Source organism: Apodemus sylvaticus, chromosome X, assembly GCF_947179515.1.
Source record: "Apodemus sylvaticus chromosome X, mApoSyl1.1, whole genome shotgun sequence".
Classification (NCBI taxonomy): domain Eukaryota; kingdom Metazoa; phylum Chordata; class Mammalia; order Rodentia; family Muridae; genus Apodemus; species Apodemus sylvaticus.
In genome coordinates this window covers 50,032,276-50,104,364 of record NC_067495.1, presented here as the reverse complement: position 1 = coordinate 50,104,364, position 72,089 = coordinate 50,032,276, and positions in this window count along the sequence as shown.

Genomic DNA, 72,089 nt, shown 5'->3' with positions numbered 1-72,089 from the left:
CCCGGTCATCCATCATCCCGTTCCCATTCGATCATCTCTGCCAGCCTCCACAAACACCTATCTTAGGTAGGAGTGGCCCTGGGAAGTTGCCCGCCATTGGCTAACTGCCCAACAAGTTAATTGTTATTGATGTCTTTAGCTTGTGGGGCTCCTTCTGGAGTCCTGGCTGGAATGGCTGTGACAAGGATGCTCTTTCTGTTAAGGCACTAGCGTGTGCTGTTTGGGCTGTTTTGCCCTGGGGGTTTAGGTAGCCATCTCTCAATCCTCCGTAGCCAAACGATGGTAATGTACCTGAATAGGCTTGGCTGCCAAATCATCTATCCGCTTCTTAATTAGGGCTGTGAGGCGTTTAAAAGCCCATGATTCAAAAGAAAATAACAATAACAGACCTATAAAGCATCCTAGGATACTGGGTAAAAGTGTAGTGAGCCATGGAGAGGTGGAAAACCAATTTTCATACCAACTTTCTTTCAGTTCTCTTTCTCTCTTATGTTTTTCTAGTCCTTGTCTGACTATTTTCATGCTGTCTTTTACAACTCCTGCCTTACTAACATAAAACAACACTCTTCTTTGAAAGCTGCACAAAGTCCATCCTGTTGGAGGAACAGGAGATCAAGTCCTCACCTATTTTGGAGGACAATCTCAGCTAGGGAGTCAATGGAGTCGGAGAGATCAATTATCCCCTGCTGAAGGCATTGCATGTCTTGATTGATGGTAGCTCTTGATTAGTTCCGTGTACCTAGAGTTGGAAAGAACAACGGAAGAAATACCTGTCCCCGCTCCCACAGCTCCAAGGCCAAGTAGGACAGAGAGAGTAACAGCAGAGATAGGTTCTCTGCGAGGGCGGCTCAAAGAAGTGGAGCCTCCAGTGGATGTGGATTGATCCCACAAGTGAAAAAATTCTTCAGAGAGATAATAAACTAAACAAGGGAATATCTTAATAAGGATGCAAAACTCAGGGTTCTCCCCATTCTTCTGATTTTGAACAACTGAGGCAGAGAGGCAAGGTGTAAGGCCATCAAGGCATGCCCACCAGGTTCCCTCTGAGGGGAGAATAAAATAATTGCCAGGAGGGGGAAAATAGGTTTCATTACACAAGTGAGCATAAAGTGAGGGAACATTTGTTCCACTAGAGATCACACAAATTCCCAGGCCAGATATTTGGGTTAATGAAAGACTTGGCCAAGCGCCCTTTTGCCAACAGCAGCACCGTGGATCATCAGCATGGGGGAGGGGATCACCAAGAACAGCAATTCCTTCATAAAAGGGTGGTTGGGAATGGTAGCACAGCCAGCAATCTTCAACAAGTTTAGGGGAAGTTTCATTTAAAGTGAGAAAAGTCTGATTAACTACTGTACAGGCAGTGTAGTGGCTGATGGCTTAGCTGGTGGCTAGAAGGGAAATATAGAAGGTAAGGAAGTGTCTTTAATAGAAGGAGTACGGGTGGTATCGTGATCAATTCCTTTAGGAGGAACAGGATGAGGTACCAACACAGAATTAGGTCCCATTGGGACTGGCTGGACATGATATAAAGGTTCCTTAAGGAGCTTAATGGAGAAAATAATACCTGCATCAAAGCCATGTACGTAGAGGTGAAGACCCCATTCATAGCCTATTTGTCAATGTGGATTGGGAGATTTTGCATGGGTGGTAAACCTAATTTGTAAAGTTGTGCACCATCCCTTTGTAGAAGGATTAGAGGCCTTGAGGACTCATCATCTGTTAGAAAACTAGCTGATGGTGTAACATTGTGTTTTACTTAGAGATAACCCCACAGGAGAAGTCCAGTGGATCCCCCAAAGGCCTCAAACAACCAAAGTAAATTCTCTGGATATCTTAAAGAAAATAAATGACAGGCCACATTCTATCTGGTCTACACTTGAAATCTGTAAAATTTAAATATATGGCCTTTTGACACTCTGAAGGGGGGCAATCAGTAGTAGCCAATATCTCCCCTTTAATCTGTTTATAATTTGTCCAATTTTTAGCTAAATATATTTGCCATGCAAAGAGGGATGTTGAGTCTGTAGATGTCTGTGATGTCAGCATTATTAGGAGGCATCCAAAGGTGTTGAGGACTGTGACCATTTTCAATGATTATAATCAGCATCATTCTTTGTTTCAGCATTAGCATACTCTGGCAGTTAGCATGTTCCTACCATCATCCTGCAGAAAAAACACAAATATGCCCTCTTCTCTACATTCAGAGAGTTCCTTAGCATTAAAATTTTAAGATTTTTGTGGTATATAGAAATGTGATTTCCACTCTTTTGTTATAAAAATATTGTTTTAAAGTTCTATGGGCCTGTTCCATAATATCTTGTCTTTGAGAATTATGAGGAATCTCAGTAATATGACCAACATCAAATTGTTAAAACATCTCAAGTAACTGGCTATAATAATCAGTTATAATATTTGTCTTAATCTGATTTGGAACATCCAATATAGAAAAATAACATGTAATGACTAAGTTTATTTGTTGTTGTTCCTTTGTTAAAACATTTATAACTAGAAAACTTGAAAAGCTGTTAATAACCATATGTATATTTTAATCAACTTTTTTAAAAATTGTATTTGTATAAATAATTGTAAAATTTAAGAAGTAGCACAATTTAGAAAAGCAACTATTTAAAAAAGCAACAATTTTAAGCAATTGCAAGACATGAGATGTATATATTATTATTAATATATAAATAAAAAATTGAATTTTAACATTTTAAAAAGAACAGCTACAGCACCCAATTAAATTATCTCTGTTGAAGCAAGGGGAAACTCAAAAGAATAAACATGTGATCTAATTATATGAGCTTTACTCCCACAGTAGATGCATTTTTATAGGATGCATGTATAAATCTATAAACATATAAAAACATTTATGGAGGCAAATTTTTTAACAATTTATCCTTTGAATAACAATTATTAATTTTGTCAAAAAAGGCTTGCCATGTAATACATTAACTATCACTAATAATTAATTTGATTGCTGTTTAAAAGAAGGAACAAACATTTTATCATGCTCTTAAAACATTCCTTTTAAAAATACTTCTATGATTTTATTTTGCAACACTTTATTATTACACCAAATCTTCATTGGAGGATGTCAAAGCCTTATTTGGAGAGATTTTACATTAATGTTCTCTTTGTCAAGGAATAGAAGTGAACATATATCATAAACTGTTAACAAATACGGTAGCTTTCTCCAAGTAATGTCTGTCAATATTTATTTTGCATTTACCTTCAGAATATCAGAGGCTTAAATCCTCATATGGCAAACTTAAAGCAGTGTCTTAGCCAATAATTTATCTTAATATTTTTTTTTGAAAATTATTTACTTAAAAATTTTAAAAGCCCATTGTGAAGAGCAATCCATTTCTTGAGGAATAACTTTGTAATGAAAAAAAAATTATTGTTTTTTTTCTGAGTTAGCTTATGTTCTTTTAAAGTTAGAAGTAAATGCTTTTTTATTTCTTAATATTTTTATTTTCTATATTCTTTGTTTACATTCCAAATGATTTCCCCTTTCCCGGATCCCCCCTCCCCATATGTCCCATAAACCTTCTTCTCTCCATCCCTTCTCCAATCACCTCCCTCCTTTTTCTCTGTCCTTATATTTCCTTCCAGTGCTAGATCAATCCTTTCCAGGATCTGGACCCTCTCCATACTTCTTCATGGGAGTCATTTGTTATGCGATTTGTGCCTTGGGTATTCAGGGCTTCTGGGCTAATTAATATCCACTTATCAGAGATTACATTCCATGTGTATTATTTTGTGATTGGGTTACCTCACTTATGATGATATTTTCCAGAAGTAAATGCTTTTATAATTATCAGTATCCACAAATCAAAAACCAATCCCTTAAATCTATGATAATTTTATAGGCAGGCCAAATTTTAATGCCTTTATAATTTCTATATGGCCTTATTAACCTTTTATAGATTTAAGTTGGAACTTTATTTTGAACCACATCTGTATGAATCTGTTCTGACCAAAAATGTTCTTTTGGCCAGAAACTATCTAGGTGAAGCCTGCAAGATAAGGCCAGACCTACACCCATCAATCTTGCAAGGAGTAGCCTGTAACCAGACCCCACTGTGTGAAGGTCAAATAACAAAAGGAACCTGTAATATCAAAGCATAGCTACAATTTTTTGAAAGAAAAACCCAATTTTAAACAATTTTTTCTCCTTAAAAATCATGGCAAACACATTACTTTCATATTGCAAAGTTTGTCCCTCTAAGTCTCATAGCTTGCTCCCTGTGTCTTTCTCCCATTTGGCGGAGGGAAGAAGCTTTTTCAGTGGCTCTCCTGCTGGCAGCTTTCTCCTCTAAGTTGGCTTCCTCCCTGGGAGATAGAGTGTCAGGACGGGAATTATGGCTAGATTTCAGAGTTTGTAGAGAAAGATAGACTTTGGTCTTCTTGAGAAATTAGGGAAAAGAACAGACATAGACAGAGACCATTTTAAATGTCCCTCCATCATATGTATCAGAGGCGGGAGGGATAAGAGAGCACAGAAACAGTGTCCAGACGAGCGCTTTTTCAGAGAACTAGATCCTTTTTTTTGTTTCTAATTAATTGATTTCAACCCTGTGTTGATTATTTTCTGCAATCTTCTCCTTCTTCAGGTGATTGCCCCTCCTTTTCTATCGACTTGAGATGTACATTTAATTCATTAGTATGAGAACTGTCTAATTTCTGTATTAGGTTATGTAGTACTATGAACTTTCCTCATAGAACTATTTTTATAATGTACCATAAACTTGGCTATGTTGGGCTATAATTTTCATTGAATTCTATAAAGTCGTTAATTTCTGTCTTTATTTCTTCCCTGATGTAGAGGGTTGTTCAATTTCCCATTGAGTAGAGAGTTTTTCAATTTCCATGCATATGTTTGTTTTCTGTTGTTGAAGTTCAGCTTTAATCCATGGTGATCTGATAAGATTCATGGGATTATTTCAAGCTGCTTGCATCTGTTGAGGTTTGCATGTTGACTGATTATATGTTCAATTTTGAAGTCAGTTCTCTCTGATATGCTGAGACAGTATATTCTTTTGTGTTTGGAAGAAATGTTCTCTAGATATCTATTAGGTCTATTTGAGTAATGAGCTCTGTTAGTTTTATTTTTATTTACATTCTGTCTGGATGTCCTGTCCATTAGTGAGAGTGGGGTGTTAAGGTCTCTCAATATTAATGTGTGGCTTGTGATGTGTGATTCAAGATAAAGTAATGTTTCTTTTACAATTGAGGATGCCTTTGCATTTGCACAGATGTTCACAATCAAGATATCTTTTTTTGTGGATTTTCCCTTTAATGAATATGAAGTTTCCTTCCCTGTCTCTTTTGATTACTTTCTGTTTCAAGTTTGTTTTATTATATATTGGTATTAGATATCCCAACCTATTTCTTTGGTCTGTCTTTCTGGTAAAACTTTTTACAGCTTTTTCCACTGAGATAATGACTATCTTTGTTGCTAAGATGTGTTTCATAATGTACAGCAGAATGATGAATTCTGTTTATGCATATATTCTGTTACCCTTTGTCAGTTGTAGGGGAATTCAGTCCATTGGTGTTGAGAGATGTTAATGATCAACAATTGTTACTGTTATTTTGATATTGGTGGTATTTGAGTGTGTTTGTGTGTGTGTGTGTGTGTGCTTGTGTGTCTATGCATGTTTATCTTCTATTGTTTTTATGCTGTAAAATTATTTGGTGGGTTTTCTTGAGTATATTTAGCCTCATTCGGTTGCAATTTTTCTTCTAGCATTCTCTGACTGAGTTAGTTGAATGGCATTGTTCAAATTTGGTTTTGTTGTAAAATATCTTGGTTTCACAACCTATGGTGATTGAAAAGTTACTGGGTAGTATGGGCTAACATCTGTGGTGTTCTATGGTTTTTAAGACTTCTGTTTAGGCCCTTATAGCTTTAAGATTTTCTGATAAGAAATTGATATAATTCTGATAGGTCTGCATTTATATGTTACTTTGTGTTTTTCTCTTGCTGCTTTTAAAATTCTTTCTTTTTCCTCCTTTTATAGTGTTAGATTATTATGTGGCAAGAGAATTTTCTTTTCTGGTCCAATATGTTTGGTGTTTTGTAATCTTCTTATACATTTATAGCCATCTCATCCTTTAGGTTAGAGAAGTTTTCGTCTATGGTTTTGGTGAAGATGTTTTCTGGACCTTAGAGCTGAGAATTTCCTTTTTATACTCCTATTATTCTTAATTTTCATCTTTTCATAGTGTCCCAAATTTCCTGGATGTTTTGTATCATGAACTTCTTAGATTTTTCACTTTACGTGACTGATATATTGATTACTTCTACTGTATCTTCTACCTCTGAGATTCTCTGTTCAATATCTTCTGTTAATAATACTCCTTCTCTCTTCCCTAGTTTCTCCATTTTTTTCTTTATTGCTTCATTTTCTGCTTTCTTTATTGATTATAATTTTCTGTTTAGATCTTGGACAATTTTACTCATATCCTTCATCTATTTGAATTTTCCTTTGTATTTATTTGCTTCTTTTTTAAATGCATCTACATGTTTGATTTTATTTTCCTATTTTTTTCTTATGGTGTTTATTCATGTCCATTTTAAAGACCTCTATCTAATGTTTATAATATTGGATTTAAGATCCTCTTCTTGTGTTTCAGGTTAATTAGCTTATCCAGGGTTTGTTTTGCAACATAGCTGGGCTCTGGTGATTACATATTGCCATGAGTCTTGTTTATTGTGTTTTTACACTGTCCTTTAGGCATCTGGTGTTTTCCTGGTGTTGATTCGACAATCCTGATGGCAATAGGACTCCTCAGTATATGCTAGGAGGCATTTACCAGACAATCACAGTCATGGTACCTGACTTTGCTGGCTGTGCCTCAGGAAGACTCTACTCTTCAAGTTGTGTTCCTGTCTGAACCAACTGGGATGATAGGCAGTTGTGACTGGGATGGGATTGGTGAAGTATTTTTTTCCATGCTGGTTATAGTCTTTGGGCCCCCTAATTTTTCACGCGGGAGCAGAATGTTTTTGGGTTTCCTTAAGAGTCTTCAGGACTTCATGGTCTTCCACTTTTAACACTCTGGGACAAGCAGGACCCCGGAAGTATCTTATTTACAGAACTTTAAATTAGGCTATTAACTCTCATATTTGCACTAAAATGTTTCCTGACTATATTTGTATATTTTGCTTGTTGTTGTTGTTACACTTTGACATTGGAATGAGTTGCAACGAAAAGAAAAAGAAAAGAAAAAAGAAAAAAGAAAAAAGAAAAAAGAAAAAAGAAAAAAGGAAAAAGAAAAAGAAAAAGAAAAAGAAAAAGAAAAAGAAAAAGGCTGGGTGGTGGTTGTGCCACCTTTAATCCCAGCACTTGGGAGGCAGAGGCAGATGGATTTCTGAGTATGAGGCCAGCCTGGTCTACAGAGTGAGTTCCCGTACAGCCAGGGCTACACAGAGAAACCCTGACTTGAAAAACAAACAAAAATACCCCCCAAAACAACAAAACAAAACAAAACAAAACCACACCCCCCAAAAAAGAAAAAATATGTGCCACTTTGTCATTTCATGCCCTCATTTAAATACTTTTATTCTTAAGTATCCAAGCTCTCTGCATTATGTGCTGTTTGTGCCTTTTTCCAGGATTGACAATACTATATTAGTAATTAATAATATATTATAAATCATGAAACAGGTAGAAGAGATTGGAAAGGCTCAAACTGTTGTAGGGAAATTTTCTAATTTATATGCTGCTCCCATGGACTGACAGTGGTGTTTTCTTTATTGGTTTTACATAATTTTAACTTCTATATATTCTATGTATAAATATTGTTTTAAAAGAATCTATATTTTGGGGAGAAGTATAGACAATGTATCTCACTTTCAGATTTTTTTTTTACGTTTATTAAAAAGAAAACACCTAAAGGCTCATCAGGATGTAACAGACTGGGCCAGAGAGAGGCTTTGCAGAGTCACAACTGTTGTCTCTGACTCCATGTTGTTTCTCAGCCATATCTGAGTAGCTGGAAGAATTGTCTATGACTATTTGGTTGTGTTTCCCTTCTTTAGCAGAAAACCCCAGCAGCAAACTAAGCTACTCTTAAAACAGCTAGGCTAACTGATCTACAACCTTCCTTTATACATTTGTGTGGCTTTTTTTTACTGTATTTTTAGTAATGTATGATGAAAAATTCAACATGAATAATTTTGAATTTTATCACAGAATCATAAAACAAAAAACCTCAGCAAACTGAAGAGTTATCAGCCAGTCTAAGTCTGCTTGTATTCAGTTTGAGAAGATATAAAAAGGAATCACATGTACCTGCATGTGGAATGCAGCATAAGAACTTCCATCATTGTATATAAACCTTTGCTATGCCCCCCCTTAAGATCATCCACTGTGCTTGACAAGTGACTGACTAGTCAACAAATCTGTTGCCAGTTGGCATTTTGGTTTAATAAAACTATAGAAATTATTTCACAAACAAAATATGTAAAGCAGTATTAAAATCTGAGGTCTGTATCTACTTTAAAAAGGGGGAGGGGAGTTTCTTCTGGACTGAAGAATGAGCCCAAAGCTAGACAATGGTCCTCAGGGTACCATGTGTCACTCAATTTATTTAATTTTGTAGGTTCCCTTCAATTTGTTTATATTTTCAGCCTGATTCTATTACTACAATATTATTGGAAAATTCTTTCAGTTTACTTTCATATCTTTTTCTTATGAATGATTATTAAAGAAAGAAAATCTTTAGACAGAGGTAATGAAAAGACTGAAGATTTAAAAAAATAAAATAAAAATACTAAAAAAAAAAAAGACTGAAGATTTGTTCCCTCAATGCAATTTTAAATCTAAATCTTGCTTTTCAGGTGTGTTGGGGTATCCATGTAAGAGAACTGGGTTCTGATGATGCCAAGTAGCCTTTATTTCTGTTGGTAGGATTCTTGGGCTTGCCTTTCGCCATCTAGTTATTTCTGTTGTTAGTTGGTCTTCCTGTCTCTGGCTGGACCTTGTCCCTCTTATGGGCTTGTAAGCCCATGTCAGCACTCCAGGAAGCCCAGCTCTCTCCTGGAGGGACCATGCACAGAGGGCTGAAGTCCCAGCTTCAGGGTGCAGACGGTGATTGGATGGATCCTGTCACAGCTGTTCCTCTGTTCCTGGGCCCTGTGTGTTCCTAGCTGGTCTGCTCAGGACAGTAATTGGAGAGAAAATGAAGATCTCACCTCCAAGTCCAGAAGTGAAAGTGCTTTAGGAACTCAGTTCTCTCCTGGAAGGATCTGTCAAGTAACATTTTGGAAACTTCTGAACACTATTTCCTTTTGCACACAAATCTTACAACATAATTAAAAAATAAGAAAATATCTTTCATATTGCATCATTTTTGACATTGTAAATTGCACTTTCCAAATTAAGAAGTATGCTTTATATTTTTCACTAATTTATTAATTCATTTTGTCATCCTGATAGTTTCTCCCTTCCTCTCCTCCAAGTCCCAACATCACACTACCTTCCCTCATCACTGGTTTCCCCCTTCCACATAGGTACCAACACCTCATGCTCCAACATATCAAGCCCCAGTATGGATAAGAGAATCCTCTCTCACTAAAGCAAAAAAAAAAAAAAAAAAGGTATCCTAGATACAGAAAAATGATTCAAAGGCAGGCAAGAGCATCAGAGGCAGCCCCCACCCCCACCCACTCCAATTGATAGTGCATGCATACAAAGGCCAAGCTACACACCTACAGATGGGTAGGAATCTAGATCCAGCCCATATAAGCTCTTTGGTTGGTGGTTCAGTTTTTGTGAGCCAACATGGGCCTAAATTAGTTTACTCTGGTTCTTTTTGTGGTTTCCTTGTCCCCCCCTCCAGGCTGCCTCATTTCTTTGCCCTCTCCCTCCACTCTTCTACATATGTCTTCAAGTACTGCCTATTGTATGACAGTAGGTTTATGCATCTGTTTTCCAGTAGATGCTGAATGAAGCCTCTCAGAAGACCACTTTGGAAATCAATCTGGGGGTTTCTTAGGAAAATAGGAATACCTCTAGACCCTGCTATCCCAGTCTTTTGCCTGAAACCAAATGATGCTCCAACTACTACAAGGACACTTGATCTACTATGTTCATAATAAAATTATTTATAATAGCTAGAAACTGGAATTATCACAGATATCCCTAAGCTGAAGAACAGATAAAGAAAATGCAGTAGCTATTAAAAAATGACATCATGAGATTTTCAGGCAAATGGATGAAACTAGAAAATATCATCCTGAGTGAGGTAACCCAGACTCAGAATGACACACAAGGTATGTACTCACTTATTAGTGGATATTAACCATAAAGTACAAGATACCCATGATACAATCCACAGACCCAAAGAAGCTAAGAAACAGGGTGAGACCAAGGAAGGATGCATGAATAACACTCAGAAGAGGATATAAAATAGACATCTGAGTTGGATAGAGAGAGGGAATTGGGTAAACAAATTGTTGGGGAGGGAAATAGGGATGAGAATAAGGTATAGTGAGAGCAAGCAGGAGAGGGTTGGGGAGAGGGCTGGGAAAGAAAACAGAAATTGTTGGGGATACATCTCTGGCACTAGCAGGAGACCTGTGATTGGGGAGGCTCCAGAGAGTCTATGGGGGTGAACCTAGCTGAGACTCCTAGCAGCTGGTGAAATAGATACTGAAGTAGTCACCATCTGTTGCCAGGTGTGACTTCCACTGGGAACTGGGAGACACCAAACCACCCAGAAAATCTTCAACCAAAAATTTGCCCTGACTAAAAGATGTACATGGTAAAGATGGAGGAGAGTTTGAATGAATAGCCAACCAATGACTGGCCCAACTTGAAACCCACCCCATGGGAGAGAGCCAACTCCTAACGCTATTAATGATACTGTACTATGGTTACTTTTAACTGTGTACTTTTAACATTTTTAAATAAGATGAATTGATGAGGATAAGTGTATAGAGGGATATAAGAATAAACACTTATATATGGAAATTTATTTTAAAATTAATTTTAAAATATATTTGCTTAGTATAGGAATTTTAAATCATTTTTTGTTTATAGATACTTGAAATACATACAATATTCTGTGTGAGAGTGTGTGTGCGTGCGTGCGTGCGTGTGTGTGTGTGTGTGTGTGTGTGTGTGTGTTTGTGCTATGTTATTTGGATTTTGTGACTAAACCTAAGTCTGTATTTTGTGTTATCTAGCATTAATTTTGAGTGATCAATGTAATAGACAATTTCTGAGTAGGCACTGAGGTAACAATCATAAATACAGTGAAATGAAAGAGGGAAAACAGGAAATTATCACTGAAAAGAAACTTCTCATCAAATGAAAAATTTGAATAAAATATATTAAGAAAACTAACAAATGTGAATGTCATTAGAAAAGCACTAAAGGTATAATGACTGAAAAATTCTATATGTTGTGTCAGACAATATTAGTATTTCTACAGATTTTATGTTTCAACTCACTAGTTAAATTAAAATAAAAATGAGACAAAATAAATATTGATCAAGCCTGAGAAAAGATGTTTAGAAATTTAAATTTTATTTTATGAGACAATGGAGTTGCTGTAAAACCCTTACAACTAAGAAAAACTGGCTATTATTTAATTTCAGTAGTTCTTAAAACTGGCATCATTTTAAATTCACAAAGGAGGGTTTAAATATAAAAGAGAAATAATCAAGTTTTAACTACAAATCATTTAAATATTACTTCTTAGTATTTGGTCTGATGTACTTTTTCTGACTTTAATAGGTAATTATAATGCAGAGTCTTCAGGCTGAAGTAAACCTTTACAGAAATATAACTGGTCTACATTTTTATGATTTGATATTTTGTACAAGTCACTTTCTATAACTACAACCTACCAATGGTACTGAAAAGATGCATGTGTGCCCTATAACCCCAGATATTTTTACTTTTTAGAAAAGAGTTAACAGTTTGTGCTCTTATCAAATATCCTAGGTCAATCTCATGAAGTATTAAATTTTCTGTACACTGATGAAATTGTTTTTGTTGAATAAGGTTCTGAATTTGCAGGATCTCTTACCTATGAGGGCAATACCTCCTTCTAAGAGAATACCATATTATCACTTAAAAGCCTGATTAAGCTCTGTTCTCTACAACATCTGGTGACATTTTGAGCTAACACTAAAACATACAGTAAAAAGGAACTTGAATGTCTCATGGACTCATTCCATACACTTCAAGAGAGTTAAAATGCTCATTTTGTTCTGTGGAACCTATTCTAAAATCAAAGACCAAGCTAGTTTAATTATTAAAACCATTAAAAATTCATTTATTTGATTACAATTTGTACACTGTTCACCAAATAAAGCTTAAAACTGTGATATCATAAGCCAATAGTGGTCGATCTTTCCAATCCTCCAATATTAAAAGTAGACAATTTGCAAAGTTACAAATTTAGAAATCTTCTTTCAGTGTTGAAGACTTAAGTTGGTCAAATATGAGATAAAATCTAGTATGAGATATCTGCGCTGGTAAGAAACCATTGCTAAATATCTAGATGAGAATCATTGTGTTCATGAACAGTTACATCTCATCAATGAACACATATATTTGGGGGAAATCTTAAAAGTACAGATGCACAAATTATTGAAGTCATAATCTTTAGAAATAAAAAGTATCAAGAGTTAATACTGATTTAAGTATATAAAAATATGTTTTTATATACTTAAATGTATATTTTAAGTCTACATAAAGCATATATACATATAAGTATACATTAAATATAAAGTTAATATAGCTATATAGTATATCTGCATATATATTATTGATTCTCACACAATATATGTTATATGATATATAATACACTATACACAATGCACAATATATGACAAATTATATATCATATACAACATATAACATTTGATATTTTATGTATAATATTTAATATTTGATATATAATATATAGTATATATTATAAAGCATACAGTATATAGTATACAGAATTTAGCATACAGTATATGGTACATAGTATATAGTACATAGTACATAGTATGTAGTACATATTAGATCATCTGAGGATCAGTAATTGCTAATATTTTAGGAGGTAGAAACTAGAAGAAAATCCAGACATTATATTATTTTAAATGATAATATTTTATTACACAAACAAACACACACACAAACACACACAGACATTAGAAATTCTAATACTTAATTAAAATAATTTAATTTAAGGCCAATTGTTAACAAAAAAGATACTCAACTCTACATATCTACTTATTAAAGATAATTTTTATAGCTTTGGTTTTGTTTTCTCTTTTTAGTTATTTTTCAAAGAACATCCACTTATCATGTTTGGTTCTTTGGCCTTTTGTCTCTTAAGTCTACTTTATTCTGTAAGAACTTTCCATATCCACTGCTTTTTCATTTGTTATTGGTTTTCTAAGGAAATTAGGCCATTTGTTTTATAAAGTTTCTGCTCCTTTTTTTAAGTTCCTCACCTTCTAGTAGTATTATTTCTCTTCTTTCTCTGTGTCATGTATTTCTTGAAAACACTTATGTGTGGAATGATTTGGTTTAGTTTCAGTTTATAAAAACAAGAACACTTCATTATATTACATCCTGAGGCATAAGATATCTGCTTATGTCATTTATGGTGATGCTAATATTTGTCTTAGCAGATTAAGGTCAAGCAATAAAGCAAATAATGTGGGAATATATCTTATTTCAGATATGGAGTGAATTAATTGCATTATCAGAAAGAACCAAACAAATTAAAAAATAAATTAGATATAGGTGATTCAGCATTGGTGTGTTTGGGGTAAGTGCACAGAAAAAAAAAGACTATTTGTTAAAGGGGTGGTCTTGTGAAGCTACTTCATGGTTATTCAACTTGTAAAATCTGTGTAAGTCTCCTAATCATACAAAAGCCTATTCTTGATAAGCTATTGAAACCTTAGATACTCCATGTTCTGTTGTTGTTTTCCTGGTACCCTTGAGGTAAATAGTTTCTTCTGCCACTGTGTCTGCCATAATATATTTCATAATCATAGATTAAAATTTTACCAGAAAGACTAACCATATACTGAAATCTTTATAACAATGACTCAAAATTAGCCTCCCCTCCTTATTTGGTTGTCACAGGTATTTGGTCACATCTACGAAAGGGTAACCAGTCTGACTTTTTTATTTTTATCTGTACACAAACACAAGTTTATGCCTTGAAACATGAAGTGTAAAGCGTTGATTCTTTGTTCTTTTGAAAGCTGGAAGTATATGTAATCACATGTCTTTAGGTTGTTAAATTGAGATTATATTACAGTCTTTAGGAGCCTGAGGTCTTGCGGTGCTTGTATGAAGATAAAATATCTTTTAGAGTATGAAAATGACATGAATCTTAGTCCTATTCATATATAAACTTATAATTCTCCATTGAAAGAAGTATGCAAGTACAGATCAATAGAAATTGCATTCTGACTTCATTCTGTATACTCATAAAAGCCTATACTCCATGGAAAAAACAACTGTTGGCAATAAGTCTCAGTTCATATGTGCAGTTTTCTTGACATTCAAGATACAGTATGGACAAATTAGGCATAATGTGTGGGCAAGGAGTACCATGTACCAAGGGAAAAATGAAAGACCCTTTGGACAGTATAATTATCAACTTAATTTCCTATATCTGTCACTGAATAACCAGTAAGTTATTGTCAAATTTTACTTTTGTTTCTATGAAGATAAAAACAATGAATGTGAGGTAATATAGACAGTTGAAAATAAAATATTGGAGGGAAGAGTTTATGTTAGGCAGGGTTTTCTTTTTCCTTTTAGTAGAATTCCAAAGAAATACTACAAATAAATCATTCACTTCTCATATATAAGATATGCTATTAGCAATAATGACTTTCTAGTTTAAAAACTTTTAGCAATGAGAAAAACAAATAAACAAACAAAGCAAAGAACAGTGTAATTCTATCCCTAAACCTATGCTGAACCTCACATTTGTGTTCGGATTTTCAGTATGACAAAGAAATGCCCCTTAAAACATTCTTCTTGGGTACAATTTACTAGATAAAATATTTTTATTTTTAAGGTTTCAACTTTGAATAGAAATCGTCAGTAACATTTGTTCTGAATTGAAGCATTTTTTCATTTGTATTGATTCCCTCCCTTAATATGACAATTTACTCTCATGATCTCTTTACATTTCTTTCATGTAATCACAGCATAACAGATGACCATTAGAGGATAAAGTTTAAAATCTACAGCAATGCACAAATAATCCATAGACAAGATTAAAGCCAAATTGCTTGCCAAATAGGTTCCAACAGCGAGAGCTGTACTTTATGCACTGTCCAAAAATCTGTATGTCTTATTTAGCAAAGAAATTTTATAAAACCAAATTAAATGCCATATTTCTGCTCCTACAGCAAACTGGAACTATGTCTTATAAGATTTTAAAGAAAATAACAATATTGATGATGAAATGAATAATTATTGCTATTAATGCTCATAGTACATAATTAAACTTTAAATTTCTAAAAGCAAATACATTTTGTAAAATGATTTTTTACAAGTGAGATAATTATATATTAAAGGAAAATAAAGGACACTTACAAATAGACCTCATTTCTAAAGGTGAATTTAAATTTGCATTCCTAGGAAATAAAGTTATTCGGAAACATTTTCTTTATAATACATGCAGTTATATTCCCAGGGATGAAGAGTAGTAGTGTAGGTTCAATTGTACATAATTCTTTAATCCAAATGTTTGAATTCTGCATACAGTCTTGTTCTCATGAAGTTTGATAATATCTATTAATAGAATCTCTCTATTTTTTCTTTGTCCCACAGAACTGAAGTTTTAATATATGACTAGATATGAATATTTACAAGTATGAATTGAATGAATGGAGGTTCAAAGCTAGTTGGTGTGGCATGTCTTGGACTCTTGCCCATCTATGTATTTATTATCCAAATAAATTTTCTTTTCAGAATTGTAGGCAGGTGCAGACCTAGTATCAACCCATATCCTGAAACAAAGCTAACAAAACTAAAACATTTACTGTCATAAGCCATTGAGAGTTAGTAGTAGTTTTCCAGAATTATTGGAAAAAGAGACCTAATCATATAAGAAGGAATGAGGGAAATAGGGTATAGAGAAAAAAAAAGAACACTTTCAGTGTTATTTGTGATAAATAGCTATTCAAAGTTAAAATACAACTAATATCATTTAATACAAGTACATTAATTCATTGACTGATAGGTTTTATATAACATGAGTGACTTGAAATATCTGTATGTAAGGTTTCTGGTTTTTAGACAAGAGAAAGAATACTACATCATATACAAACTAGGGTGTCTCCATGTACTTTCTCACTCTGTTAAGAAAATACTTATGGATAGTACATGGAAATACTAATGTGTGCAGCTGAATGATATAGGTCTAGAATCTTTTAACAAAAAAAAAATGTAGTTAAGTGTGAGATCTTACATTCTGAACAACTTCCAGGAAAAGTTACAGTGATGCTGGATAAAATAACAATTTAGACAAAAGATTATAAACCTCTGTGGAAATCATAGTTGTTCAATAAAGAGTAAATAAAGGAATTTCAAAGTAAGTAATCATAAAGCCTATAAATTAGATTCCGAAAAACATCCCATGATAATCCAAATTGTAACCTTTCCAAAAACTTTAGTGAATGACTCTGAATTTCCAGCATTACAAAATAAAATTTTGTTTTCCATGAGACATAACAATAACAGAAAAAAAAACTTTAAGTCATTTATCCATGTATTGCTGCTATCTGAAAAAAAAATATAGGGATGAAGGGGAAGAAAATTCCTCGTTTCTGGAAAGAAATTGAACTGATACCTAATAAAGGAAATGAGCATGCACTTCAATGTAAACAGACACATGTCTCTGAGAAGATGATAAAGTGAAGACATTTAATGATTATAAAGTATGAATGAAATGATAAATCTGCTTTTCTTGAAGTAAACTGAGAATCAGAATCGTTTTCAGGTCTTTTCTACTTTGTTTAATTTTACAGACTTATTTGTTAAGAAATGTTATCAGCTTATTCTTTCTAAGAACTACCCAGATAGGAACACCTTCATACATTGATGTACTGATCCATTCTTATCTCCTTGTACAAAGCTCAAGTCCAAGTGGATCAAGGACCTCCACATAAAACCAGATACACTGAAACTAATAGAAAAGAAAAAAAAAACTGGGAAAGAGCCTCAAGCATATGGACACAGAGGAAAGTTTCCTGAACAGAATACCAATAGTTTATGCTCTAATATCAAGAATTAACAAATGGGGCCTCATAAAATTTCAAAGCTTCTGTAAGACAAAGGACACTGTCAATAGGACAAAATGGCAACCAACAGATTGGGAAAAGATCTTTACCAATCCTACATCTGATAGAGGTCTAATATCCAATATATACAAGGAACTTAAGTTAGACTGATGAGAATCAAATAACACTATTAAAAATGGGCTGCAGAGCTAAACAAAGAATTCTCAACTGAGGAATATTGCATGGCTAAGTACATTAAGAAATGTTCAACGTCCTTAGTCATCAGAGAAATGCAAATCAAAACAACCCTGCGATTCCACCTCACATCAGTCAGAATGGCTAAGATCAAAGACTCCAGTGATATCAGATGCTAGAAAAGATGTGTATGAAGAGGAACACTCCTCCATTGCTGGTGGAATTGCAAGCTGGTACAACCACTATGGAAATCAATCCAGTGGTTCCTCAGAAAATTGGACATAGTACTACCAGAGGACCCAGATATACCTCTCCTGGGCATATACCCAAAAGATTCTCCAATATATAACAAAGACACATGACCTACTATGTTCACAGCAGCCTTATTTATAATAACCAGAAGCCAGAAATAATCCAGATTTCTCTCAACAGAGGAATGGATACAGACAATTTAAATTACTCAGCTATAAAATACAATGACTTCATGAAATTCTTAGGCAAATGGATGGAACTAGAAAATATCATCCTGAGTGAGGTAATCCAATCATGAAGAAAAAGAAAGAAAAGAAAGAAAACACAAATAGTATACACTCACTTATAATTGGATATTAACCCAATAGCTTGGAATACACTCAACACACCTTACAGACCACATGAAGCTCCAGAACAAGGAAGACCAAAATGTGGGTGCTTTGGTCCTCCTTAGAAGAGGTAACAAAATACTCATGGGAGCAAATAAGGAGATCAAATTTGGAGCAGAGACTGTAGGAAAGGCCATCCAGAGACTGTCCCACCTGGGGATCCATCCCATATATAGTCACCAAACCCAGACACTATTGTGGATGCCAAGAAGTACATGCTGACAGGAGCCTGATATAGCTGTTTCTTGAGAGGCTCTGCAAGAGCCTAACAAATATATAGTTGGATGTTTGCAGCCAACCAATAGATTGAGCATAGGGTCCGCAATGGAGGTGCTGGAGAAAGGACTAAAGGAGCTGAAAGGGTTTGCAACCTCATAGGAAGAAGAACAATATCAACTAACCTGACCCCCTCCCCCCAGAGCTCCCAGGGACTAAACCACCAACAAAGGAGTAGACATGGAGGGCCCCATGGCTCCAGCCACATATGTAGCAGAGGATGGACTTTTCAGGCATCAATGGGAGGAGAGGCCCTTGGTTCTTTGAAGGCTGGAAGCCCAGGGTAGGGGAATTCGAGGGCGGGGAGGAAGGAGTTGGTGGTTGAGGGAACACCCTCATAGTAGCTGTGGGAGAAGGGTGGGATGGGGGTTTCTGGGGAGGGGGGAACCTTGAAAAGAGATAATATTTAAATGTAAATAAAGAAAATATCTATTTAAAAAATTCTGAATCACAGATGCTAAAGTACGTGGGGGGAAAACTTTTAACTAACTTTACTGTTTTGTTATAAATATATTACTGACACTTTGCAATTTGACAAGATTAACTTCAAGTTGTTGACTTGACTTTGCTATATTCATACTAACATATAATTCTACTGAATTTTTGTGCTGCCAGATAGAAACATGATTTAAAAAGTCTTTCATCTCCATGCAATTGAGTGTTTTACTTTGACCAATGAAAATTGCATATCTTTGTTCCTCATCTCTTTCATGAATTAGAGGTTTTCATGAATTAGAAGTCTCATGAAAACAAGAAACAGTATAAATAAAAAACATATAAATATATAATAAAATAATGTTATTACCTTAGCTGAAAATATCAATTAAAAGTTGAATAGCATGTCCCTCTTCTAACTCTGTAAATTAGTTTATGTATATGGAAATGAATAATATAGATAGATACAGGGATGTTAGACATTACTAATAAGCTACAATTTTATTTTATGTGCTCTTATATATTCAAATCTAGTGTTCAGTCATATGAGAACTTTTGATTACCCTGGAAATGTGTTATTTTATTTTCTAAGTTTAGAGTATGAAGTCAATAAGAATCGTAGAAACAATGGAAAAGCAAACTGTCAAAGAAGAAAGATATTTTATTTTGTACTCAAATTTATGCCTAAATAAAATAATTTGAATTTCATACCTATTTCTAATGAGAAGCAGCTTGCAATATAGAGTAGTTTTATAGTAGTTGTGAGGAGGGTGCTCAATTTTAAACAATTTCTAATATCTGCTGATTTATCTATCACAAACGGGAATAAAATTTAAGTATAAAATAAACTAAAAATATATCAAAATGCCTGTATAATTCAAGTTTAAATTACAATTACAAATATATCACTTTTACCTTTACAATTTAGTGATACAATTTTGACTTAGTTTGACCAGTTTGAAAATGTAAAATCTACTGACTATCAATCTTCACATGCAATATGAGTGTGTTTTGAGAATTGGAATAATAACAATTGTTACTGACTCACATTAATAGCGATGAGAGAAATCATGAGTTATAATATTTAAGTCAATATAATTGCATACACTTTAATAAGCCATTTGGGATTTTAATTTGAAAGTTCTCAGGTGTGTTCATTAAAATAAACACTTGCTAATAAGTGGAAATTAACCCAAAAGCTCAGAATACCCAAGATATAATTTACAGACCACATGATGTTCAAAAAGAAGGAGGACCAGAGTGTGCATACATTGATCTTTTTTAGATGGGAATCAAAATACCCATGGTTCACAGCCAACCAATGGACTGAGCATAGGGTCCTCAATGGAGGAGCTTGAGAAAGGACCCAAGGAGCTGAAGAGCATTGCAGCTCCATAGGAAGAACAAAAATATGTACCAACCAGTACCCTCAGAGATCCCAGCGACTAAACCACCAACCAAAGAGTATACATAGAGGGACCCAGGGCTCCAGCCATATATATAGCAGATGATGGTCTTTTCAGACATCAATAAGAGGAGAGGCCATTGGTCCTGTGAAGGCTCAATGTCCCAAGGTAGAGGAATACCAGGTCACAAAAGTGTGTGGGGGGGTTGGTAATCAGGAAGAGGTGGAATTGGATAGGGGATTTTTGGAGTGGTAAAGAGGAAAGTAGATAACATTTACAATGTAAATAAAGCAAAAATGTAATTTTTAAAAAAAGAAATAAAAAAAAGAGAAACATCCTCAATTGGCTTCAGTATGTGAATACTTGGTCCCTGGTGGGGAGTACTCTTAGGTAATGTTTAGGAGATATGGCCTCCTGGATGAAGTATGTCACAGGGGCAGACTTTGAACATTATAGCCTTGCTACACTTCCAGTTCACTCTATCTGCTTTGTGTTTGTGTTTGGTAATGTGATTTCTCACTCTTACTTTTTGCATCTGCTGCTATACCTGCTACTTGCAGGTATGTGTCCCCACAAGGATAAATTCTTTTCCCTCTGGAACTATAAGACCAAATAAGTGCCTTACATTAGACAACTTGGATATAGTAGTTTGTCACAACACAAAAAATTACTAATTTATAAACTAGTACCAGAAGTGATATGTTGTTGACTTGACTATGGTGTTTCCATTGTTTGTTTGTTTGTGTGTGTGTGTGTTTTGGAGAAATGAGGAAGTATTTAAATTTAGAAATGCAACTGAATAGAGTAAGCAGATCTTAAGAGGTCTTTTTTACTAAGAGCCTGGAAATCTCTAGTTTTTCAAGAAATGCACATTATATGGTCTACCTCAAGAGGTTTGAAAGGTAAGTAAGGACTTTAATAGCAACTTCTCTGGAAGCAATTTCTGGAATATTTTGGTAGAGAATCTGGGTGTGTTTTGCCCTTGTCCTAAGAACTTGACTAAAACTAAGTTAAGCAGTGATAGATGTGTTTTATTAGTGGGGAAAATTTCCCCAAAGCATAACATTTATTCCGTGAAGTGGTCATTGCTGATAAAGTGTATGCAGGGCTACAGTGGAAAAGAACAAATTGTTCAGAAAGGAATACAAAATATTTAACTTAGAGAGAAAAAGAGCACCTTAATGTTACAGCCAGGGCATATGCCAGAAGAGAGGATGTATTTTGTTGAGGAGATTTGTATCATTAAAGTGAGAGCTATTATGCTCTGGAATAATAAGAAATGTACCCTTTTAAAAAGACTTCTCCCAACTAATCGTCCAACTCATGAATGAGAGAAACTATTTAATTGCATGAAGCTATGGAAGTCTGTGTTACAGTGGAGACCCAAAAATTTTGGAGAGGCCAGAACACTGAGATGTCTACCAAAAGGATCACACACAAGTAGTAGAACCAGCCTAAGAAAAGAATTATGGTGCAGGCAGAAAAGCTGGAGAAAAGAAAATATGAAACAAAACAAAACAAAACAAAACAAAAACTTTCTCACTGGACATAAAGTTTCAGGATTTGGTGTTTAACCTATTCTATTCAGTCTTGCTTTCCTTACTATGTCTCTCTCTCTCTCTCTCTCTCTCTCTCTCTCTCTCTCTCTCATTCTCTCTCTCTCTTATCACTATCTCTCTTTCATTTCTCCCCTCTCTCTTTCTCTCTTTCTCTCTCTCTCTCTCTCTCTCTCTCTCTCTCTCTCTCTCTCTCTCTCTCTCTCTCTCTCTCTCATTTCTATCTGTCTTTTATTTCTCCATTATTCCACTGATCTGAACCATAACACAATGGGATTATATAACATGATTTTTATTTTATACAAGGGAAACAGTTATAAATTTATTAGAAAGAGAATTTGGATGTTTAAAGACTGTTGGGACTATGAAAGACAATGGATGTTGGTTATAGGGACCAAGGAAAAGCACCTTTATCCTGACTTGACCCTATGACCATGACCAAACAAAGAACACTCTGACTATGAATAGAAATCTAGCCTTATCCCAGAGCCAAGAAAAAAACTCCCACTAATTTCTGTGCATGTAAACCAACTACTTCCTCAGCTTGTACCAAGATCTGGACAAAAAATGAATTCCACTAGTTCCAGGCCACTCTGGAAAGCCACCCTCCACCAAAGGCCCCATGCAAAAGCCTGCTTTCTGTTCAGTTCCTTGTGCTTCTCACATGAGAAATTGTGTAGTGTGATTTTGTGATAGTCATTAGCTCCTGAATTCCAGGATGGCTTTCCCTTCAGAGCTGCAACAAATCCATAAAAGAAACATTCTCCCTAGAGCTTAACACTTAACATGGGTAATTTTGAAGTCAGCCTTTTTATATTTTACATAATAATATGGCCATGAAACTATGCAGTCTAGGGAGTGTAATGTGGACATGGTAGTTTGAAGGAGAAACACTCTTCATTTAAATACTTATTTTTTTTATTGGTGGTGGTGTTTAGAGATCTGTAGGCTATATGGTCTTACTGGAGGAAGTATGTCACTTCATGCCAGTGTTTTAGGGTAAAAATACTTGCCTAAATCCAGTTTTGCTTTGTCAGTTGTGCTGATGATTCATGTTGTGAAATTTTGGTGTTCTATTGCTGACATCAGTATTGTTGCTTAATTCCATGGTACAACAGTCATTGTGACCTCTAATCTGGAATCATAAGCCAAAATAAGCTCAATTTTGGTAAGAGCTTATACTAAATAATAATGAATAAATCCTTGTTAAATTCATGAAACATTTTTCATTTCTCCTTTTTGTCCATTTTGATTACCGTTTCATTTTAATTTGGCAAATATTAAGAGTTAATACTCAATTGTTCTTTCTTTCTTGGATCCATACTCTTCAAATACAACTTCAGACATTCTTTCATTAGGAATATGAATTTGCTTCAATCCCTGACTTGCTTTATGTTGTGGACCATGATAGAGGTGATGCTGTTGATATTTCCCATCTTATATTTCAAAGAAGCCTTTTGTTCTAGTTCAGTACCATTTGGAATACTGCTATTGCCATAATAATAGCCTTGACATAGATTCTTAGAGGATATGTATTATTGTGTAGATGTCATCTCTACCAAGGAGCCCCTATATTAGATTGACAGAAGAATACCAAACCATGAGGAATTCAAGATGAACCAAGACGTGCCTAGCTAAGCAAATCCTACATTGATGATCTACACTACTCTAAATTAAAGAAATTATTTTGTTCTGATCTACCATATTTTAGACGACTAGGTTATTAAATAGAAAATAATAATTCACACATAAATGTGCATGAAAATTTGCTTACAGTTCTAGTACTGGGTGAAACAAAAGAATTTGAAACCATCTAAACAACTCAAACTAACATTGACTTGCATGAACTCGTGGCAAAAGCACTACAAATCAGATTGTAGTATATGAAAAATAAAGGTGACTGAGAAGCTATTAGTTTTTGTAATAATTATAAAATAGCTATGGTGTTGGCAGTTGCTTTTTAATGTGTATGTGTATATTAAAAATAATTAATAGACAAAGAATAGCCTTTATAGGTATTTTGTTCAAATTGTTTTGTTATGTATAGCTTCAGGCTTTTCACACACGAGGATAGCATACACTTTTCTCTTTCTTTGACATGCCTTATTAAAAGAAAATCCTGTAATTTTAACAATCCTGACTCTATGAATTAAGTGAAAATGATTTAATAGGGATATCAAAGTTTTAGCAATGATAGAGTAGGACAATGAGATAAGAAAGGCAAGTCAGCTCCTGCTGTGTGTGAACAGACTTTATTTACAGGAAAGTATATGAAAATATCTCAGTTCAGAAGCAAGGAAGTTGAGAAAGTTATGCATTGATTTCCTTCTGTCACTGGGTCAACAAACTTTATGGGGCTATTAAGGGCCTGTGCTTTCTGGCCTATTGTCTGGCTTCTAATATTCTAAATTCATAAGTCAGTAGTCTTAAGTCTATGAGTAACAAGAAATATGAAAATAGTAAAAAAAAAACAAAAAAAAAAACAAAAACAAAAACAAAACACAAAACAAGGGGAATGTTGTCTGGGTCTACAACAACTATCATTTTACAGAATCAGTTTATTGTTTAATTAAACCTTCCTGCATTGAAAATATGAAGCAAACACTTTTGATTTCATCAGACTCCTGAAGTATGTTCTTAACCTTTCGATAATAATGTAGTATCAGCATGTTTAATGCAAGTAAATCTATATCCAGCATTGATCTCAGATTTCCTATAGAGTTCACATAAGAAGGAAAAATGCCATTAAATTGTGCCCTTTACTTCTGACAAGGCACAGTCATTTTCTATTATTTTTCATATTTTGTTCAAATAGTTTTGTTTCAAATTACTGCCACTTTGTACATTTTATCTAAAACACAGCTCCAAGGAGCCCAGTTTAAGACCTAATTCACCTAAAATACCATATCTTTCTTCTCATTTTTCCTCAGTGTAAACATGAACCTCCCATGCAGTTTTCACTGCTGGTATTAACTAAACTATTTCCTTCTTTGAATTAACTGACATGACCATTATTCTCATCCTGAAATCAGTGGATTTCCTGTTATTTATGAGGGAATTGTTTTATAATTGAATGATGCTTCCCAGGTCACAAAGTAGGCACATGTTGGCTTCTAGGTGCCTGCAAGTCCACCATATATAAGAAGGTTCTTTATGGCAATGTGGAATGATAAGAGATATGTAGATGGGACTGTTAGTGTAGTACCTTTCAACACAGTCAATGTAAACAAGAGAATTTAAGACCATTTCCTTTCTAGAACTGTAACACCACATTAATTTTCACTGCAATACATAAAAGAACTACGATCCTATCTTTGAGAATAAACATAGATTTGATTACTTTGCTATTTCTGCCACACATCTAACTCTATGTTTATCTTCTAATGAAAGTATTGCTTGATATACGTGTGATATAAAGATTCAAAGATACTGATCTATATGTAATGTTTTGTCCCTATCTCCCCAAACCAGGAGAAACCAAAGGAAAAATGTTGGTCCTTGTCTAAATATTCCACACTATGTAATATATCCACATTCACTACAGCATTAAATAGACTGATTTTTTCCAGCTTAGATATAATGTTCTACACATACATATGGATAAGCTGTTATTTAAAACAAGATGTTTATTCATTTATTTGTCTTCTTTTCTTGGAAAAGTTTTTACTGTGCAGCCCTGGCTGTTCTTTGACTCACTCAATCTGTAGACCAGGCTGGTCTTAAACTCACAGAGATCTGCCTACCCCTGCCTGCTGAGTCCTGGGATATGTATAAGTTTGATATTTAGAACCCGTTCCCATAACCTTAAGAGCTATCCTGATGGTCCCACCATTTACCATTTTGCAGAGATATAGCCATACCCCTGAGTCCTGGATTCATGTTGTTTCTTATTACCAAGGAGTCATTAACATTAAAAGGGAGGACATTCCTCAGAGGAATGTGAAAATATGGGCATTGTTACACAAAGAAGCCTTATGCCCTTAGCAGCCATCATCACTGTGGAGGCTCACACTGGGGCCCTGTTCTGGGGCAGGAACCATGTCACCATGACACTCTGTCCCTATCAGTGCTTCACTGGGCACAGCATATCCTGGAAGCTCCCACAAGAGCCCTGTCCTCCACCTAGAAGTTATGCCTAATGATCAGTTCCCTTTTCCATGCTAAAATATTGACTGGCTTAAATTTGTTCAGGTCTAATGTAGGCAAACACAGTGGTATAATAAGTTTATGAATGTGGTGGACCTGCAATGTCCAGAAGACACATTTGCTTTTGAGAAGTTTGTCTATATTGACAGGATTAGAGAGACTCTGCCAGAGCTGCAGGATTTAGTTTTGGCTTTATTTCCTCAATATAATTTTTTTCTTAGATTTAACTTAATTTCTTTTTTTTAATTGAAATATTCAGTCCCATGTAGTCTGTAATCATAATCCTTCATTGGTGAGACTGAAGGTCTAGGACGGAGATTTTTAAATACCAGATAACTGTTCTGGAATATCTGTCCTCTTTTTGCCAATGGTAAAACCTTTCCCTATATCCCCCTCCCCTAAGACCCCCAACCCCTCCCCTTCCTCCTTCCCCCTGCCTCCACGTATATGCCTCTCCACACAACATACTCCCCCCTTCCCCCCTCGGTTTCCCTTTGTTAGGGCCTCTGTTGAACCTTTACCTTACCAAGGACCATTCCTCCCACTGATGCCCAACAAGGCCTTTCTCTGCCACATTTTTGGCTGGAACCATGTGTGCCCCTTGTTTGATGGTTCAGTCCGTGGGAGTCCTGGGTCATCTGGGTGGCTGAAATCATTGTTCTTCCTATGGGGCTGTAAACCCCTTCAGCTCCTCTGGACCACCCTCCAGCTCCTCCATTGGGGACCTCATGCCCTGTCCAATAGTTGGTTGTTAGCATATGCCTCTGTATTTGTAAAGCTCTGGCAGGGCCCATCTGGAGACAACCATGGCATGCTCCTTTTGGTATACACTTCTTGTCATCCATAGTAGTGTCAGGCTTTGTTGACTGTTTATAGGATGAATCCCCAGGTAGGGCAGTCTCTGGGTGGCCTTTACTTCAGTCTCTGCTCCAGACATTGTCTCCCTTATTGCTCCTGTGGCTATTTTGTTTCCTTTCTTAGAGGAAGCAAAGCACCCTCACTTAAGTCCTCCTTCTTGAGCTTGGTGAATTGTAACTTGTTTATTTTGAGCTTTTGGGCTAACATCTGCTTATTAGTGAGTGCATACCATGTGTGGTTTTTTTTTTTTGACTGGGTTGCCTCGCTCAGGATGACGCTTTCCAGTTCCATCCATTTGCCTAAGAATTTCATGAATTCATTGTTTTAAATAGGTGAATAGTACTCCATTGTGTATATATACCATAGTTTCTATACCCATTTTCTGTTGAGGGACATCTGGATTCTTTCCATCTTCTGCCAATTATAAATAAGGCAGCTATGAACACAGTGGAGCATTTGTCCTTATTACATACATGTAGGAGCACCTTCTGGGTATATGCCAAGGAATGGTATAGCTGGGTCCGCTGGTAGTACTGTGTCTAATTTTCTGGGGAATCTCCAAACTGATTTCCAGAATGGTTTTACCAGCTTGTAGTCCCACAAACAGTGGAAAAGTATTCCTTTTTCCCCACATCCTCTCCAGCAACTGCTGTCCCCTGAGTTTTTCATCTTAGCCATTCTGACTGGTGTAGGGTGGAATATCAGTGTTGTTTCGATTTGTTATTTCCCTGATAAATAAGGATGCTGAACATTTCTTTAGATGATTTAGAGCCATTTGGGTGTCCTCAGTTGAGAATTCCCTGGATAGCCCTGTACCCCATTTTTAATAGGGTTATTTGATTCTCTGGAGACTAAATTTTTGAGTTCTTTGTATATATTAGATACTAGCCCTCTATCAGATGTAGGGTTGGTAAAGATCTTTTCCCAATTTGTTAGTTGCCATTTTGTCCTATTGACTGTGTGCTTTGCTTTACAGAAGCTTTGAAGTTCTATGAGGTCCCATTTGTCGATTCTTGTTCTTAGAGCATAAGCCATTGGTGTTCTATTCAGAAATGTTTTCCCTGTACTGTACCAACGTGTCCAAGATTTGTCCACATTTTATCCTCTATAAGGTTCAGTGTATCTGGTTTTGTGTGTAGATTACTTGATCCACTTGGACTTGAGCTTTTTACAAGGAGATAAGAATGGGTCAGTTTGCATTTTTCTGCATGCAGGTCTCCAATTGATCCAACATCATTTGTTAAGGACAGAGAATAAAGGAGGGAGGTGATTGGAGAATGGATGGAGAGAAGGTTTATGGGACATATGGGGAGGGGGGATCTGGGAAAGGGGAAATCATTTGGAATGTAAACAAAGAATATAGAAAATAAAAATATTAAAAAAAAATAAAATAAAATGTAAATAAATAAAGTAAGTATTTTTTTAAATCTAAGCATGCATAAAGTTTCCTACCTAATTAATCCTATATTATTTTTTAAAAAAAAATGCTCTTTTTTCCACTGGATGTTTTTAGCTCCTTTGTCAATTATCAAGTGACCATACATGTGTGGGCTCTTTTCTGGGTCTTCAATTCTATTCCATTGATCTTCCTGCCTGTCTGCATAACAATACCAAACAGATTTTATCACTGCTGCTCTGTAGTAGAGCTTTAGGTCAGGGATGGACATTCCTCCAGAAGATCTTTTGCTGTGAAGAATAGTTTTTGCTATCCTGGGTTTTTTGTTATTCTAGATGAATTTGAGAATTGCTCTTTCTATACTTATGAAGAATTGATTTGGGATTGTGATGGGGATTGTATTGAATCTGTAGATTTCTTTCCTCAATATGACCATTTTTATTATATTGATTCTACCAATCCATGACCATGGCAGATCTTTCCACCTTCTGAGACTTTCTTCCATTTCTTTCTTCAGAGACTTAAAGTTCTTGTCATATAGATCTTCCACTTGCTTTGTTAGGGTCACACCTAGGTATGCCATATTATTTGGGACTATTGGGAAGGGTGTCATTTCCCTAATTTCTTTCTCCTCTTGTTTATCCTTTGAGTAGAGGAAGGCTACTGATTTGCTTGCATTAATTTTATATTGGGCCACTTTGCTGAAGTTGTTTATCGCTGGTGGAAGTCTTGGGGTCGCTTAAGTATACTATCATCTCATCTGCAAATAGTGATATTTTCACTTCTTCCTTTCCAATTTGTATACCTTGGACCTCCTTTTGCTGCCTGATTGCTCTGGATAGGATTTCAAGTACTATATTGTTTAGATGGGGAGAAAGTGGGCAGCCTTGTCTGGTCCCTGATTTTAGTGGGACTGCTTCAAGTTTCTCTCCAGTTAACTTGATGTTGGCTACTGGTTTGCAGTATATTGCTTTCACTATGTTTAGGTATGGGCTTTGGATTCCCAATCTCTCTAAGACTTTTATCAAGAAGGGATGTTGGATTTTGTCAAAAGCCTTTTCAGCATCTAATGAAATAACCATGTGTTTTTGTTTCTGTTAGTTTGTTTATGTAGTGGATTACATTAACAGATTTCCATATATTGAACCATGCCTGCATCCCTGGGATGAAGCCTACCTGATCGTGGTGAATTAGTTTTGATGCATTCTGGGATTCTGTTGTCCAGGATTTTGGTCAATATTTTTGCATCAATGTCATGAGGAAGATAGGTCTGAAGTTCTCCTTCCTTGTTTGGTCTTTCTTTGGTTTAGGTATAAGCATGATTGTTGCTTCATAGAATGAGTTTGTAGTGTTCCTTGAGTTGATATTTCACGGAAAATTTTGAAGCGCATCGGTATTAACTCTTCTTTGAAGATCTGATAGAATTCCATGTTAAACCCATCTGGTCCTAGGCTTTTTTATTTTAATGGGAGACTATTACTGACTGCTTCTCCTTCCTCAGGACTTATGAAACTATTTAGATGATTTTTTTTTGATCCTGTTTTAACGTTGGCACATGGTATGTACCTAGAAAGTTGTCCCATTTCATCCAGGTTTTCAAACCTTGTTGAGTATAAGCTCTTGTAGTAGGATCTGATGATTTTTTGAATTTCCACAGTTTCTGTTGTTATGTCTCCCTTTTCATTCCTAATTTTATTAAATTTTATACTGCCTCTATGCCCTCAGGTTAGTCTGGCTAAGGGTTTGTCTATTTTGCTGATTTTTAAAAAAAAAATCTAGCTCCTTGTTTTGTTCATTCTTTGTATGGATCTTTTTGTTTCTGTTTGGTTGTTTTGGGCCCGAAGTATGATTATTTCCTGCTGTCTACTCCTCTAGGGGGTATTTGCTTCCTTTTGTTCTAGATCTTTCAGTTGCACTCTCAAGCTGTTAGTGTAAGCTCTCTGCATTCTCTTTTTGGAGGCACTTAGAGGTATGAGTTTTCATCTTAGCACTGCTTTCATTGTGTCCCATAAATTCTGATATGATGTGTCTTCATTTTTATTAAATTCTAAAAAGTCTTTAATTTCTTTCTTTAGTTCTTCCTTGACCAAGCTATCATTGAGGGAAGCATTGTTCAAGGTCCATATGTATGTGCTTTTCCCATTGCTTTTGTTTGAACTTAAGACCACCCTCAGGCTGGGGTGATCTGATAAAATACATGGGATAATTTCAATATTTCTGTATCTGTTGAGGCCTGTTTTGTGACAAATTATATGGTCAATTTTTTAGAAGGTACCATGAGGTGCTGAGAAGAAGGTATATTCCTTTGCTTTAGTGTGGAATGTTCTATAAATATCTGTTAGATCCATTTGGTCAATAACTTCAGTTAGTTTCACTGTATCTCTGTTTAGCTTCTGATTCCATGCTATGTCCTTTTTTGAGAGTGGGATGTTGAAGTCTCCCACTATTATTATGTGGGGTGCTTTGAGCTTTACTAAAGTTTCTTTAATGAATGCGGGTGCCCTTGTGTTCGGAGCATAGATGGTCAGAATTGAAAGTTCATCTTGGTAGACTTTTCCTTTTACCAGTATGAAGTGTCCCTCCTTATCTTTTTTGACTACTTTTGGTTGAAAGTCAATGTTATCTGATATAAGAATGGACACTCCAGCTTGTTTCTTGGGACAATTTGCTTGGAAAATTGTTTTCCAACTTTTGACTCTTAAATAGTGATTGTCTTTGTCACTGAGGTGGGTTTCTTGTATGCATCAAAACGTTGGGTCCTGTTTATGTATCCAGTCTGTTAGTCTATGTCTTTTTATAGGGAAATTGAGACCATTGATATTAAGAGATATTAAGGAAAAGTGATTGTTGCTTACTGTTATCTTCTTAGGTAAAGGTGAAATTCTCATTGTGTATCTATCTTCTATTGGGTTTGTTAAGGGAAAGATTACCTTGCTGATTTTTCTACAGTGTGGTTTGCTGCCTTGTGTTGGTATTTTCTACCCATTATCCTTTGCAGAGCTGGATTTGTGGAAAGATATTGTGTAAATTGGCTTTTCTCATGGAATGTCTTGTTTTCTCTGTCTATGGTAGTTGAAAGTTTTGCTGGGTATAGTAGTCTGGGCACACATTTATGTTCTCTTAGAGTCTGTATGATATCTGCCCAGGCTCTTCTGGCTTTCATAGTCTCTGGTGAGAAATCTGATGTAATTTTGATAGGTCTGCCTTTATATGTTACTTGACATTTTCCTCTCACTGCTTTTAATATTCTTTCATTGTTTAGTACATTTGGTGTTTTGATTATTATGTGACAGGAGTTATTCCTGCTTTGGTCCAATCTGTTTGGAGTTCTGAAGGCTTCTTGTATGTTCATGGGCACCTCTTTCTTTAGGTTAGGGAAGTTTTGATCTATAATTTTCTTGAAGATATTTACTGGGCCTTTAAGATGTAAATCCTTGCTTTCTTTTATTCCTATAATTCTTAGGTTTGTTCTTCTCATTATGTCCTTGAGTTCCTGGATGTTTTGGGTTATAAACTTTTTGCATTTTGCATTTTGTTTGACTGTTGAGTCAATGTTTTCTATGGAATCTTCAGAATCTGAGATTCTTTCTTCTATCTCTTGTATTCTGTTATTGATGCTTGCATCTATGACTCCTGAATTCTTTCCAAGGTTTTCTATCTTCGGAGATGTCTCACTTTGTGATTTCTTTGTTGATTCTATTTCCAGTTTCAGATCCTGGATAGTTTTGTTCAGTTCCTTCACTTGTTTCTTTGGGTTTTCCAGAAATTCTTTAAGGAATTTTTGTGATTCCTCTTTAAGGGCTTCTACTTGTTGACTCATGTTCTCCTATGTTTCTTTCAGGGATTTTTGTGATTCCACTTTAAGGGCTTCTGCATGTTGACCCATGTTTTCCCATAATTTCCTATGGGATTTTTGTATTGCCTCTTTAAGGGCTTCTACCTATTGAGCCATGTTATCCAGTTTTTTTCTAAGAGATTTTTGTGTTTCCTCTTTAAGAGCTTCTAACTTTTGATCCATATTCTCTTGTCTTTCTTTAATGGAATTTTTGTGTTTCTACCTGTTGACCCATGTACTCCTGTATTTCTTTAAGGGAATTATTTATGTCCTTCTTGAAGTCCCCCGTCAGCAATATAAGATATGATTTTAAATCTAGCTCTTGCTTTTCTTTTTTTTTTAATTCGATATATTTTTAATTTACATTTCAAATGATTTCCCCTTTTCTAACCCCCCACTCCCTGAAAGTCCTGCAAGCCCCCTTCTCTCCCCCTGTCCTCCCACCCACCCCTTCCCACTTCCCCGTTCTGGTTTTGCCGAATACTGCTTCACTGAGTCTTTCCAGAACAGGGGGCCACTCTTCCTTTCTTCTTGTACCTCATTTGATGTGTGGATTATGTTTTGGGTATTCCAGTTTTCTAGGTTAATAGCCACTTATTAGTGAGTGCATACCATAATTCACCTTTTGAGTCAGGGTTACCTCACTGGAACACTCCTCTACTGCTGATGGGGTTGCAAATTGGTACAACCACTCTGGAAATCAGTCTGGCGGTTCCTCCGAAAACTGGGCACCTCACTTCCGGAAGATCCTGCTATACCACTCCTGGGCATATACCCAGAGGATTCCCCACCATGTAATAAGGATACATGCTCTACTATGTTCATAGCAGCCCTATTTATAATTGCCAGATGCTGGAAAGAACCCAGGTATCCCTCAACAGAAGAGTGGATGCAAAAAATGTGGTATATATACATATTTTTGATGTTTTAAAACTTGTTTCATAATTTTATATGTATAATATATTATATATATGTATTATATATATATATATATACATATATATATACATATATATATATATATATAACACATACACAGATGCTTGCGTATGTGTGAGCACTTATAGGTGCACTGACAGTTGCCTGTAGCTATGGAGGCCAGAGGTTGAAATTGAGATGTCTTCCTCAGTTTCCCTTCATCTTACATTTTGAGTCAGAGTCTCTTCAACTGAATTGACTTTGCTCTTTGGTCTTTTTTTTAGCTCCCCCATTGGGAACCCCATGTTCAGTCCAATGGTTGGCTGTGAGCATCCACCTCCTTATTTGTCAGGCTTTCACCTTTTTTGCTAAACTAGCCAGCCAGTCAACTCTACCTGTCTCTGTTTTAAGGCTTTTAGGTTTGAGCTGCTGAGACTCCCACACAGTTTTGTATGTAAGGTCTGGGCTTTGAGGCCAGATAATTGAATTCAGTTCACAAATATTTTGTTAGGAATTTTTATCTATCATCATCATAGAAACAGACCTATAGTTTTAAATTTGTATTTTATTTATTATTACTGTGAGTAATTTCATTTTTATGTCATGGTAATGATGGTTTCATATAATGAGTTTACCAGCATTGTGTTCATGGTACACACACATCCTTGGCTTTTCTTTATTTTGACATTATCAATGTTTCAATTTCAAAACTCATTATAAATTTTTTTAAGTTGTGTAAACAAAATATGTCTAGGAATCATTTTTCTTCTAGACTTTCTACCTCATATGTTTTTAAGGTATCCTATTATGATTGTTTAGGTTTCTCTGATGTTTGTTATAATGTCCACATTTTCATCATATGTAATTGGGCAAGTTGAGTACTTTGACATCAATTAAATCATATCAACATAAAAACTTAAATTTTTTCTGGCTTTATGTCTTATGTCCATACTCCCAGCATTCTGTAGGCAAATTGAGGTGTATCTAAAAATTTGAAACCAGCCTGGGATATATAGTATGACTGCATCACCTAACAAAATAAATCTTGTTTGTAACTATATATTTTATACGCTGTAACTCTCTCTATTTTTGGAGAGAAAAGTGATCCTATATTTACAGATAGAAGTAAAAATTGTGACATCTCCAGGTCCTGCAGGAGGCCAGAGGGGCACCCCAGGAGGCCAGCTGGGAGGAGTCAGTGTGCTCTGGTGAGTCCAGAAGGCCCCGGCAGGAGCCTTCAGGTGCCTGCTTCGGGATCTGAACAGCCTGGGCCACAGCACTCGGTCTCCAGGAAGTGCAAGAGGCCTGGTGTGCACCCAGAGGCAAACTGGGAGCACACAGCTTGCTCTAGCAGCAAGGAGCTTAGGTTCCAGTCCTGAGGCCTCTGGCAGGAAGGAGCCTTCAGATCTTCCCTTCGGGATCCAGTACAGCCCTGGGCTGCAACACCACAGCTCCCAGGTCCTGCAGGTAGGCCAGAGGGGCCCCCAGGAGACCAGCTGGGAGGAGTCAGTGTGCTCTGGTGAGTCCAGCAGGGCCTCAGTGGGAGCCTTCAGGTGCCTGCTTCAGGATCTGAACAGCCTGGGCCACAGCACTCATTCTCCAGGAAGTGCAAGAGGCCAGGGGTGTGCAACTGGAGGCAGACTGGGAGTGCACAGCTTGCTCCAGTGGGTCGGTACCACAGAGCTTAGGTTCCAGTCCTGAGGCCTCTGGCAGGAGCCTTCTGATCTCCACTTCAGGATTCAGAACAGCCTGGGCTGCAACAACACATCTCCAGGTTCTGCAGGAGGCCAGAGGGGCACCCGGGATGCTGGCTAGGAGGAAGTCAGTGTGGCTGGTGAGTCCAGCAGGCCCCAGCAGGAGCCTTCAGGTGTCTGCTTCTGGATCTGATCAGCCTGGGCCACAGCACTCAGTCTCCAGGGAAGTGCAAGAGGCCTGGTGTGCACCCGGAGGCAGACTGGGAGCGCACAGCTTGCTCCAGCTGCACCAAGCTTAGGTTCCAGTCTTGAGGCCTTTGGCAGGAGCAATCAGATCTCCTTGTCGGGATCCAGAACAGCCTGGGATGCGACACCACAGCTCCAGGTCCTGCAAGAGGCCAGGGGGCACCGAGGAGGCCAGCTGGGAGGAGTCAGTGTGCTCTGGTGAGTCCAGCAGGCCCTGGCAGGAGCCTTCAGGTGTCTGCTTTGGGATCTAAACAGCCTGAGCCACAGCACCCTGTCTCCAGGCAGTGCAGCTGTGCACCAGAGGCCACCTGGGAAGAGGCACCTTGCACTGGTGAGTCCAGCATTGACAAGAACAACTAACACCAGTGAGAACTAGATGGCAAAAGGCAAACGCAGGAACTTCACTAACAGAAATCAAGACAATATGGCAGCATCTGAACACAATTATCCTTTAACAGCATGTCCTTGATACCCCATCACACCAGAAAAACAAGATTTGGATTTAAAATCACTGGTCATGATGCTGGTAGAGGAACACATGAAGGACATACTTAAAGAAATTCGGGAGAAAATGGATCAAAAGTTAGAAGCCCTTACAAGGGAAACACAAAAATCATTGAAAGAAATTCAGGAGAATACAAAAGCCAATAAGGAGGAGATGCAAAAATCACTTAAAGAAAAACAGGAGAACTTTGGTCAACATGTTGAGGTCATGAAAGAGGAAACACAAAAATCTCTTAAAGAATTACAGGAAGCACAAACAAGCAAGTGAAGGACCTAAGCAAAACCATCCAGGATCTAAAATCAGAAGTAGAAACAGCTAAGAAAACTCAAAGGGAGACAACTTTGGAGATAGAAAACCTTGGGAAGAAATCAGGGGACATAGATGCAAATATCAACAATAGAATACAAGAGATAGAAGAAAGAATCTCAGATGCTGAAGATACCATAGAAACCATGGACTCAACAGTTAAGAAAATGCAAAATGCAAACAGCTTGTAACCCAAAATATCCAGGAAATCCAGGACACAATGAGAAGGACAAACCTGAGGATCATAGGCATAGATGAGAGTGAAGATTTACAACTTAAAGGGCCAGCAAATATCTTCAATAAAATTATGGAAGAAAACTTCCCTAACCTAAAGTGAGAGATGCCCATGGATATACAAGAAGCCTACAGAACTCCAAACAGACTGGACCAGAACAGAAATACCTCCCGTCACATAATAATCAAAACACCAAATGTACTAAACAAAGAAAGAATATTAAAGGCAGTAAGAGAAAATGGCCAAGTAACATATAAAGGAAGACCTATCAGAATCACACCAGACTTCTCACCTGAGACTACGAAAGCTAGAAGATCCTGGGCAGATCTCATGCAGACTCTAAGAGAACACAAATGCCAGCCAAAACTACTATACGTAGCAAAACTCTCAATCACCATAGAGGGAGACACTAAGATATTCCATGACAAAGCCAAGTTTACCCAATATCTATCCACAAACCCAGCCCTACAAAGGATAATAGGAGGAAAACAGCAATACAAGGAGGGAATCTTCACCCTGGAAAATGTAAGATAGTTCTTTCTTTCATCAAACCTTCTTTCATCAAACCCAAATGAAGTTAACAATCAAATTTAAAAAATAACAAAAATGACAGGAAGTAATACTCATTAATACTTAATATCTCTTAACATCAATGGACTCAATGCCACAATAAAAAGACATAGACTAACCGACTAGATACGTAAACAGGACCCTACATTTTACTGCATACAGGAAACAAACCTCAGGGTCAAAGACAGACACTACTTTAGAGTAAAAGGCTGGAAGACAATTTTACAAGCAAATGGTCGCAGGAAACAAGCTGGAGTATCCATTCTAATATCAGATAAAATTGACTTTCAACCCAAAGTCATCGAAAGAGACTCTGAGGGACACTTCTTGCTGGTAAAAAGAAAAAAACAAGAAGAACTCTCAATCCTGAACATCTATGCTCCAAATGCAAGGGCACCCTCATTCATAAAAGAAACTTTATTAAAGCTCAAAGCACACATTGCACCTAAAACAATAATAGTGGGTGACTTCAACACTGCACTTTCCTCAATGGACCAATCAGGAAAACAGAAACTGAACAGGGACAGAGTGAAACTAATTGAAGCTTTGGACCAATTAGATTTAACAGATCTTATATATATATATAAGATTCTATCCTAAAGCAAAAGAATATACCTTTTTCTCAGCACCTCATGGTACCTTCTCCAAAATAGACATATAATTGGTCACAAGACAGACCTCAACAAATAAAAGAAGATCGAACTAATCCGATGCCTCCTATCAGTTCACTATAGAGTAAAAATGGTCTTCAATAGCAGTAAAAATAACAGAAAACCCACATACATGTGGAAACTGAACAATATTCTACTCAATGATAACTTGGTCAAGGAAGAAATAAGGAAAGAAATTAAAGACTTTTTAGAACTTAATGATAATGAAGACACATCATACCCCAATCTATGGGACACAATGAAAGCAGTGCTAAGAGAAAAACTCATAGCCCTGAGTGCCTCCAAAAAGAAAATGGAGAGAGCATACATTACCAGCTTAATGACACACCTGAAAGCCCTGGAACAAAAAGAAGCTATTTCACCCAGGAGGAGTAGAAGGCAGGAAATCATCAAACTCAGGGCAGAAATCAATCAAGTAGAAACAAAGAGAACCATACAAAAAATCAACAAAACCAGGAGCTGGTTCTTTGAGAAAATCAACAAGATAGATAAACACTTAGCCAGACTAACCAAAGTGCACAAAGACAGTATCCAGATTAACAAACTTAGAAATGAAAAGGGAGATATAACAACAGAAACTGAGGAAATTCAAAAAATCATCAGATCCTACTACAAAAGCCTATACTCAACACAACTGGAGAATCTGGAGGAAATGGGCAGTTTCCTAGACAGATATCCAACACCAAAACTAAATCAGGATCAAATAGATCATCTAAACAGTCCCATAACACCTGAAGAAATAAAAAGGGTCATAGAAAGTCTCCCAACCAAAAACAGCACGAGACCAGATGACTTCAGTGCAGAGTTCTATCAGACCTTCATAGAAGACCTAACACCAATACTCTTCACACTATTCCACAAAATAGAAACAGAAGGAACTCCACCCAACTCGCTCTATGAAGCCACAATTAAGCTGATACCAAAACCACACAAAGATCCAACAAAGAAAGATAACTTCAGGCCAATTTCTCTTATGAATATTGATGCAGAAATACTTACTAAAATTCTTGCCAACCGAATCCAAGAACACATCAAAATGATCATCCACCATGATCAAGTAGGCTTCATCCCCGGGATGCAGGGATGGTTCAATATAAGGAAATCCATCAATGCTATCCACTACATAAACAAAGTCAAAGAAAAAAAACCACATGATCATTTTATTAGATGCTGAGAAAGCATTTGACAAAATTCAGCATCCTTTCATGCTAAAAGTCTTGGAAAGAACAGGAATTCAAGGCCCATACCTAAACATCCTTAAAGCAATATACAGCAAACCGGTAGCCAACATCAAACTAAATGGAGAGAAACTTGAAGCAATCCCACTAAAATCAGGGACTAGACAAGGCTGTCCTCTCTCTCCATATCTTTTCAATATAGTACTTGAAGTTCTAGCTAGAGCAATTAGATAACATAAGGTGGTCAAGGTGATACAAATTGGAAAGGAAGATGTCAAATTATCACTATTTGCAGATGACATGATAGTCTACTTAAGTGACCTGAAATCCTCCACCAGAGAACTCCTACAGCTGATAAACAACTTCAGCAAAGTGGCTGGTTATAAAATCAACTCAAGCAAAACAGTTGCCTTCCTATACTCAAAGGATAAGCAGGCTGAGAAAGAAGTTAGGGAAATGACACCCTTCACAATAGCCACAAACAATATAAAGTATCTTGGTGTGACTCTAACCAAACAAGTGAAAGATCTATATGACAAGAACTTTAGGTCTCTGAAGAAGGAAATTGAAGAAGACCTCAGAAAATGGAAAAATCTGCCATGCTCGTGGACTGGCAGGATTAATATAGTTAAAATGGCAATCTTGCCAAAAGCGATCTACAGATTCAATGCAATCCCCATCAAAATCCCAACTCAGTTCTTCACAGAGTTAGAAAAAGCAATTCTCAAATTCAACTGAATTAACAAAAAACCCAGGATAGCTAAAACTATTCTCAATAACAAAAAAAAAAAAAAAAAAAAAAAAAAAAAAAATTCTGGGGGAATCAGTATCCCTGACTTCAAGCCATATTACAGCGCAATAGTGTTAAGAACTGAATGGTATTGGCACAGTGACAGACAAGTGGACCAATGGAAAAGAATTGAAGATCCAGAAATGAATCCACACACCTATGGTCACTTGATCTTCGACAAAGGAGCCAAAAACATCCAGTGGAAAAAAGATAGCCTTTTCAACAGATGGTGCTGGTTCAATTGGAGGTCAGCATGCAGAAGAATGTGAATTGATCCATTCTTATCTCCATGTACTAAACTTCACTCCAAGTGGATCAAGGATCTCCTTGTAAAACCAGACACACTGAAACTAATAGAAATGAAACTGGGGAAGACCCTTGAGGACATGGCCACAGGGAAAAGTTCCTGATCAGATCACCAATAGCTTATGCTTTAAGATCAAGAATTGAGAAATGGGACCTCATAAAATTACAAAGTTTCTCTGAGGCAAAGGACACTGTTAAAAGGACAAAACGGCAACCATCAAATTGGGAAAGGGTATTCACCAACCCTACATCTGATAGAGGGCTAATATCCAATATATACAAAGAACTCAAGAAGTTAGACCCCAGGGAACCAAATAACCCTATTAAAAATGGGGTACAGATCTAAACAAAGAATCTTCACCTGCAGTCATTCGGATGGCCGACAGGCACCTTAAGAAGTGCTCAACATCATTAGCCATTAGGGAAATGCAAATCAAATCAACCCTGAGATTTCACCTTACACCAGTCAGAATGGCTAAGGTCAAAAAAACTCAGGAGACAGCATGTGTTGGGGAGGATGTGGAGAAAGAGGAACACTCCTCCACTGCTGGTGGGGCTGTAAGATGATATAACCACTTTGGAAATCAGTCTGGCGATTCCTCAGAAAACTGGACATTACACTTCCGGAAGACCCTGCTATACCTCTCCTGGGCATATACCCAAAGGATTCCCAGGCATGCAATAAAGACACATATTCGATTATGTTCATAGCAGCCTTATTTATAATAGCCAGAAGCTGGAAAGAACCCAGATGCCCCTCAAAGGAGGAATGGATACAGAAAATGTGGTATATTTACACAATGGAATACTACTCAGCAATTAGAAATAATGAATTTACAAAATTTAGGCAAATGGTTTGATCTGGAAAATAACCCAATCACAAAAGAATATACATGGAATGCAATCTCTGATAAGTGGATATTAATTAGCCCAGAAGCCCTGAATTCCCAAAGCACAAATCGCATAACAAATGACTCCCATGTAGAAGTATGGATAGGGTCCTGATCCTGGAAAGGATTGATCTAGCATTGGAGGGGAATATAAGGACAGAGGAAAAAAAGGAGGGTGGTGATTGGAGAATGGATGGAGAGAAGGTTTATGGGACATATGCGGATGGGGGATCCAGGAAAGGGGAAATCATTTGGAATGTAAACAAAGAATATACAAAATAAAATATATTTAAAAAAAAAAGAAGTAAAAATTGTATCTTTTGTCAGAAGAAAGATTTCAATGCTACCCCTTTTCTTAGAACAGTTACCATAAAAATGGTAACTGTATCTTCTCAGCCCCTTACAATATTCACAATATTTTCAAATATTAAATTGGCTCTTTTCAGTTTGAAGGCCAAGAATGTTTATTCAAGGACCTGTAAGGCATGTCTTTAAAATGAAATCATCAAAAACCTCTCCCCTCCTTTTTCCAGTCTGCCTTACTGTGTCTCTGCCTGGTTTCAAGTTAAAAATGTAACATCTCTCAAAGGTGTGATAAATTTAAATTTCCTTTGGATAGAAAAAATTAGGCCATAGATGTTAGGCTCTTAAATATTTCCCAGGTGTGATCCTTTTACACCTGAGAAATTTTTATGTGACCCTGGGTGATTGGGTGCATAAAAATGAATATACCAAAGAAATTAATTTTAAAACAATTCTTTAGTACACAGAAATATAGTGTTTATTAAAGATTAAAGAAGACTTGCATACTAATGAAATCAATGTTCTTGTTTATTTTTACATAATTAAGTCTTTGTGAACTAGTACACAAATGATACACATAATTTCTATCATTTTACAAAGCTCATCAATATTTCAATTTTATGATTCTCAATTTTTTTATTGTTATTTTTTTTATTCGATATAATTTATTTACATTTCAAATGATTTCCCCTTTTCTAGCCCCCCCCCACTCCCCGAAAGTCCCGTAAGCCCCCTTCTCTTCCCCTGTCCTCCCTCCCACCCCTTCCCAGTTCCCCGTTCTGGTTTTGCCAAATACTGTTTCACTGAGTCTTTCCAGAACCAGGGACCACTCCTGCTTTCTTCTTGTATCTCATTTGATGTGTGGATTATGTTTTGGGTATTCCAGTTTTCTAGGTTAATAACCACTTATTAGTGAGTGCATACCATGATTCACCTTTTGAGTCTGGGTTACCTCACTTAGTATGATGTTCTCTAGCTCCATCCATTTGCCTAAGAATTTCATGAATTCATTGTTTCTAATGTGATTCTCAATTTTTAGTACGTCAATTTAACACAAAATAAAAATGGAAGAAATATTTATGGGAAGATGTGATGGCTATTGCTAATTTTTCTAATTGATTGCATCTGGAATTAACTAAACCCCAAAAAGGAAGACACATCTATGAGGGATTTTTCCTTAGATTTTGAAGCAGAAATTTCCATTTTTAATCATTATTTCTGAGGTATGAACATATGCCTTTAATCAAGACCTTTTGAGCCAGTAAAACCCACCTCTGATCTGGAAACCACCTTCTGCTAGAAAACTATCTAAGGGCAGGTTAGAAGCAAGGTTGCTCTCTCTATATCTGATTGCCTTCACCTTGCTAGCAAGTCCATTCCTTCAGTGGTAATAGATCCTACATCAGGGTTCCAGTGTATACTGAAGACAAACTTGGATATCCAGGTTCATGAACGGAACAATTACTGTGTTATTGTACTTTCAGTTTTTAGACAAATATTTTTGTATTAGATAGACTGCAGACTCCAAGCCTTCTTTCACACACACACACACACACACACACATACACACACACACATACACACACACACACACACATACACACACACACATACACACACACATACATACACACATATATATGTGAACGTGCATGTATGTATATATGAACATTATGGGAAGGGGGAAATATCAAATTCTCCAACTTCTGTTACTTTACAGAACCCTGGTTAATACAGCCCATTTTAGAAAAGATTTCTAAATCTTAATTATTTTAAATACCAAGATAAAGTTAATCAAATCATTTTTTTATAAAATGTAACTACTTAAAATGTTTTATAATTAAATATTTTAACATGGTCCAATTCAGATTGATACTTAAATTCTCAGAAATGATAGTAAGGAATTAGTGGAAGTCTCTGTTTTACATGATTAAACTATTAGGTTTTTCCAAGAGCAGAAATCATTTAAACAGAGTAAAAAACACTGCAATTCACTGTGCATATTAGTTTTTATTTATTAATTAATTTTTTACACTCCATGTTTTATTCCCCCCAACCCCCATCTACCTTCTGACTGTTCCACATCCTGTACCTCCTCCTGACCCACCCTCTCTCCACGTGGATGCCCCACCCTCACTGCACCTGACCTCTAAATTTCCTGGGGACTCCAGTCTCTTGAGGGTTAGGTACATCATCTCTGAATGAACACACTAACAACTTAACAGCACACCTGAGATCTCTAGAACAAAAAGCAGCAAACTCACCCAAGAGGAGAAGGCAGGAAACAGTCAAAATCAGGATGGAAATCAACTTTACAAATAACAAATAAAACAATACAAATAATTAAAAAATCAGAAGCTGGTTCTTTGAGAGAATCAGCAAGATAGATAAACCCCTAGCTAAACTAACTAAAGGGCTGAGAAGCAAAATCAGAAATGAAAAAGGAGACATAACAACAGAAATGGAGGAAATTCAAAAAAATCATCAGATCCAACTATAGAAACCTATACTCAACACAACTGGAAAATCTAGATGAAATGGATGGTTTTCTAGACAGATACCACATACCAAAGTTAAATCAATAGCAGTGAGCTATCTAAACAGGCCCACAATTCACAAGAAAATAGAAGTCATTAAAAACTTTCCAACCAAGAAAAGCCTAGTGCCAGGTGGATTTAGTGCAGAATTCTACCAGACCTTCAAAGAACACCTGATACCAATTTTTCTCAAGCAATTACATAAAACAGAAAAAGAAGGAACACAACCTAACTCATTCTAATATGCCACAATTACTCTGATAACTAAACCACACAAGGACCCAACCAAAAACGAGAACTTTATACCAAACTTGCTTATGAATATCAATGCAAAAATACTCAATAAAATTCTTGCAAACTGAATCCAGGAACACATCAAAACCATCATTCACCATGTTCATGTAGGCTCCATCCCAGGGACACAAGATTGATTCAATATATTAAAATCCATTAATGTAATCCACTACATAAATAAACTGAAAGAAAAAATCACATGATTATCACCTTAGATGCAGAAAAGGCATTTGACAAAATACAACATGCTTTCATGTTAAAAGTATTGGAGAGATCAGGAATTCAAAGCCCATACTTAAACATAATTAAAGCAATTTACCACAAACCAACAGCCAATATCAAATTCAATGGAGAAATACTTGAAGCAATCTCACTGAAATCAGGGACAATTATCCCTATATCTATTCAAAATAGTCTCAAAGTGCTAGCTAGAACAATATGATAACAAAAAGAGATCAAGGGGATACAAATTGGCAAAGAAGAAATAAAGTTATCACTATTTGCAGATGATATGATAGCACGCATAAGTGACCCAAAAAATTCTACCAGAGAACTTCTCCAGCTCATAAACAACTTTGGCAAAGAATCCAGATATAAAATTAACTCAAATAAATCAGTAGCCTTCCTTTATACAAATGATAAAATGTCTGAGAAAGAAATTTGGGAAACCACTACCTTTACAGCAGCCACAAATAATATAAAATATCTTGGGGTAACTCTAACCAAACAAGTGAAAGACCTGCATAGTAGTTTTAAATATGAGCTGAGGTGTTTCAGGGAGATCTTGTTGGGATTGCCTAATAGGACAGAATGAAAAATGTAGACCCCCCACAATGAAGTGGAAAGATTCTAAATTGGAAACTGCTATCAGAAAAATACTTAGGATTATTGAGTGAATATTTTGATCATTATATATCTCAAACCTTTTATTATTCTTCAAATTTTCATTACACAATAAATTTTCATCCTTTAAACAAGACGAATTATATATATTCTGAAATATATATATACATCATCCCATGTGGAGTTGTATAATTCCACATATTTAGTGTTTATAACATGTTTAATGACCTTTGAATGAAATCATATAAATGATTATATAAAGTTATCACGTAAATTTAGGATATGTTAAGTATTTTTGCACATATGTGTAATTACACACATGTGTGTGTATAATTTTGCTTTGTCAAGAAGTTTTGCTATATCTCAAGGACAATAGATTCCATATATTTGCCCCTCTAGACGTGTGAGATTTCTTCTTTCCCTAAACTTGTTTTAAGAAATAATGTAGCCAGAGCATGGCAGTGTTCACTCTTGCTATAAATGTAAGTTCCAAGCCAGCCATGGATATATAATGAGATCATTTGAAAATATTTTTTGTGTGCTGCTTGTGCATTTATGTGTATGTGCATGTTTATGTTTGTGAATGCAGGTGTTTTCAAAGTACAGTGTAGATATGAGAATGGGAAATCTTCAGAAGTTGTTTTTTCCTTCTCCCTTGTGTGATACCTGTTTTCTGTTTTTAGTATTAGGCTACCTGGGACACACAGTTTCCTCAGAATCTCTCATCTTGTTCATTACTCTTTGATTATAGACATATGCTACTACTCCTTGCTTATAGATAAATTCTGGTGATTTGATGAATTCTGGTGATTTGATCTTAGGTTCTCATGCTAGGGTTACAAATACTTTACCTATTGAGCCATTTCCCTAGCCATCTTCAGACTTTCAACATATCTTTGGTCATCATCATATTTCAGTTTAATATTTATTAAATAATAAAACTGTGTTCTTTCACTTGGAATTTTACCAGGAAATTTTGTGGGCCATCACGTAATTGTTTTATGGTTTCCTCATCAGAAAAATGAAATTACTTTAAAAACAGAGCAAAGTCTTATGAATTCTACTAGGGAAGTAAAGAGTTCCAAAGAGTCTTATACCTATCTTTATAGTGACAAAAGCTATTAAAAGAATACACTCATAACTAAGAATCAGGTGCATAGCAACTAACTCTAAATAAAAGAAGCCAAACAGAATTGCTGACAGATGGTTAAGTAATACATGAAGATTGGTAAGAGATTGTAGAGTCCCTGGTGTTAGCAGATAGAAAGCAATCTCACTCTTAGGCCTAATCTTTTTGATAGGCTTTATTTTATACACTATCACCACCCACACAAATACAGGCTGAGATTAAAAGAAAACCTAAAAAAGGAAAAACACATGATCAAGAAATGAGAAACCACAGATATTAAGAAGTATTTGTCAATCCTGTTTCTGGTAACATACTTATTTCTAGTATGCATAAAGATCTTTAAAACTCATGACAGAGGAGCATGTTTCAATAAAAAAAAAAAAAAAAAACAAAAAACAAAAAAAAAACTAGAACACATGTTTAAACATTCCCAAAGAAGATATGTAGATACCAAATACACTGATGAAATTCTTCTTAATACAATTAGTCATCAGGAAAATTTGAGCTAAAACCATAATGAACAAGATCCACATGTGTGATTTTGTTTTGTTTTGTTTTGCTTTGCTTTGCTTTTTGGATTTGTTTTTTACAAAACAGGGTTTCTCTGTATAGCCCTGGCTATCCTGGAACTCACTCTGTAGACCAGGCTGGCATAGAACTCAGAAATGTGCCTGCCTCTGCCTCTCAGAGTGCTGAGATTACAGGCATGTGCCACCACTGCCTGGCTGTGATGGTTGATTTTAAAGGCCAACTTGTCACAACTTAGAGTCACCTGAACAAATGCGGTTTCTTTGTCACATACCACATGCGTGTTTCTCTTTGAAAGAACTTTGTAAAATGGCTTCTGCATTCTGAAGTGACAATTTGCTAGGAATGTTGGAGTCCTCTGGGTTGTTTTCCTCAAGTAATATTTCAGTCATGCTAATAAATATTTTGCATTAGCCAGAGTTCCCCAGAAGGAGAGAACTGATACAATATATACATATTTAATATATGGATTTATTAAATTAGCATATGCAGTATAATTGGAATAGCAAAAACAGTTGTTGCATACAAGAGAGGCCTAGAACTCTGGGTGTTCAGTTATAAAGGTTGGGTACCTTACTAGTCACAATCTGGTATTGAAGGCTTGGAGGATCCTTGTAAAGTCTCCCTTCCTATGTTATATTAGAAGACTGGAAACTCTGGATCTTCAGAAATCAATTAAGGCAGTGAAAACTATTCTTTAACTGAGGTTCCCTCTTCAGGTGACTCTAAGAAATCCATCAGGCAAGAGGAATAGGGCATAAAATCAAAATAAAACAAAATAAAAAGAGTAAAATACAAAAAGCAACAACAACAACAAAAAAAACAGATTTGAGAAACATGCAAGAGAAAGAGAGAAGGAAAATGGATTTTATTTCATAACGAGCACATGTCCTTTTCTATGTATCCTTTTTTGTCTTTGGTGCGCAGCAACTGTCAACATGTCAATTAGTGTCCAGTTTGTGTCATTTTTGAATGACTGTTCTTTTATGTTTTATGGTAAAAAGGAAAATTGGTAAAAATTTCATCTGCTGGTGGTCTATCTCTTAATCTAGCTGCAGTTTATACAGTGGAGGCTGATTTTAAACCGCCCTTCGCTAAACTAGGAGTCAAACATGGCTGGAGAAATTAAAAATGCTTCTTAAAGGGCCAGTAACCTCAAGTTTTAGGAAAAAAACCTGTTTAGTTTAAGTTCATGAGATTCGGGTAATCACTTATTTCTTGTTTATAATTGGTCTAAAAAGTGTAAGTATGTTTTGCATGTCTTGACTATAGAGTATTGACTTATAAGTTATTGTGCATGATTTAAAAGTTATAAGGTTGGTAATAAGAGGTGAGTTTAAAACTGGTAGCTCAGGGCTGTAGCCATCTTAAATAGCAACACGTGGCATGATGCAAACCAAGAAAAATAGGCCTCAAAGATACCTCTAAATTGGCATGTTTTATGTGAATCTTAACCTAGAAATTAGACTTATAAGGAATAAGATCAAAAATAATGTCTCTTTAATAAGTTACACTATCGTACAATTGAACATAAGAACTGGCAGACAAATCTTGGTGTGAAAGTAATGCATTTGCCATTGATTTTAAAGAAAATAGATTGTTTAAAATTGGGTTTTGCTTTCAAATTTGTAATTATGCTCTAGTATTACAAGAGAAAATTAAGAGTTACATTAAGGATTGCCAGTGTGGCATTGGCTAGAGTATGCAGTCTGGTTGGAGGCTCACAATTCCTGGCACTTTTTGTAATTGGGATGATTTTAAGAGTTATACAGCTGTGGTCATTATGGGCCTGTTGTGACTTTTTCACACGTTTGTTGGTGCAGTGGTGGGAGCAAAATTTAACCCTCCCCACCAAGATTGAAAAGGAGATCTCAGTGGAAATTTATTTAATATCAAATAGGTTCCTTTGACTACTAAGAAAAAAAAAAACTAGTAGAATTTTTCTGAAACCCTAAAAGTACAGTTTTCTTTTAACACTCACACTATGAGGTCTAGTCACAGGATACAACCATGCAGGACCAGTGGGTGTGGGTCCGGCCTTAGAAAAAAATAGACTCAGATCAAGAGATATTTACGTCTGAGTTGTAAGCTCAGAGCTGCCTCAGTAGAGGCTTGTGAGATGCTGCTTTAGGCTTATAGGCCTCACCTATAGGGTTTCTGGACAAAAGAATATTTTTAACAGATTCATAGAGGTGTGACTCAAAATACAGTTCAGATATAGCCTTACCTTACATCAGAGAAAAAAATATTCTGTCTCTGCTTCAATACAAGAAGCTAGGATCTTAAATTTTTCAATATATGTTATTCATAAAATTTTATTACAGTCCTTTCCTTTTAACAATAGGCTTTTAAAGTCTTTTAACTAAATGATTTTCAAATGTTCAGATAAGTTAATTGGCTAAGACACTGCTTTAAACTTGCCACAAGAGGATTTAAGCCTCTGATATTTTCAAATATATGTAGTGAGAGACATAACTTGAAAAACACTACTATAAATATTTGTCAACAATTTATAATAGGTGTTCACTGCAATTCCTTGGCAAAGAGAACATTAATGTAAAACCAGCTTTTTTCCTCTCCAAATAAAGTTTTACATCCTCCAATAAAGATATTGGTCTGTTAGTAAAATGTTATAAGATGAAATCATAAAGGCATTTTAAAAGGAATGTTTTAAGAGACTAATAAAATATTTGTTCCTTGCTTCAAACAGCAATCAAATTGATTATTGATTTAAAAGGCAAGCCTTTTTAGGCAAAATTAATCATTGTTATCCAAAAGATACTTTGTTTCAATTTGCTTTTATATTTCTATATATGCAGAATACAACTACTGTGGGAATAAATCTCATATAATTGTATTACATGATTATTCTTTTGAGTTTCTCCTTGTTTCAACACAAATAATTTAATTGGGTGCTGTAGCTGCTATTTTTAAAATGTTAAAAATCAAGTTTTTATTTATATATTAATATAGCATATATATATGTATATATATATATATATATATATATATATATATATATATATATATATATAATCATGGCTTACTGTTGCTTAAAATTGTTCCTTTATTTTAATACTGCTAATTCTTAAACTTTACAATTGTTCATGCAAATATAATTCATGTTAAAAAAGATATGTTCTTTAAAAACTGTCCTCTGGATATTTGAGAGATGATCCAGGGGCTAGAGAGATGGCTCAGCCATTAAAGGCTAGGCTCTCAATCATAAAATATAAGAGTTCAAATTCCAACAACTGCATGGTGGCTCACAACCACCTGTGATGAGATCTGAAACCCTCTTCTGGTGGGTCTGAAGACAGCCAGAGTAAACTTATATATAATAAATTAATCTTTTAAAAGGTGTCTGGACAAGACCCCTTAAGGCAAGGCACATGAAATCTGTGTCTCAGGCATACTATGTAGAAACAATTGGCCATACAAGCATATTCTTTATATCATCAAAAAAGTAATGGCTTAAAAATAATTTTATATTATTTGTGCACATCAAATTGTAAAGACTTGTTCTTGGTGTCCTCAGTTTCTACCTCTACCACATAATGGTGTTAATTCTAGAGGACTTAATTAATTATTACAGATATAATATATATATATATATATATATATATATATATATATATGTGTGTGTGTGTGTGTGTGTGTGTGTGTGTGTGTGTGCGTGTGCATGTGCGTGTGCGTGTGCATGTGTGTGTGTGTGTGTGTGTGGCTAATGATACATTTTTGGAATTTCTAGTTGCAACTGCTCTAATGGGAAAAGCAACTAAAAATGCTACATTTATTTTCTATAATTACATAGTGATTGCCTATATTATGGTATATGCTTGGTGTTGCAACTTAACATAAAACAGGCAATGGAAGTGGCCCTTTAATGAGTAAAAGTTATCAAACATCTGAGATGTATTTGACTATTTAATTCTTTATTATCCTCAAGTATGAAGTAATATAGAAACTTTAAACAATATTTTATTAAAGAAAGGAAAAAAGAGGGGAAATATTATCCCTGTGCATATAATTTAAATTATGCTTGTATATTTTAAAGAAAAATTTAAAATTTAGATGCCAAGGAACTCCTTGCTGAGTGTATATGACATCCTATAACTAGGCATACTGATGCCTAGGTAAGATGAAAGAATTCACTTATTGGCATATGTCTTGACCGTGAATAGGTATGTAATATTTGGGGAAGAAGGCTTGTTTGTGTTTTTTCCAAAGAATGCTGCAAATGCATACTAACTGCCAGAGTGATTGGTGTGGCATGCTGAGGTTAACATTGACTATGGACTTGCTAAGTGCCCAGACAATGGAAACAGAAGAGCTATATTGAATATTCTCTAATTTTCTTTTTTTTTTTCTAATTTTCAAATGCCCCAGATTAAATAAACTGCTTTGCTTTAAGCTTTTAGAATTTGTGGGACAGAGAAATTGGAGACTGTTAAACTAACTTAGAAAAATTAATCTTAAAGAGAAGTAATAATAACTCTTCTCTTTCCTTTAATGTGATCAGTTGACTCAATCAAGGACTGGTCTAGAAATAAATAAAATATTGGAGATTCCAATTATGAAGATGGCTAATAATCTTTATCAGCCATCTTATCTGGCATTCACAAGACAGTCTCTGTTTATTCACAAAGCTACCTCCTCCACTAGAGGTCAACTTTTGTTTTCCAGAACTACTAATTTACATATGAACTGAATAACTTGGGCCTTCCAGAAACAGAGTCAAAGTGGTTTTCCCTTTTAATCTCTTTATTTGTGTTTCAAGCAGATCTCTTTCAGACATAGCTCAGTGGCTCCCCAAGAATTAGAAGAGAGGTGTGCTGTGAGGGACAGCCCGTTTACACTTACAGGGCATTTTGTTTTACAAGTGGATCTCCTTTATGGAGCCACATAGAACTCAGATCTATGTTGTGACTGCTTGCAAGTAGACATAGGTACCAGTGAGAGGTACAAGGGAAAGCACTGCAAGGGAAGGATCATATTTTCTGGCTCTGAATTCCCTGGAAGCATACCTGATTGCATAAGAGTTGAAGTCGAGGGGCTGCCTTTAAAACAATAAGGGATTCTATTACTCTCCTCTGTTAAGACTTCATATAATATTTAAGAGGAATCACAGTCAATGCTTTCCCTTCCTGGTTATCAGCTTGCCATCTTTTAACAGATTTTTATCCACCAGTTTTTCTTAAAATTTAATGGGAAAGGAGAAATTGTTTCCTCCCCCAGCTTTTGAGATGGGTTATTGAACCTCCACACTAATCATTAGTTCTCAGCCAGTGAAGTTCCTGGCCCTTCTTAATAGAACAATACAGCTTCCTGTTTTTCAACTGGAAGCTATGGCTAGCCAGCACCTGGAGCTAAACTGAGGTGGAGCTCTGAAATCTGCTGATCTGCTAGACCTGCAATCTCCTGATTTCAGCAGGCCACCTGGTGATGGTGGAGCCAACATACTCTGAGCCAGTCTCAGGAGATTCACCCCATGACCCAAATATATTGTCAAATCACCATATAAAGATTACATTTGGAACAGCAATGTTGTCCTAATGTCATTTCTTTTTTGCTGACCCCATCTATCCTCAGCTTCTCTTCCAGGGACTGAGCTCGCTGTAACTGCTGGCAGCAACAACCCAGGGGTGCTGAGACAGGCTTGCAGGTGCACATGAGAGACAAGCACCAGCCAGAGACAGCGGGCTCAAGTAACAGCAGAGATAACCAGATGGGTAAAGGCAAATGTAGGAATGTTACCAACAGAAATCAAGGCAACATGGCAACATCCATCCCCAATTCTCCCAAAACAGCAAATTTTGGATATCCCAGCACATTGGAAAAGCAAGATATGAATTTAAAATCACAGCTCATGATGTTTATAGAGGGTTTCAAGAAGGACATAAATAACTCCCTTAACAAAATAGAGGAGAACATTAATCAACAGGTAGAAGTCCTTAAAGAATTACAGGAAAGAAAAACCAAACAGGTGAAGGAATTGAACAAAACCATCCAGAGATCTAAAATTATAGGTAGAAACAATAAACAAATCACAAAAGGAAACAACTCTGATTATAGAAAACCTAGGAAAGAAGTCAGAAGTCATGGATGCAAGCATCAACAACATAATATAAGAGATAGAAGAGAGAATCCCAGTGCAAAAGATACCATAGAAAGCATTGATACAACAGTCAAAGAAAATGCAAAATGCAAAAAAATCCTGACACAAAATATCTGGAAAATGCAGGACAAAATAAGGAGACCAAATCTAAAGATTATAGGTACAGAAGAAAAAGAAGATTTCCCAACTTTAAGGGCCAGTAAATATCTTCAACAAAATTATAGAAGAAAACATCCATAACCTAAAGAAAGAGATGCTCATGAACATACAAGAAGCCTACAGAACAAATAGATTGGACCAGAAAAGAAATTCCTCCTGTCACATAATAATTAAAATACTATTTAATAATTAAAAAAAGAAAAAATATTAAAAGCAGTAAGGGAAAAAAGATCAAGTAACATATAAAGGCAGACCTATCAGAATTACACCAGATTTCTCTCCAGAGACTATGAAAGCCAGACAATCCTGGGCAGTTGTTATACAGACTTTACAGGAAAACAAATGCCAACCCAGACTGCTATACCCAGCAAGACTCTCAATTACCACAGATGGAGAAACCAAGGTATTCTATGACAAAAACTAATATACACAATGTCTTCCCACAAATCCAGCCCTTCAAAGGTCAATGAATGGAAAACACCCAAAAAGAAGGGAAGCTATACACTAGAAAAAGCAGAAATCAATCATCTTTTAACAAACCAAAAAGAAGAGAGCCACACAAATATAACTCCATCTCTAATAATAAAAATAACAGGAAGCAACAATCACTTCTCCTCAATATCTCTTAATATCAATAGAATCAATTCTCTAATAAAAACACATAGACTAACAGACTGGATACATAAGCAGGACTCAAAATTTTGCTGCATACAGGAAACTCACCTCATACACAAAGACAGACACTACCTCAGAGTAAAAGGCTGGAAAAAAATTTTCCAAGTAAATGGTCACAAGAAAAAATCTGGGATAGCCATTCTAATATCAAATAAAATCGGCTTTATACCTAAAGTAATCAAAAAAATAAAGGACACTTCATACTCATCAAAGAAAACAGTCTACCAAGATGAAATCTCAATTCTGAACATCTATGCTCCAAATACATGGGCACCCACATTCATAAAAGAAACTTTACAAAAGCTCAAAGCACACATTGCTCCCCACACAATAATAGTGGGAGGTTTCAATGGACAGATCAGGGAAACATAAACTAAACAGTGAAACTAACAGAAGTTATGAACCAAATGGATTTAACAGACATATATAGAACATTTTCCTAAAACAAACAAACAAAAAATTACCTTCTCAGCACCTCAGACCACCTTCTCCAAAATTGACCGTATAATCAGTCACAAAACAGACCTCAATAGATATAAGAAGAGTGAAATAATTCTATCCTTCATTCTTATTACCACTGAAAAAGCCTTGTCTTCAATAACAACAAAAACAACAGCAATCCCACATATACATCGAAACTGAGCAACATTCTACTCAATGATAACTTCGTCAAGGAAGAAATGAAGACAGATATTAAAGATTTTAAAATTTAATAAAAATTAAGGCAAAAGATATCCAAACTTTTGGGACACACTGAAAGCAGTGCTAAGAGGAAAACTCATAGCTCTGAGTGGCTCCAAAAAGAAACTTGAAAGAGCATATAATACCAGCTGAACAGCACAGCTGAAGGCTCTAGAAGAAAAAGAAGCAAATACGCCCAAGAGGAGTAGATGGTAGGACATCATCAAACACAGGGCTGAAATCAACCAAGTAGAAACAAATATATATATATATATGAAGAATCAACCAAATCAGGATCTGGTTCGTTGAAAAACTCAACAAGATAAATCAGCACTAAGGCAATCTAAGCAGAGGGCACAGAGACAGTATCCAATTCAGCAAAATCAGAAATGAAAAGGGAGACATAACAACAGATACTGAAGAAATCTGAAATTCAACAGATCCTACTACAAAAGCCTATATTCAACAAAAGTGGAAAATCTAGATGAAATGGACAATTTTCTAGACAGAAACCAGGTACCAAAGTTAAAACAGGATCAGAACTATTTAAACTATCCCATAACCCCTACAGAAATAGCAGCAGTTATTAATAATCTTACAACTACAACAACAACAACAACAAAAACCACGACCAGATGGGATCAATGCAGGTCCTAATACCAAACCATACTTGTCAAACCATTCCACAAAATAGGAACAGATGGAACATTACCCAATTCATTTTATGAAGCCACAATTACTCTGATACCTAAACTACACAAAGACCCAACAAAGAAAGAGAACTTTAGACCAATTTCCTTATATCAATGCAAAAATAGTCAAGAAAATTCTTGCCAAGTGAATCCAAGAACACGTTAAAATGATCATCCACCATGATCAAGTAGGCTTCATTCCGGGGGTGCAGGGGCGGTTCAATATACAGAAATCCATGAATGTACTCCACTATATAAACAAACTCAAAGAAAAAAAAAACAACATACTCATTTTATTAGATGACGAGAAAGCATTTGACAAAAATCAAACACCTCTTCATGATAAACGTCTTGGAAAGGTCAGGAATTCAAGACTCATATATAATCACAGTAAGAGCAATATACAGCAAACACGTAGCCAACATCAAAGTAAATGGAGAGAAACTTGAAGCAATCCTACTTAAATCAGGACTAAACAAGGCTGTCCACTCTCTCCCTATCTGTTCAAGATAGTACTCAAAGGAAGTCCTAGCCAGAATAATTAAACAATAAAAAGAGGTCAAAGGGATTCAAATTGTAAGGCAAGAAGCCAAAGTATCACTATTTACAGATGATATGATAGTATACTTAAGTGACCCCCAAAATGCTACTAGAGAACTCCAAAACCTAATAAACAACTTCAGTAAACTGGCTGTATATAAAGTTATCTCAAATCATTAGCTTTTCTATACTCAAAGGATAAAGAGGCTGAGAAACAAATTAGGGAAATGACACCATTCAAAATAGTCACAAATAATATGAAATACCTTGGTGTGACTATAACCAGGCACGTGAAAGATCTATTTTCTGAAGAAAGAAATTGAAGAAGATCTCAGAAGATGGAAAGATCTCCCATGCTTATGGATAGGCAGGGTTAATACAGAAAAAATTTGCTGTCTTGCCTAAAGCAATCTACAGATTCAATGTAATCCCCATCAAAATTCCAACTCAATTCTTCATAGAGTTACAAAGAGCAATTTCCAAATTTATCTGGAGTAACAAAAATCCAGGATCATGAAAACTATTCTAAACAATAAAAGAACTTCTGGTGGAATCACCATCCCTTACCTCAAGCTATATTACAGAGCAATAGTGATAAAAACTGCATGGTGTTGGTACAGTGGAAGGCAGGTAAATCAATGGAATAGAATTGAAGACCCAGAAATGAATCCTCACACCTAAGTTCACTTGATCTTTGACAAAGGATCCAAAACCATCCAGTGGGAAAAGACAGCATTTTCAACAAATGGTGATGTGTCAACTGGCAGTCAGCATGTAGAAGGATGTAAATTGATCCATTCTCATCTCCCTGTAGAAAACTCAATCCAAGTGGCTCAAGGACCTCCACATAAAACCAGATATACTCAATCTAATAGAAAAGAAAGTGGGTAAAACCTGGAGCACATGGGCACAGGGGAAAATTTCCTAAATATAACACCAATAGCATATGCCCTAAGATCAAGAAGAATTGACAAATGGTACCTCATAAAATTGCAGAGATTCTGTAAGGCAAAGGACACTGTCAATAGGACAAAACATCAACCAACAGATTGAAAAAAACATCTTTACTTATCTTACATCCAATACAAGGTTAAAATCTAATATATATAAGAACTCAAGAAGTTAGTCTCCAGAGAACCAAATAACCCTATTAAAAATGGGGTACAGAGCTAAAAATAGAATTCTCAACTGAGGAATACAGGATGGCTGAGAAAGCCCTAAAGAAAGGTTCAACATCCTAAATCATCACGGAAATGCAAACAAAAACAACTCTGAGATTACATCTCACACCAGTCAGAATCGCCAAGATCAAAAACTCAGAGGACAGCAAATGTTGGAGAGGATGAGGAGAAAGAGGAACATTCCTCCATTGCTGGTGGGATTGCAAGCTGGTAAAACCACTCTGTAAATTAGTTTGTTGGTTCCTCAGAAAACTAGACATAGCATCACTACCTGAGGGCCCAGTTGTACCACTCCTGAGCATATACCCAGAAAATGCTCCAACATGTGATGAGGACACATGCACCATCAAGTTCATAGCAGCCTGTTTTATAAGAACCAGAAAATGGAAAGAAACCAGATGTCCCTCAACAGAAGAATGGATACAGAAAATATGGTACATTTACACAATGGAGTACTACTCAGGTATTAAAAACAACAAATTCATGAAATTCTTATGCAAATGGATGGAGCTAGAAAATATCATCCTGAGTGAAGTAACCCGATCACAAAAGAACACACACAGTATGCCTTATATGATAAGTGGATATTAGCCCCCATTCTCGGAATATCCAAGATACAACTCACAGACCACATGAAGCTCATGAAGAATGAAGACCAAAGTGTGGATACTTTGATCCTTACTGGAAAGTGGATCAAAATACCATGGCTCACAGCAAACCAATACAATGAGCATAGGGTCTCCAATGGAGCAGCTAGAGAGAGGACCCAAGAAGTTGAAGAGGTTTGCAGCTCTGCAGGAAGAACAATAATATGTACCAACCAGTGCAGCCAGAGCTTCCAGGGACTAAATCACCAACCAAAGAGTACACTTGGAGGGACCCATGGCTCTAGCTACATATGTAGCAGAAGATGACCATTTCAGATATCACTGAGAGGAGAGACCATTGGTCTTGTGAAGGCTTGTTACCCAGAATAGTGGAATGCAAGTAAGGAAATTGGGGGGGGGGGGGTAAGCAGTGGGAGGGGGAATGAGACAGTGGGATTTCAGAGGGGTATTGCAGTAAGGGTATACCATTTGAAATATAAATAAAGTAATAGGTAATAAAAATGATTATAGCTTCATTGAATTTATTACTTTATAAGCAATCGGCAATGTTCCAAAAAAAAAAAAAGTCCTCCTTTTTCCAAAATTGTGTACAAAGTGGAAAAAAAGATACAATGTATTTTATAACAAAATAATTGGGTATGCTTATTTAAATGGCAGCATTTAACCTGAAATATTTCAGTCTTGGTAAGTTTGGCAATGAATGGCAGAGATTAAATGATAATTTTGGAGGGGGCAAAAGCAGTTCATAATTGTGGATATGAAATAAAAACACAGATTAGTCAGTGTTTGCTGGCAGAGTTAAAGAAGTAAAATTTTAAGATTACCACATACTACAGAGATTTGCAATAGAAATTGATAGATTGATTCTAGTAAGCTGTTTGAGCCACTGTAATAACTAATTAGAAAAACAAGAGGTTCATTGATTAAATTTAAGTAAAGATACTTCTGCCAGCAATTCAAAGTTTCTTTATTAAAATGGTACTGAAACTAGAGTTAACTGTCAAAGTGTTTTACATTAGAGAAAGCAAACTGGATAAATTTCTGTTTATAATAGCAGGGGCTTAAAAGGGAACATTATTAATAAGTAAATTACCATTGGATCAATAACTAGAAATACACTAGTAGACAGTAAAATTCAATGCCGCAACTGGCTTCAAACTGACATGAGGATCATAGTGAAAGACAGGCTGTGTTTATTCAGCATATACAGAGGTTTTATAATACACTCAATTGATCCATTTTGTGAAAACAACATATTTCAAACATGACAAAGAGTAGGCCTGAATGCAAAATTTGTTCAATTCCTTTTGTTTTTGACAGTTAAATGTTGAATTGTATTTTCTTTATAAACTAAAAAAGTTAGCATACTGATACACAGATTTCCTATTACATTATATATGTATATACAAAATCAAATAATTTTTTTGAAATGGCTATTATCATCTTTCCTTTTGTTAAATGTTGACATAAATATTTTTCTTGATCCAATGACTTAAGCCCTCAAAATAAAACTAGATGTTTTCTCTGATGATTTCTAAAATCACTTTTAAAATATGTTTCCAATATTATACTTAGAATTGATGGGAGGGAAGTGTTCATTTTAGAGCTTACTTTAATGTTTTATTTGTTTTCATAATTTTATGTTAGTGCTGTATAATCACCTCCTCTACTTCTTCAACTCCTCCCATGCTCTACTCTCAAATTATCAACCTCTTAATTATTTTTGTTACATATTCATGTACAAATATGCATGTATACATGTTACCCATACTACATTTCTGAGACACTTATATTGCTCAAGTATATGTATTTAAAGTATATGTATTGAAATTAGATAACCTATTAGTGTGATTGTCCCTGGAGAAGACTGCCTTTCCCATCTTTGCAGCCATTAATTGTTGCTAGCTCTTTTTCAGGGTTTTTGCATAGGCTTGTAAGATTTATCCTCCCCCTCCACATTGTTATATCATTTGGTATTATCATTATTCAAGTCAAGTAACCATATTCTTAAATTTTTATTGGTGCATATATAGAAAATACTATTTCATAGCAGATATCCTTGTTCCTGAATCTTAAATCTTTTCTGTCCCCTCTTTGGTGATGTTCACTAAGGTTTGTGTTTAGGAACTAAATTGTAGGTATATCACTTGGTTTTCAACACACAGTGTTCTGTTATTCTCTGATTTTGACCAGTTATTGAAGTATGCAATAGTTAAATTCCAATCTTATTTTCACTCTACAAAAAGAATTTTCTTTGATGAGGAGTGACAGCTACATCTCTCTGTGAGTGCAATGATAAGTATTTAGAATGCAGTTTTAAAATATATTGGTTTAGGAAAATTTCAATAGTTAACCCTTTTCTAGGCTTCATGACATCCCAACCTTGTATAGTTGCCTAGGGTTTTAGTATAAGGCATGAATTCTTTCATATTGGGTTGAGACTTTAGTCCAATTAGACAGCTCTTATGCCTCAGAGAAAAGGCTTGCAGTTTAGTTCCAGTTAGAATATTCAAACTTCTATTACTAACACATGTGTTGTTTTTATTAGTAGCCATAACTTTAAATTTTGTGAGGCAATGAAGGGCAATGACAATAGTGTGCAATATTTTGCGGGTCTCATAAACTCTCTTGACCAAAGACTCAAAAGGAGATTTCCCATATCTGGCTGTATAGTACATGGCTATTGGAAGGAGCATTATCACTTCTACTGGAAGAATTCTGTTTAATTTATGTCACTTTGTGTATGTGTATGTGCACATATGCAATTCTAGGCATTATATATGTATTTTTTAAATAAACATAATTGTGGTGGTATGAATTTGCTTGGCCATAAAACAGAAATTGGTACCAGGAGTAGGTTTAGTTAGGGTTTCCATGGCTGTGAAGAAACACCAGGAATAAAGAGCTCCTATAACAGGAAACATTTAATTTGAACTGGATTATACTTGCAGTGTGTCAGTCTATATTAATCATAACAAAAAGCATAAGAATGTGCAAGTGAAAATGATGCTGGAAGAGCCTAGATTTCTTGTTTTGGTGCTTGCTTAAGGTTATATACTCATTTGCCCAAATATTTAAAAATGACTTAAGTAAAGCCCTCTCAAATTTGATATGGTGAAATTTAATTAGTACAACAGCTAAGAAAACACCATTTGTTTAAGAGAATAGGATACTTTGAAATACTGTCTCAAGTTATGAAAGATATAAATGAATGAAAAGTTGTAAGTCAATCAGTGACAATACCATAGATTTGTCTATAACCACTGTGTACATTTGATAAGAATGGACATTGTTGTAACATAAGAATAGTATGTTGATGTTGAACTTAGACAAGATACATATAAAAATATTGTTTAACAATGAAGAGAGGAGATTTAAAATAATCATAAGCCATTGTATTTTACTTTTTCACAATTGATCTGTGGATATCTTTAATGGATCAGATTCTGTTTTTGACAAAAAAAATGATATTATGATGAGCAATAAAGACAAAGACATTTGCCTCATGGAACTCATTTAACCAGAGGATTGTTAAATTTATAAATATGTGACTGTTTTAGTTAGGACTTCACTGCTGTGAACAGAAACAATGACCAAGACAACCCTTATAAAGATGACATTAAATGGGACTTGACTTATAGATTCAGAGGTTCAGTCCATTATCATCAAGGCAGGAATATGGCAGCATCCAGGCAGTCATGGGGCTCGCGGAGCTCAGAGCTCTATATCTTAATCTGAAGGCCATTAGAGGAAGACTGACTTCTAGACAACTAGGTCTTAAAGCCCATGACCACAGTTACATACCTAATCCAAAAAGACCGTGCCTCCAAACAGTATAATTCCCTGGGATAAACATAGCCAAATCATGTCAGTGACTGAACAAATAAAATTAGATATATTAGAATGGTGTTTAAAGGTGTAGAGAGATCTGACGTTGCTTTATGAGAAATATCAAAACTTAAATTTTTGTACTCATTCCTCTATCCTGTCTCTTAGCTTTCTGTATCATACTAGTATCTCTTTATTTTATTTATTTATTTATTTATTTATAGTTGCTTTGATGTCTTTTGCTTTCACTGAAGAGATTATCTTGCTGTGATATTTAGTTTTGGAAAAAATCATTAACCCATGCAAATGCAGTAGCAGCTATATTTAAAAGAGGGGTTTTTTTTTTTTAAACCATTCAAGTTTATACCTAATCAGAGGAAAGTATATCAAGCATTCTTTTTTATTGAATATGTTCTTCATTTACATTTCAAGTACTAAAACCTTTCCTGGTGGATGGTGGATTCCCCTCTCCCTGAAAAACCCCAACCCATCCTCTCACTCCCTGCCTCCAAGAATATGCCTCTCCACCAGACACAAACCAATCTCTCCACCCTTAATTTCCCTTTGTTGGGGCATCTATTGAGGCTTTACAGGACCAAGGACCTCTCCTCCCACTGATGTACAACAAGGCATTCCTGTGCCACACTTTTGTCTGGAAACATGTGTACCGCTTGGTTGATGGTTTAATCCCTGGGAGTCATGGGGCATCTGGATTGCACAACATTGTTCTTCCCATGGGTCTGTAAAACCCTTCAGGTCCTCAGGACTGCCCGCCAACTCCTCCATTGGGGACCCCATGCCCAGACCAATGTTTTGCTGCTAGCATCTGCCTCTGTATGTATGGCAAGGCCCCTCTGGAGACAACCTAACAGGCTCCTTTCAGCATGCGCTTCTTGTCGTCCATAATAGTGTGGGGTTTGGTGACTGTTTATATGATGAATCCCCATGTAGGACAGTCTCTGGGTGGCCTTTCCTTTAGTCTGTGCTCCAAAGATTGTCTCCATAATTGTTCCTGTGAGTATGTTGTTCCCTTTCTCAGAGAAACCATAGCGACTTTCAATTCAGTCCTCTTTCTTGAGATTCTTGTGCTCTGTGAATTGTAACTTGTTTATTTTGTGATTTTGGGCTAACATCCACTTATCAGTGAGAGCATAAGATGTGTGTTCTTTTGTGATTGGGTTACCTCACTCAGAATGACACTTTCTAGTTCTATACACTTGCCCAAAAATTTCATTAGTTCATTGTTTTTAAGACTTGAGTGGTACTCCATTGTGTAAATGTACCACAGTTTCTGTATCCATTCCTCTGTTGAAGGGCATCTGGGTTCTTTCCAGCTGTGGCTATTATAAATATGGCTGCTATGAACTTAGTGGAGCATGTGTCCTTATTACATGTTGGAGCATCTTCTGGGTATACACCCAGGAGAGGTATAGCTGGATCCCCAGGTAGTATTATTTCTAATTTTCTGAGGAACCACCAGACTGATTTCCTGAGTGTTTTTAACAGCTTGCAACCCCCCAAAATAGTTTGTCTTTCTCCACATCCTCGCCAGCACCTGTTGTCCCCTGAGTTTTTCATCTTAACCATTCTGATTGGTATGAGGTGGAATTTCAGTGTTGTTTTAATTTGCATTTCCCTGATAACTAAGGATGCCGAACATTTCTTTAGGTACTTCTGATCCATTCCAGGTTCCTCAGTTGAGAATTCCCTGGATAGCTCTGTACACCATTTTTAAAAGGGTTATTTGACTCTCTGGAGTCTAACTTCTTGATTTCTTTGCACATATAGATGTTAGGCCTCTATATATATAGGATTGGTAAAGATCTTTTCCCAATCTGTTGGATGCAATTTTGTTCTACTGACAGAGTCCTTTGCCTTACAGAATGTTTTCAGATTTATAAGGTCCCATTGGATGATTTTTGTTGTTCTTAGAACATAAGCCATTGGTGTCCTATTCTGGAAATTTTCCCCTGTGCCCATGTGTTTAAGGTTCTTTCCCACTTTCTCTTCTATAAGCTTCAGTTTGTCTTGTTTTATATGTAGGGCCTTGATCCACTTGGACTTGAGATTAGTGCAAGGAGGTATGAATGGGTCTATTTGCATTTATCTGCATTCTGACCTCCAGTTGATCCAGCACCATTTGTTAAAAATGCTGTCTTGTTTTCCTCTGGATGTTTTTAGCTCCTTTGTCAATTATCAAGTGACCATAGGTGTGTGGGCTCTTTTCTGGGTCTTCAATTCTATCCATTGATCTTCCTGCCTGTCTCCATACCAATACCAGACAATTTTTGTCACTATTGATCTGTAGTAGAGCATGAAGTCATGGATGGTGATTCCCCCAGGAGATCTATTGTGGTGGAGAATAGTTTTTGCTCTCCTGAGTTTTTTGTTATTCCTGATGAATGTAAGAATTGCTTTTTCTAGCTCTATGAAGAACTGAGTTGGAATTTTGGTGGGGATTGCATTGAATCTGTAGATTGCTTTTGGCAAAATGGTCATTATTACTATATTAATCCTGCCTGTCTGTGAGCATGTGAGATCTTTCCATCTTCTGAGATCTTCTTTGATTTCTTTCTTCAGAGACATGAAGTTCTTGTCATACAGACCTTTCACTTGCTTGGTTAGAATCACACCAACACACATAATATTATTTGCGACTATTGTGAAGGGTATCATTTCCTAATTGCTTTCTAAGCTTGTTTATCCTTTGAGTAGACGAAGGCTACTGATTTGTTTGAGTTAATTTTATATCTAGCCACATTGCTGAAGTTGTTTATCACATTTAGGGGTTCTCTGGTAGAAGTTTAGGGTCGCTTAACTATGTGATCATATCATCTGCATATAGTGATATTTTGACTTCTTCCTTTCCAATTTGTATACATTTGACCTCCTTTTGTTGTCTGATTGCTCTGAGTAGGACTTCAAGTACTACATTAAATAGATAGGGAGAGAGTGGTCAGCCTTGTCTGGCCCTGATTTTAATGGGATTGCTTCCATTTTCTCTCCATTTAGTTTGATATTGGCTACTGATTTGCAGCATATAGTTTAACTATGTTTAGATATGGGCCTTAAGTTCCAGATATCTCTAAGACTTTTATCATGAAGGAATGCTAAATTGTGTCAAAAGGCTTTTCAGCATCTAATGAAATGACCATGTGTTTTTTTTCTTTTTTCTTTTTTTTTTTTTTTTTTTGCATTTGTTTATGTAGTGGATTACATTGATGGATTTGCATATATTGGACCATCCCTGGATCCCTGGGATGGCGTATACTTGATTGTGGTGAACTATGTTTTTGATACATTCTTGGATTCAGTTGGCCAGAATTTTGTTGAGTATTTTTGCATTGATTTTCATAAGGGGGATAGGTCTAAAGTTCTCTTTCCTTGTTTGATGTTTGTTTGGTTGCTTAGGTATAAGCATTATTGGGGCTTCCTAGAATGAGTTGGGTAGTTTTTCTTGAGTTTCTATTTCATGGAAGAGTTTGAAGAGTATCTTCTTTGAAGATCTGAAAAAATTCCCCACTAAACCCATCTTGTTCTTGTCCTGGGCTTTTTTTTTTTTTTAAATGGGATACTATTAACACCTACTTCTATTTCCTCAGAACTTAAGGAAATATTTAGATGGTTTATTTGATCCTATTTTAATGTTGGCTCATAGTATGTATCTAGAAAATTGTCCATTTCATTCAGACCTTTAAATTTTGTTTAGTATAGGTTCTTGTACTAGGATATGATGATTTTTTTTGAATTTCCATATTTTGTATTGTTATGTCTCCCTTTTCATTTTTGATTTTATTAATTTGGGTAGTGTCTCTGTGCCCTCTGATTAGTCTGGCTAACCGTTTATCTATCCAGTTGATTTTCTTAGAGAAACAGCTCCTGGTTTTGTTGATTCTTTATGTAGTTCTTTTTCTTTCTATTTGCTTCATTTTGGACCTGAATTTGAATATTTCCTCCTATATATTCCTCTTGGGTGTATTTGTTTCTTTTTGTTCTGGAGCTTTCAGGTACACTGTCAAGCCCCTAGTGCAAGTTCTCTCCATTTTCTTTTTGAAGGTACTTAGAGCTATCTGTTTTCCTCTTAGCACTGCTTTCATTGTGTACCATAAGTTTTGGTGTGATGTGTCTTCATTTTCATTAAATTCTAATAAGTTTAATTTTTTTCTTTATTTCTTCCTTGACCAAGCTATCATTGAGAAGAGAATTGTTCAAAGTCCATATGTATTTGTGTTTTCCATTGTTTTTGTTTGAACTTAAGACCAGCCTTAGGCCGGTGTGATCTGATAAGGTACATGGAATAAATCCAATATTTCTGTATCTGTTGAGACATATTTTGTGACCGCTTATGCAGTCAGTTTTGGAGAAGGTACTATGAGGTGATGAGAAGAAGGTATATTCTTTAGCTTTAGGAATATAATATTCAATAAATATCTGTTAGATCTATTTGGTCCATAACTTCAGTTACTTGCATTATGTATCTGTTTAGTTTCTGTTCCCATGATTTGTCCTTTGTTGAGAGTGGGGTTTTGAATTCTCACACTATTATTGTGTGGGGTACAACATGTGCTTTGAGCTTTAGTAAAGTTTCTTTTATGAATGTGGGTGCCCATGTATTTGGAGCATAGATGTTCAGAATTGAGTTCATCTTGGTAGATTTTTTCCTTTGATGAGTATGAAGTATCCCTCATTATCTTTTTTGAAAACTTTTTGTTGAAAATCAATTTTATCCAATATAAGAATGGCCACTCCAGCTTATTTCTTAGGACCATTTGCTTGGAAAATAGTTTTCCAGCCTTTGACTCTGAAGTAGTGACTGCCTTTGTCACTGAGCTGGGTTTCTTGTATGCAGCAAAATGTTGGGTCCTATTTAAGTATCCAGTCTGTTAGTCTATGCCTTTTTATTGAGGCATTAAGACCATTGATGTTAGGAGATAGTAAGGAAAAGTAATTGTTGCTTACTGTTATCTTCTTTGTTAAAAGAGATATTCTGTTTGTGTGGCTACATTTTTTTGAGTTTGTTCACAGAAGGTTACTTTATTGCTTTTTCTACGGTATGGTTTCCTTCCTTGTGTTGTTATTTTCCACCCATTATCCTTTGTAGAACTGGATTTGTGGGAAGATATTGTGTAAATTTGCTTTTGTCATGGAATGTCTTGTTTTCCCTGTCTATGGTGATTGAGAGTTTTGCTGGGTATAGTAGTCTGGGCTGACATTTATGATCTCTTAGGGTTTGTGTGACATCTGCCCATGATTTTCAAGCTTTCATAGTTTCTTGTGAGAAGTCTGATATAATTCTGCAGGTTATAAAATCAACTCAAGCAAATCAATGGCCTTCCTATACTCAAGGGATAAGCAGGCTGAGAAAGAAATTAGGGAAATGACCCCCTTCACAATAGCCACAAACAGTATAAAGTATCTTGGGGTGACTCTTACCAAACATGTGAAAGATCTGTATGACAAGACCTTCAAGACTCTGAAGAAGGAAATGGAAGAAGACCTCAAAAAAATGGGAAAACCTCCCATGCTCATGGATTGGTAGAATCAATATAGTTAAAAATGGCCATTTTGCCAAAAGCAATATACAGATTCAATGCAATACCCATCAAAATCCCAGCTCAATTCTTCACAGAGTTAGAAAGAGCAATTATCAAATTCATCTGGAACAACAAAAAACCCAGGAGAGCTAAAACTATTCTCAGCAACAAAAGAAAGTCTGGGGGAATCAGTATCCCTGACCTCAAGCAATACTACAGAGCAATAGTGTTAAAAACTGCATGGTATTGGTACAGTGACAGGCAGGAGGATCAATGGAACAGGATTGAAGATCCAGAAATAAACCCATACACCTATGGCCACTTGATCCTCAACAAAGAGGCTGAAAACATCCAATGGAAAAAAAGATAGCCTTTTCAACAAATGGTGCTGGTTCAACTGGAGGTCAGCATGCAGAAGAATGCGAATTGATCCATCCTTGTCTCCTTGTACTAAGCTCAAATCCAAATGGATCAAGGACCTCCACATAAAGCCAGACACTCTGAAGCTAATAGAAAAGAAACTGGGGAGAAAGTTTCTGAACAGAACACCAATAGCATATGCTCTAAGAGCAAGAATTGACAAATGGGACCTCATAAAATTACAAAGTTTCTGTAAGGCAAAGGACACCATCAAGAGGACAAATCGGCAACCAACAAATTGGGAAAAGATCTTCACCAATCCTACATCAGATAGAGGGCTAATATCCAATATATATAAAGAACTCAGGAAGTTAGACTCCAGAAAACCAAACAACCGTATTAAAAAATGGGGTACAGAGTTAAACAAAGAATTCTCACCTGAAGAACTTCGGATGGCGGAGAAGCATCTTAAAAAAATGCTCAACTTCATTAGTCATTAGGGAAATGCAAATCAAAACAAACCTGAGATTTCACCTTACACCAGTCAGAATGGCTAAGATTAAAAATTCAGGAGACAGCATGTGTTGGAGAGGGTGTGGAGAAAGAGGAACAGTCCTCCACTGCTGGTGGGGTTGCAAATTGGTACAACCACTCTGGAAATCAGTCTGGTGGTTCCTCAGAAAACAGGGCACCTCATTTCCCAAAGATCCTGCTATACCACTCCTGGGCATATACCCAGAGGATTCCCCACCATGTAATAAGGATACATGCTCTAATATGTTCATAGCAGCCCTATTTATAATTGCCAGATGCTGGAAAGAACCCAGGTATCCCTCAACAGAAGAGTGGATGCAAAAAATGTGGTATATCTACACAATGGAGTACTATTCAGCCATTAGAAACAATGAATTCATGAAATTCTTAGGCAAATGGATGGAGATAGAGTACATCATACTAAGTGAGGTAACCCAGACTCAAAAGGTGAATCATGGTATGCACTCACTAATAAGTGGATATTAACCTAGAAAACTGGAATACCCAAAACATAACCCACACATCAAATGAGGTACAAGAAGAAAGGAGGAGTGGCCCCTTGTTCTGGAAAGACTCAGTGAAGCAGTATTCGGCAAAACCAGAACGGGGAAGTGAGAAGGGGTAGGTGGGAGGACAGCGGAAGAGAAAGGGGCTTATGGGACTTTCGGGGAGTGGGGGGCTAGAAAAGGGGAAATCATTTGAAGTGTAAATAAAAAATTATATCGAATAAAAAAAACATAGTATAGTCTTTCTTAGTAGGTTGTGTCAGCATTCAATAAAATTTGGATCTTTAAAAAAAAAATTCTGATAGGTCTGCCTTTATATGGTACTTGACCTTTTTTCCCTTACTGCTTTTAATATTCCATTTTGGTTTAGTGCATCTGGTGTTTTGATTATTATGTGAGGGGAGGAATTTCTGTTCTTATCCAGTCAGTTTGGAATTCTGTAGGCTTCTTGTATTTTCATGGGCATCTCTTTCTTTAGGTTAGGGAAGTTTTCTTCTATAATTTTATTGAAGAGGTTTACTGGCCCTTTAAGATGTAAATCTTTCTCTCTTTTATTCCTATAATCTTTAGCTGTGGTCTTCTCATTGTGTCCTGCATATCTGGGATGTCTTGGGTTATGATCTTTTTGCATTTTTCATTTTCTTTGACTCTTGTGTCAATGTTTTCTATGGAATCTTCAGCATCTGAAATTCTTTTTTTCTCTTGTATTCTGTTGTTGATGCATCCATGACTCCTGAATTCCTTCCAACGTTTTCTATCTCCAGAGATTTCTCACTTAGCAATTTCGTTATTGTTTCTACTTCCATTTTTAGATCATGGGTACTTTTTTTTCAGTTCCTTCACTTTTTTGTTTGTGTTTTCCTGAAATTACTTAAGGGATTTTTTATTTGATTCCTTTTTAGGGGCTTCTACCTGTTGACCCATATTCTCCTGTATTTCTTTAAGGGATTTTTTTTTGTTTCCTCTTTAAGGACTTCTGCCTGTTGACCCATGTTCTCCTGTATTTCTTTAAGGGATTTTGTGTTTCCTCTTTAAGGGCTTCTACCTGTTGATCCATGTTCTCTCATAATTCCCTATGGGATTTTTGTATTGCCTCATTAAGGCCTTCTACCTGTTGATCCATGTTCTCGTGTATTTCTTTAGGGGGTTTTTGTGTTTAAGGGCTTCTGCCTGTTGACCCATGTTCTCCTTTAATTCTCTATGGGATTTTTGTGTTGCCTCTTTAAGGTCTTCTACCTGTTGGCCCATATACATCTGTATTTCTTTAAGGGGGTTATTTATGTTCTTCTTGATGTCCTCTATCGGCATCTTGAGATGCAATTTTAAATACAGCTCTGGCATTTCCAATGTGATGGGATATCCAGGACTTATTGTTGTGGGTGAACTAGGTTCTGATGGTGCCATGTTGCCTTGGTTTCTGTTTGTAATATTCTCCTGTTTGCCTTTTGCCATCTAGTTATCTCTGGTGTTAGCTGGTCTTGCTGTCTCTGACTGTGGATTCTCTGTCCTTCAAGCTTGTGTATCTATACTGCTGGTATTCCCATTCTCTCAAATACCTTGCATACGGCTGGTTCTCCAGGAAGTACCAGGAGATGAGGTTTTCCCTGTGGCAAACCTGGCGAGGGTCGAATGTCCTGCGTGCTGCTGGTTCTCTAGAAAATATCAGGAGATGGAGTCTTCCCTGTGGCAGAACTGGCATGGGTCAACTGCCCTGTATGATGCTGGTTCTCTAGAAAGTATAAGGAGATGGGGGTCTTCCCTGTGGTAGAACTGGCAGGGGTCTATGACAGCAGAACAATGAGCAGGAGGTGGTGAAAGAAGAGCAGAAGGAATGGAAGAGGATTGGCATTCTAGAGGGAGGGCAGGATTTTGATGGTTGCTGGGTTGTGAATCCCAGAGGCTCTGGGCCTCCAGAAGTGGAGGTGGTTCTTACCGAATGCCCTTCATGCTGCTGGTTCTCTAGAAAATATCAGGAGATGGAGTCTTCCTTGTGGCAAAACTGCCAGGGTTCTACTTAAAAGAGCTTTTTAATGTTATGTCTGTGTACTTTATGGGCCTTCTCTATTTCATCTATTTTTTCATCAAGTAATATAATTAAACCTAATGCTCTTTTCAGTGATTAGAATTATATGACTGGGGAAGTACTGATATGCGCAATGACTTTCTACAATATCACTGCAATAGCTTTCTTCATTTACATTACTCGTTATTTTATGTGAAAGAATACAAGTATTTACTTTTCTCAAAATCACTGATGAATTTTTATGAAAAAAAGAAATCTCTTGAATTGATAGTGTACACCTAAGAACAATAGAGGTTACAGTGGTTTTCCTTCCTCATATAGTCTTGCCATACAGTACAAGGCCATAAGATGATAAATACAGGAATAAATTTGAATTCCTTTTCTTAGGAATCAAAAAATGGCTTAAAAACCTTTACCTTAATGTCTACATTATCACAAATAGATGATACAAATGACATCTATTTATGTTAGGGTTTTATTGCTGTTAAGAAACACTATGACCAAGGCAACTCTTACAAAGGAAAACATTTAATTGAGGCTGTTTCACAGGTTTAGTCCATTAATTTGTGAGAATGCATGGCAGTTTGCAGACTGCCGTGGTATTGGACAAGTAGCTGCGGCTTCTACATCTTGGTCTACAGGCAGCAGAAAGTGATTATGTGCCACAATTACATTAACTTGAAAATAGGAGACCTCAATGCCTGCTCCCCCAGTGACACACTTCCTCCAACAAGGACACACCTTCTCCAACAAGGACACAGCTCCTAATAGTGCTACTCCCTATTCACCAAATGTTAAAACACATGAGTCTATGAGGACCATACCTATTCAATCCACCACAATGTCAAAGTATATGGAGAAAATATTCATTCTCTTAAAGTGCTCCAATTTTCACAGAATTACTTTTTACTTTAGCTTATTCACATTTTTAAAAATAAGGTATCAATAGCCTAGGCTGAACAGGTGCTCAATTTGCAGCCATAGATGACTGAACACTTCTGATCCTTAGGACTCAACTACCAGATGTGCCACCCTACATAGTTTATTCAGTGCTGGACATAAAACAAAAACTTAGGATGTCAAAAATATTAGGTAAGCACTCTAACAATTGATCTACATAATACTCCAGTGTGAAATTTATTTTAAAACGAATATACATGAATGGTAGTACAATGATTGACAATATTATTTTGTTGGACTACTTGCAAATATTATGTGACTTGGACTTAGAATGGAGATTAGTGATAGAATGTTCAATGTTCCGTGTTTGATTTTTATCAACAAGCAATGAAACCTTGAACATTTTTGACCTTAAACATTTTTAGAATATTGCAAGAAGTGGTTTGAATAAAATTGTCCTTTCTCTTCTTTGCAGAGAATTGCTAAATGAAACACTTCCATCTGTTAAACAAATATATATTGTGGGACAATTGTCACACAAAGACAGTAACAAAGTAGGGGATGGTCATCCTTCATGATCAAGTAGGCTTCATCTCAGGCATGCAGGGATGGTTCAATATATGGAAAGCCACCAAAGTAGCCCACTATATAAACAAACACAAAGGAAAAAAAAAACAACACATGATCATCTCAAACCATTAGATGCTGAAAAAGCATTTAGCACAATTTATCACCCCTTCATAGTAAAAGCCTTGGAAAGATCAGCAACTCAAGGCCCATACCTAAAGATAGCAAAAGCAATGTACAGCAAACAAGTAGCCAATATCAAACTAAATTGAGAGAAACTTGAAGCAATCCCACTAAAATCAGAGACTAGACAAGGCTGCCCATTCTATCCCTACATATTAAGTATAGTATTCAAAGCTCTAGCCAGAGCAATTAGATAACAAAAGAAGGTCAAAGAGATTCAAATTGGAAAGGAAGAAATCAACATATCACTGTTTGCAGATGATAAGATAGTAAATTTAAATAACCCAAAAAATTCCAGCAAAGAACTCCAAAAGCTGATAAACAACTTCAGCAAAGTGGTTGTATATAAAATTAACTCAAAGAAATCAGTAGCCTTTCTCTTCTCAAAGGATAAACAGGCTTAGAAAGAAATTAGTGAAATGGCACCCTTCATGATAGTCAGAAATAATGTAAACACCTTGGTATAATTCTAACCCAGCAAGTGAAAAATCTATATGTCAAGAACTTCACATGCCTGAAGAAAGAAATCTAAGAAGATATCAGAAGATGGAATATCTTTCATACTCACAGATTGGCAGGATTATTACTATAAAAATGTCCATCTTGCTGAAAACCATCTACAGAATCAGTGAAATTCCCATCAAAATTCCAACTCAATTCTTCACAGAGTTTTTTGTTTATTTGTTTTTTCAAGACAGGATGTCTCTGTGTATCCCTGGGTGTCCTGGAACTCACTGTAGACCAGGCTGGCCTTGAACTCAGAAATCCACCTGCTTCTGCCTCCCAAGTGCTGGAATTAAAGACATGTGCCACCACCACCTGGCTCTTCATAGAGTTAGAAACAGCAATTTTCCAATTTATTTGGAATAACAGAAAACACAGAATAGGGAAAACTATTCTCAACAATAAAAGACCAAAGCATCCATACTTTGTTCTTCCTTCTTTTTGAGGTTTGTGTGGTCTGTGAACTGTATCTTGGGTATTCCAAGTATCTGGGCTAATATCCATTTATCAGTGAGGGTATACTATGTGAGT